This window comes from Lissotriton helveticus, chromosome 10 (genome assembly GCF_964261635.1).
Source record: "Lissotriton helveticus chromosome 10, aLisHel1.1, whole genome shotgun sequence".
NCBI lineage: Eukaryota > Metazoa > Chordata > Amphibia > Caudata > Salamandridae > Lissotriton > Lissotriton helveticus.
The window spans coordinates 99,975,766-100,047,854 of NC_136071.1; the positions used below are offsets into that span (position 1 = coordinate 99,975,766).

General features: G+C 46.3%; 1 protein-coding gene and 3 non-coding genes across 4 annotated transcripts; all 4 read left to right on the forward strand.

The window, feature by feature from the left end:
- Window positions 1–19,076: 19,076 nt before the first annotated feature.
- On the forward strand, window positions 19,077–44,871 carry RPS2 (ribosomal protein S2). The gene is made up of 7 exons (XM_078664867.1): window positions 19,077–20,411; window positions 20,630–20,719; window positions 21,548–21,655; window positions 22,003–22,176; window positions 43,083–43,242; window positions 43,661–43,752; window positions 44,671–44,871. Exons 1-7 carry the CDS (start codon window positions 20,283–20,285, stop codon window positions 44,758–44,760), a joined length of 843 nt encoding a protein of 280 aa, XP_078520993.1. The 5' UTR covers window positions 19,077–20,282; the 3' UTR covers window positions 44,761–44,871.
- LOC144786365 (small nucleolar RNA SNORD70) lies at window positions 38,613–38,701 on the forward strand. The gene has a single exon (XR_013602165.1). It is a non-coding gene; the product is annotated as a small nucleolar RNA SNORD70 (small nucleolar RNA).
- LOC144786332 (small nucleolar RNA SNORA64/SNORA10 family) lies at window positions 43,452–43,591 on the forward strand. The gene has a single exon (XR_013602137.1). It is a non-coding gene; the product is annotated as a small nucleolar RNA SNORA64/SNORA10 family (small nucleolar RNA).
- On the forward strand, window positions 44,175–44,304 carry LOC144786333 (small nucleolar RNA SNORA64/SNORA10 family). Its single transcript, XR_013602138.1, has one exon. It is a non-coding gene; the product is annotated as a small nucleolar RNA SNORA64/SNORA10 family (small nucleolar RNA).
- Window positions 44,872–72,089: the final 27,218 nt, after the last annotated feature.

Genomic DNA, 72,089 nt, shown 5'->3' on the forward strand with positions numbered 1-72,089 from the left:
CCGTGCCTCTCTCATGGGGGTGGGAGGGGGGGGGGGGTGTCAGTATCTCTCTGCGTATTCTTCTTCTTCCCCTCTCATGGGAGGGCATCGCTGTGCCTCCCTGCTGGGGCGGGGGGCGGACAGTCTGTAACAACATCTCACCTGAAGAACAGACTCTCAGGCAAATTTCTTCCGCACAGGCGCCGCCAGGTATGAGGGTTCGTGCTTTGTGGTTTACAGCCTCCTCCCCCAGCCACCCTCCCCTGCCCCCCATCCCTTCCCCTCCTCGTGTATGTGAGCCGGGCTTAAACACCTTGAGGGACACACACAAAGCCGCACCTGAGTACTTCACAGGTCTTTAAAAGACCTTTTACTTGTTAATGAGGCTTTGTTGTTTTTCACCCCTCAGTGTGAATTAGGCCTCCGCCGTAAGCACCCTCAATCAGCCCGACGCCAAACTGACAATCTGCGACCCCCTTCCCAGAACTCCACGACCCCCCTGGGGGTCGCACCCCACAGATTGAAGACCCCTGCCGTAAGCTATCATCTATAGCTCCTTCCAGAATCTCTGCCCCATGGTACTCAGACGCCTTGCGTCAAGAGAAATCAATATGTAAGCACCTAGAGTGCGGGTGGCGTTCTATTAAATCTCTTAAAGATAAAGCAGAATATCGCTCCAGGCAGGGAAGCTACAATAATACGATCTGGACCGCCCCAAAAGCCTCTTAGCAATCTCAATTGAAAAAGCAGGGAATTCCACCAAATAACTTTTCAAAGGTTTAAATAATTTTGCGAAACCCGTGCCTGTATTGCTACCACCGAGGCTTCGCAGGATTTCTGTGATAAATTAGCCGATTTTTGGAGGATAAAATTGAATCTATCTATAAAAATCTGCCAGCTGTCTCGGACAGCTCTTAGGTTAATTTTGACCTTAATCACACTCATCCACGGGTAGCCTGAGCAATTTCACACTTTGCTCTGAGGGTCAGGTGTTGGATATACTATCCCAGGCTAAGTCTGGTTCACCACTGGACCCTGGCCCCTCTAGAAGAACAGCTAGTTTAGCAGCCTGTCTTTCTCCTTTAGTCACAGACTTATATAATCGTTCACTGACTTCATCTACTGTGCCCAAGGAATGGAAGCATGCATTGGTGTCTCTATTGCTCAAGAAATCCTCTGCAACCCTAAAAATGCTGTCAATAACTGACCAATCTCACTGTTACCTTTCCTTACTAAATCTCTAGAAAGGTTATCAACAAACAACTTACTTCCTTTCTCGAAAAAAATTCACATCTTGGATTATTCACAATCTGGCTTTAGAGAGCTTCATAGTACAGAGAGTGCTTTATTGAAAACACATTCAAATACATAGATAGATATGATATTACATTCTCAACATCTCCCTTTTCCCCAACAAAACACATGGAAGAAACATTGCTATTGGAAGAATTATTCAATTACCTATTCCTCAAAACGTTTAGGCATTCTGATTTCTCTCCCTGATCTACTTTTGGCATACATGGTATTAGAGTGGCTGCTTCTGGGATAATGACCACTTATAGATTCTTCTACCTCACTAGGACCCACAGGGCTACCAATGCAAAGGTCTGTCTCTACATTGGATTTCTCTATTACACTTTTCATAGGCCCAACACCATTGTCCGTGGACATGCTTAGGCTACCATCTAAGTCAGAGTGACTTTGATTTTCAGGTACATTTTCCCATTCCAATATGCTATCATCAAGATTTCCCTCTTGATCATCCTTCCCTCTCATTATAATCTTTTCTCGACCTTTTTTAAGTTTGATTACATCTTCCATGCTCCTCCATCCTTTTCCTTCCATACCTACTGCCCCCCTGGATGCTTCACACACCCTAACTAGGTTGCTATATACCGACTCTCCATTTGATACCTTAAAAGGCTTCTTGACCAGTACCCAGTCCCCTTGTTCTATTTCTTTTTCTTTCACCTTGTTGGACATGTCGAATATCTCTTTGTTCTTACTTGTTTGTCAACAATACGCTCTTTGACCCCGAGTACATTGTCATTTATCACATCTTGTGTGACCTCATCTTTAAACCAATTGTTGAATTTAGGAGTAAGTATGCTGCTACACTTTCTTTCCCTCATTAGGAAAAATGGTGTATGTCTTGTCGTTTCATTTGGTGTGTTGTTGTATGTGTTTATTTTTTCACTAATACAATTTTTCACATTTAATTTGGAAGCTACTGCCAATTGAACGCCTTCTTTTATGAACTTGTTCACCCTCTCCACCTGTCCATTACTCTTAGGACTGTACAATGGTGTTTTTTCTTATTTGACCCCAACATGTTGTAAAAATTCAATCATCTGTCTGGACACTAATTGGGTTCCATTGTCAGAGACAATGATTTTTGGCTGTCCTTCTACATCAAACACTTTTTTAAAGAATTTTATCACAACACTTGTTGTCACATATTTACAAACTTATAGTGTACCCACTTTGAATAGTAATCAGTCAGTACAATTATATGTCTACATCCATCCTCTAATACATTAAATGGCCCTGCAAAGTCTATTGTGATTTTAGTCCACAGACCATTTGGAATCTCTACCATTTGTAACTCTCCCTTACTAATTTTCCAATGTTTATCTGCTTTTAAACATTGTTCACATCTGTCTATGTATTTCTTCACCTCAGAGTCCATTGCTGGCCACCAGTAGTGTGTTCTCAAAATGTTCCTAGTTGCACTGCTACCTGGGTGTCCTTTGTGGGCCAGCTTTATTATTTTCATTCTCAATCCTTGAGGTGGAATGAATAGCTCACCTCTTTTCAAAAATCCACTTTCTATGGTCAGTTCATTGTCTACCTGTAGGTAATTTTTAGCTCATTCTCCAGATTTCTTATGGGAGGCCATTTTGTTCTTACATGGCTCATTACTTTCCCCATTACTTTGTCATTCTCCTGGCTTTTCAACCATTCTTCCTCCGTTATGGACCCGCTACACATTATAGTGGCATCAACCCAAGCCACTACACACTCCGTGTCATCAAGCGTGCACTCAGGTTGTTTGCTCACAGGCAGGCGAGATAGACAGTACGCCCTGCAGTTTCTACCACCTTTTATGTGCCGTATGCTAAATGTGTACTCTTGCAGTTTGGAAAGCAGTCTTATCAATCGGGAACTGGCTTGCCATTTCCTCGTCCTTCACCATCCATCATATAGACCAATGGTTTGTGATCTGTAACTATAGCGAACTTTTTGCCCCACAGATAGTCTTTCAATTTTTGCACTGCCCAAACACATGCAAGTGTCTCGCGTTCAAATGTGCTATAGTTTTCCTCTGTTTCACTTAGCCTCCTTGATATGAACGCAATGGTATTTTCTTCCTTGCCCTGAACTTGGCAGAATACAGCACCAATCCCTTTGGCGCTGGCATCTACTGTGATGATGTTTTCTAGTTCAGGCTTATACGGCTTCAATGCAGGCGCTTTTGCGATTTCTTCTTTTATGATTGCAAAGGCTTGCTCTTGTTCGCTTGTCCATCTGTAACTTACATTTTTCCTTAGCAATTTCCTTAAAGGCTCAATCTTGCCTGCATACCCCTGAATGAATCTGGAATAATACTCACTGAGACCCAGGAATGATTTTAAGGTCTCTTTTTTTTTTGCAGAGTTTTATATAGCGCGAACTAGAACCGAACCGAATCAGTTATCAGAGCGCTTTACATAGCACCAGTTACGTTACATGGGGACACACTTTCATTTTAGGCTTTGGGTTCAGGAGCTTCCCTTATGGCCTCCACCAGATCGTCTTTGGGTGTTATTCCATCAGGTGTTAAGACATGTCCCAGATATTCAATTTTGCCTTCCATGAATTTGCACTTTTCTTTTGAGACAGTCATCCCTCTACTCTCTAGTGTACTCAATACTTTGTCAAGAATTTACAGATGTTCCTGTTCTGTTTTTGAATGTATGAGTATGTCATCCTGGAATGCCTCAACTCCTTTCAATTCTTTGAATAAGATGTCCATTCGTTTTTGGAATACACCAGATGAAGAGGCCAGACCAAAAGGTAATCTGATGTACCTGTACGCCCCATAAGGTGTTATAAATGTGGTCAACTTTTTTGACTCTTCCTTTAAACACACCTGGTGGTAGGCAGCTTTTAGGTCTATGAGAGTGAAATACCTTGAACCCGTGACAGACTGCAGGATCTCTTGAATCCTTGGGAGTGGGTGACAATTTATCAGTATGTTTTTATTCAGCTACCTGAGGTCCACACACAATCTTATCTCTCCTGACTTCTTTTTCTTGGAAACAACGATCGCCGACACCCATTCTGACTCATCTGTTTCCTCAATTACACCTTCTTTGATCAACTTATCAAGAACTTTTTTTTAATTCTCCTTTGATTGACAATGGTACACTTCTTACCTTATGTTTTGTGGGCACCGCACCTTCCTTTAACTTTATTTTGTGTGTGAAACCTTTTACGCACCCAATTTCATTTTTTAATACATTTTCATACTTTTCCAGCATGAGCTCCATACTTTTATTATGTTCCTCTGTACATATACTGCTTATAAGATCCTCTTTAGGACTATGGGATCCTTTTCCCCTTGTTGCAAAATCACTCCTAGCTTGGCCAGATCTTTCCATCCTATTAATATTCTACCTCTCATAGCAAAGTAGATTTTTGTGTTAATCATTCTTCCTTTGAATGTAACAGTGTCTTGAAAATATCCAACCATGTCTATATCCTGTTCCCCAAAAGCCTTCGGGTTTGCGTCTGTCTCATTTAGATCCACATTCTGCCATTTCTCATCAAATAGTTTGTCGGATATAATGGTGATTGGGGATCCTGAGTCAGCTGTGAATTGTACTTCAACATCAGCTATTTTCCCTACACCTACCGGACTTTTTATTTTACCATCCTCCATTTCTACATGCAATATTATATTGGCACACATCTCTTCGTCATATTCGCCAACAGCATTTACTTTTAAATTTTCAGGCATTCTCTTTGTTTTGCACAGAGCAGTATAGTGGCCAAATTTTTTGCATCTTAAGCATTTCTTACCAAGGGCTGGGCATGTTCTACAATCCGCTAGATGTTCCTGTGATCCACATCTGAAGCAATTTATATTTCTTACTCCTACCTTTTTGTCGTACCAATTCTTCTCTCGACCTTTATTATCACCTTTTATCGTTTCCTGTAAATAAAACACGTTTGCATTACCACTTGTGCTGCATAACTCTTTGTTGATATCAAAGATCTTTCTATCCCTTTCGCGATATCCACTACCTCCTGCAGTGTGGGTTTCCTACATGCTAGCAATCTTTCCTGCACCTTTTTAGAGTAACAGTAAAATACTACTTGATCCCTGATGTAGGTGCCGGTCATATCCTCGAATCCGCACTCCTTAGCTAGTACTCTTAAACATGCTATATATTCCTCCATAGTCTCTCCTTCTTCTTGCTTCCTCAACGCGAATTTATGCCTACCCACCATTATGTTACTTTCTTCTGCGACCTATTTTTCAAGCCTTTTTATCGCCTCTTGATATTTATTTAATGGTATGAAAACCCCTGGTGGGCTTTCATACTCTGGTAGGCTGTCAAACACTTCTTGTCCAGCTTTTCCTAGCAGACCAAACAAAAGCGAGGTTTTGCTCTCCGCGTCATATCCTTTGCCATCCATAGACACTAAATAATTTTCGAATGCTCTTAACCAATTCTTCCACTTCATGACAGGCTTTCCTGGCTCCTCTAGAAAAAGTGGTGGCACACATATATTATTACTCTGTGCCATGTTTCAGTTGTTTATTTTAATGTATCTGTTCACTGTTGCATTAACCAAGGCTTGTTTGTCTGCTTACTTTGCCCTGACAATCTCTTCAAAAACCTTCAGTGTTGTTTATACTCCGTTTATTTTTTATTTTATCAATTCTTTATCGCTGTGCTTGAGTGTAGCGCGATGCGTGCGCTTATGCTGTGCTTTTATTACACCAATGCCGCTTTCATTCACTCGCATTAATGCTTCATTATTATCACAGCTGTTTTTTTACAGTCAGGATCAGTTCTCCTTTTCAATATGGCCGCGCGTTCACTGTGCCCGCTGATGTATATCGCTCTCAACCAATGGCTATTCTGAGCCTACGTCATCACCCAGCATGCTTCCCGCGTCTCAGCTGAAGGAACCTTTGCGCGGCTATGCTGTTGATACGCGGCACAGTTTGTGAGTTCATTCACTTATTTTGCTTCGTGTATTCCTCCTTTAATTACTGGTGTGTCCGCAGAGTTTCCTCAAGAAATTTTCCGCTTCTTATTTTCTGATAATTTTTCCCTTTTTTTTTTTTTATAAGCCTGTGAGCCCTCTTGGTCTTTTGATCCTCGTCGCCAATTGTTGTGGGAAGGACTCGATGACACCAGATAGATTGTGATGAAGGATTTATTACAAAAATAGTAAGGGCCCACAGGGAGCCATAAGATAACGAAGCGCTATCAGCCAGAGATAACAGCATCTGACCATATCGAACCTAGTGACGTCACTTAAGTAATCTCCGAACATTCGGAGATGACGTTACGTGACATGTTAATGAAGGACATAGAAAACACATTCAAATGCATAGATAGATATGATATTACATTCTCAACAGTTCAGTTGGCTCCTCCAGATCCAAGAAGCTTCCCATCAGCTAAAGATTCCCCTAAGAGTCCATCTTGTCACCTGACATCTCCAGCTTTTATGTAGAATTAATTAAAATATAGTTATGACAATGATTTACCATTCCCCAAATTGAAGTAGCCCTTGCCTTATTTTAGTCCACTGATCTGTAACTGGGTGACTCTTATCTCAGTTTCACGACATCGAATCACTCCAAAAGTCAACAGCAAACCTTTGGGCTGATACTCCACCTGACCTAATTTTACTCCATGTGCAACTTGGAACCCATGTTTTATATTGAAAGACTTTGCTCCTTCAATAACAGGGAAACCCTACCTAAGGGACTTCGGGAGTCCAAGTTGTGAGGCTGAGGAAAAGATGTAACATCAATGTTTTGTTATTGATCATTGTAACTCTGAACCTCACACTAAAATTGCGGCAGCACAACTCATAATAAGCTCAATTTCATTTAGAGCATCCATTGAACTATTTAGCAATTTATGGACAAATTGATGGACAATACAGTCCTAAGCTCCTCAGCTACTTAACATTTCCTGATTTTGCACTGGCCCATGAACATGCACTTACTTTTGCGCTATGTTGTACTCATTCTTGCTTGGTGGCTACCTCCTGTTTAGAAGAGATGTTTACTTATATTAAAATGAATTATTAATATAACGCCACTTTGTGCTAGCACATAAACAATGGCTACCTTGCTCCAGAAGAGAACATTTATCTAATTATTGATACTCTACTTTTTCACTTTTATTGATTGCGATGGGAGCTGTTCAGGGCAAAATGTTTGACCAATGTTTTAAGTTTTTATACATATTGTGATGATTCAATTAATCAAACAATACACATATAGTGTGAATTCCCCAAAGTGCATGAACGTTATCAGAGTAAACAATAATGAAAGGATAGTGGCATACCAAAGTACATGTCTCTTCAAAATCTGTAATTCATTAAACAATCTATAATCAGAGCTTCTCTTCTGTAATAATATATTTGAGTGTAAATACAATATTTAGTAGAGTAAATATGTGTATTCACAGAAGGAGTTCGGTATTTCTGGCCCAGAGTAAAGAACCAATTTAGCTAACCTTTACAATTGGTCTAATCATGGTCATTAGACTGTCCTCTGCCATGTACATGGGGGAACGGTAACTGGTTTAGTAGCAATATTGTAGTTTATTAAGAGTGGACATAGATTGTACTTTGCTTTGAAATTTTTGTAAACGAAATGATTAAATAAGGGTTAGAAAAATTATTTTACAGAACTTCTTGCTGTGAAGCACTTTTAAGGTTGATGACATCTTGCTGTAAATGTTACCTATTGTAGATGGTGTTTTATATATTATGAAAAGTTTCCTGAATAAAGTTTTAACCTATGAAGTCCATGTTAAGACCGGACATTGATGAGATTGTGGATTCAATGTAACTTATAACTCTTTTTGTTGATACTGCCTTTGCTACATTTGATTTTCAAGAGTGCTGCTTCAAATTAGGATTATATTACTAGGTAGTAATGATTCGAATTGTACTAGGTTGAGTACATTGGCAGTTGGTTCTGGGAGAAGAGCACTGTTAACTCACATTGGGGATTATTTAGGAATGTCATGATTTTCCCATTGCTGTCACTGTCATTTGGCTTAGAATATAATTTGCTGATACAACTTAAACAGCTGGAGTTGTGCATGTGCTATTTCTACAATGTTAATATTTTCAGGTGAGTGTTATCCCTAATCCCTATCAAAGTCTAACTGTCCAAGTGCCTGTTAAACAAATGTGGAAATATGTTAGTTGCAATTTCCTTCTTTCACTGAGCTGAACATAAATATGGATAAATTCCAATAAACTGAAAAAAAATGGAGAGCTACAGACAGAAATGAATTGTATTGTATTGTAATTGCATTTATATAGGGCTTCCTACCCATGACAAGGAGTCAAAGTGCTTTTTTGGTGAGTAGCAAGCTACTCTGGAACCCATAAAGGATTAGTGTTGAATAAGTATAGTGAAATATGAAAGTCGTTTTAGTGGTGGATAGGCTAGTAAGTTATTTGGATTCAGAAGGATAGCGGAAGGATAGAAGAGGGAAAAAAGGTTTGTATTTATGTAGTGCTTGTTACCCCTGAAGGGGTGTTGAAGCGCTTTTTGGGCGAATAGCACGCAACCCCGGAACCCATAAAGAATTAGTGTTGAATTAGTATAGTGAAATATGAAAGTCATTTGAGTGGTGGCTAGGTTAGTCAGGGATTTGGATTCAGAAGGATAGGGGAGGGGAAAAGGTTTACATATATTTAGCGCTTGTTACCCCTGATGGGGCGATGAAGCACTTTTTTGGCGATTAGCACACTACTCCGGAAGCCATAAACGATCAAGTCAAAAACAAAAGTACCATATAACTTTTATCTGTGTTTGTAACACATCATGGAAACGGTGATCATAAAATAAAACACAAAACATACTTAGAAACTGTTTCCTTAATTTATTAGAGTGAAGGTCTAAAAATTACTTTCCTTAGGGCCTGACTATAAGTGGTATGCATCCGAAAATGTCAGACACAAGGTGGGGGTGAATTTAGTGGATGCGATAACTAGAGCCTATTCTGAGTAGTTCCTTTTTACCGGGAATAAAATTAAGATTTTAATGCTTATTACAGCAAAGTATATATGTCTTTGTCATATATTTTCCTTGTGTAAGGTAACTGGTACTCATGTAAAGCGCTCCAATACATTCGGGTTGAGTTTGCGCTATATAAATCTGCAAAAAAATAAATAATATATATATATATATATATATATATATATATATATATATATATATATATATATATATATATATATATATATATATATATATATATATATCCCACCAAATGCTCCTTGTCTTCAAACAAAAGCAGCTTCAGCCCAATTTCATATCAGCGTGATTATTTATTTAACAAAATCCATGTCAAACTCATCACCCGACGCGTTTCGGTGCAGCCGCACCTTGGTCACGGGTAAAATTAATTACAACATGCATTTCTTTTAAAGTGCTCAAAACATAAACATAGAAGTAGGACTACTCGTCCCAACAACATTTGGATAATACAAGCTTGGCAGCCATTTTAAAGTGCCCAAATAACTCTGGTTAGTAATACTTTTTGTGAAAGAAAATCATGATTATAGAGCCCCATTGGGCTTATTATCCACATATAATTTCGATTCAGCCCAAGTGGGCAAATTATATAGTCTTTCAAAAAGATCCCAGAACAGTTCTGCCCCAGTGGGCTGATATTTCAACTGATAATTAAAGTTGCCTTCTGAATATATTCATCCCACGGTGTGCAGACTACTCTGTCTCCTACAATAAATACAAAAATGTGCAATCACTTCAGTGTTTTAGTGCATTTAAAAACAATACTTCAACATTGCAAACATGATTGTCTGGCATCCTGGCAATAATCTTCATGGTTAGCCTACCCCAAATGTACTGCCATCTCTTCATCTTTATTTAAACCATTAGGATAAACAGTATCATACTTAATGATAAATCTAGACTCCAGTTGACGAGTTGTCTGATTCTGTCACCAACTCTTTCAGAATTAAGGACCCTATCTAGGGCACAAAACTGCAGTTGCCCTAACTCTTTGTTGTGGCATTCCTTAAAGTGTTTGGCAATGGGATAATTCTTATCCTCATTAGTAATGGCCCTAGTGTGTTCCAGAATTCTCTTTTTAACTTGGTGCTTGCCTCAAAGTAAGAGCCATAGACAGAGCAGATCTGTTATATCCTAAAGTTAAACCCTGTGAGGCAAAGGAGTGCATTAGATTTATAACAGCTTATAGTGCTCAATCATGGCAAGTGAGAAAAAGCTTGAAAAAATATTGGCAGGTACTACATCTAGACCCAGTACTAAAAGACCTGGTTGGTAACCAACCACAAGTCACCTTCAGAAAATGTACGACCCTAAGAGATGTATTGTGCAGTAATACTATCAAAGAAAAAACAGACACGAAGGCAGTAAAAGGTTTTTTTACATGCCGATCGTGTAAGGCATGTAGAAACAGCATTAACAGAAAAGAACTACAACTGTCAAAAACACAAAAACCATTTATTATAAATAAACACTTGACGTGTAATTCGGATTACTGTGTCTACACCCTGAGATGTTCATGCCCATTAATTTACATTGGGAGCACGAAGCACCAAGTTAAAAAGAGAATTCTGGAACACACTAGGGCCATTACTAATGAGGATAAGAATGATCCCATTGCCAAACACTTTAAGGAATGCCACAACAAAGAGTTAGGGCAACTGCAGTTTTGTGCCCTAGATAGGGTCCTTAATTCTGAAAGAGGTGGTGACAGAATCAGACAACTCCGTCAACTGGAGTCTAGATTTATCATTTATTTATTTATTTATTTATTATTACATTTATTAAGCGCACAGCTACCCGGAGGTTTCCCGGCGCTAGAGCAAACTGAACGGTGAAAGAGGGGAGGAACATTAGTTGTTAAAAAGCCAGGTTTTTATTCCCTTACGGAATTTCAGAAAGCACGATTCCGTGCGCAAGGATTGAGGAAGAGAATTCCATAAGGATGGGGCCAACAGGGCAAACGAACGGCCACCCATTTTGGCTCTGTTGATGCGTGGAATTACAAATTTGTTATGCGATGAGGACCTGAGTGTACGGGGGGGAACATATTGCTGAACTAAAGCAGCAAGATAGCGCGGGGCTCTATCAGTAGTGATTTTATGCATGTAGCAGAGTGCTTTAAAGTGCACTCTGCTTTCAATGCGCAACCAGTGCAAGTTACGCCTGTAATGAGTGACCGAGGATCTTGCAGGAAGGTGACAAATCAGGCGGACTGCCATATTTTGAACCACCTGGTATTTTCTGGTTACCTCTTTGGCAGCACCTAAGAGCAGGATGTTCCCATAGTCCAGGCGTGAGATGACAAGGGCCTGGACGACGGTCCTCAAGGTGTCTGTGGGCAGCATCCATGTGATCTTTCTCAGCCACCTGATGATGGTAGTGCAGGTGGCCGCAACTTTCACAACGTGGTGTTTGAAAGTAAGTTGGTAAGTAAGTGGGGGGGTATTAAGTATTAAGTATTAAGTATGATACTGTTTATCCTAATGGTTTAAATAAAGATGAAGAGATGGCAGTACATTTGGGGTAGGCTAACCATGAAGATTATTGCCAGGATGCCAGACAATCATGTTTGCAATGTTGAAGTATTGTTTTTAAATGCACTAAAACACTGAAGTGATTGCACATTTTTGTATTTATTGTAGGAGACAGAGTAGTCCGCACACCGTGGGATGAATATATTCAGAAGGCAACTTTAATTATCAGTTGAAATATCAGCCCACTGGGGCAGAACTGTTCTGGGATCTTTTTGAAAGACTATATAATTTGCCCACTTGGGCTGAATCGAAATTATATGTGGATAATAAGCCCACTGGGGCTCTATATTCATGATTTTCTTTCACAAAAAGTATTACTAACCAGAGTTATTTGTACACTTTAAAATGGCTGCCAAGCTTGTATTATCCAAATGTTGTTGGGACGAGTAGTCCTACTTCTATGTTCATGTTTTGAGCACTTTAAAAGAAATGCATGTTGTAATTAATTTTACCCGTGACCAAGGTGCGGCTGCACCGAAACGCGTCGGGTGATGAGTTTGACATTGATTTTGTTAAATAAATAATCACGCTGATATGAAATTGGGCTGAAGCTGCTTTTGTTTGGAGACAAGGACCATTTGGTAGAATTTAGGGGGGTCGCTCCCCTGTTTCAGCCCGCTGTCGGATTGAGGCTCGAGGATTGGCGAAATAATTATATATATATATATATATATATATATATATATATATATATATATATATATATATATATATATACATATATATATATATATACATATATATAAGGGAAAAGGAGATAATGAGAAAGAATAGGGAGAATTTATCTTTTCCGTTGACTAACATTGAAACAGAGACAATGTGGGATGGAGTCAACTCAAGCAAAGGCATTTTGTCTTTAAAAATCATGAGACTCGCAATCAAAGTAGCTGTGGAGGGCTTTTGATACTTTGGAATATATGCCAAATCGGATCCTACCCTCTTCTATGACCGTAACTTGCCCCCCCCCCCCCCCCCACTGGCCCGGCTCAAAACAGATGTCAAACATTGGAGATCCTTGCCCCTGTCGCTGGTGGGCCGTGCTGCCTTGTTTAAGATGCTGGCACTTCCCTGCTTCCTATATATCTTCCAGACTTGTCCATATCAAGTTCCAGACACCTATTTCTCAGCTATGGAGGGTGAGGTCAGGAGCCTGCTCTGGGCTGGAAGGGCCCCCCGCATTGCCACCAAAAAGCTGATGAAAGGTTGGTATGATGGGGGAATAGCTCTCCCGGACCTTAAACTTTACTACTGGGCCTCGCAATTAGTGGAGATAAACCAGTGGATATACCGCTCTCCCAACGATCCTGCATACATACTAGACAGATATCAGACTGGGCGATCTGGTTACTTGGGAGTGCTTTACTCTAAAGTTAAGCGAGGGCGACATTTCGGGCCTCTCTCCCATACTGTAGCTATCTGGCATCAGGCTAATTCCCGGCTAGGATGGTCAAAGGTCCTCACAAAAGCAACGCCACTATGGTATGCCCAACAGTTGGGTTCTCTCTGCTACCAACCTGGCTTTGATAAGTGGGATAGTGTTATACCCTACTTACTTGTATAACATGTACTCTAGCACAGCGGCCTCTAGCTGCTCAGCCAGAGTGTGAGTTGGTCTTAAAATGTTGGAGTGCCTGTGATGCGTCGAATGCCTGGGTGTCTGAGTGGGATGAATGTTGGCAGTTAGAGATGGGCTGAGCAGCTAGGCAGGCTGCTCCTGGTGGGGCTGGTACCACACTAGGCTGGCTGGAGTCAAGACAGATGAAACCTAAACTGAAGATTTAATAAAGAAGACCTAAATATACATCCTGGCTCCTGGTGTCTATCTTCATAGGACACTACAGATACCATTGGGATTTCCGTGGTTGGAGACATGATCAAAAAAGGTTTGATCCTCAGTTTTAAGGAGCTTCAGGACCAATATAAGATGGCGCAGGGGGAACAGTTTAGATACATGCAAATCCGGCATGCCCTCACAACAGCCCTACCAAACCCCACAGAGATACCAGAGTCATCACCATTGGAAGATCTGTTGCTTGATGGACCACTACATTCCAAAGCTATTTAGTTGAACTATAAAAAATTGTGTAACAACATACCTGATACGCTACATAAGCTTAAAGAGCAGTGGGAGAGAGACCTGGGATCTCTCGACGAGGAGGATTGGCAGGCTGCCCTGATGTCCCCTAGAGAGGCGGACATCACCCTCCATTTCAGGCTGATACAATTCAATAACCTCCACAGATCGCATTTTACGGGAGTGACACTGGCAAAGATAGGGGCCAGAGCCGATCCACTCTGTCTTAGGCTGCGGCCACAAGGCAACCTTTTATCATACGTTATGGGAAAGTCTGCAGCTCGTACCGATATGGGAAGGGGCCACGACTCATATTATTATTTATTATTTTATTTAATATATTTATAGAGCGCAGAACCTGTCACCCAAAGGGCATCCTGGCGCTTTGATCAAGAAGCCGTACACTGTAACCGCTCAAACCGTTTTTGGAAATAGGTGAGTTTTTAGCGCTTTCCTAAATGGAGGATAGTCCTTATAACTCCTCAAGGAGAGTGGCAGGGAATTCCAAAATTTGGCCGCTGCCATGCTAAAAGAGCGGCCACCCATCCTCACTCTATGAAACCTCGGAACCACAAGAAGATAAGCCGAGGAAGAGCGGAGGGGCCGTGGAGCAGAGTACCACGTAAACATGTTTTGCAGAGGAATGGGGCCCTGACGGTGTACAGCTTTAAACACCAGACATGCAGCTTTGAACTGTATCCGCAAACCCACCGGGAGTCAGTGTAGGTCTCGTAGAGCAAGAGTGGAAGAGCTGGACCTAGGGCGGGAGAGAGCCAGCTTGGCGGCCATGTTCTGCACCCGCTGTAACTTCCCCGTCAGATTTTTTTGAGCCTCCAGAAGAAGCCCGTTGCAATAGTCAAGACGACTTAGTATGGTCCCACGGACTACTTCCGGCCTGGCTTGAACGGGGAGAAGGGGCAGAACTTTACGTAACATGCATAACAGCATCATACACGTAGCAGTGGTTTTGTTGACGTGTATGTCAAGTTGTAGGTTAGGGCCAAAAATCACCCCCAAGTTACGGGCTGATTCCGCTGCCAACACTGGCTCAAGAAAGGTACTGGGCCAAAAGTTCTCTGGGAGTGCCCGCGGGATCCGGTCACTGGAACAATGGAGCACCTCCGTGTTAGAGCTATTAAATTGAAGGGAGTTAGCTCGTAACCAGTCCGCTGTGGCTGCCATGCAGCGATGGAAAGTATCCAGCGAAACCGCATTGCTCCCTTCCAGAGAAAAGACCAGCTGGGTGTCATCGGCATAATTAAATGCCGAGACACCGAAAGATTTTATTAGCTGGACTAAAGGGCGAAGGTACAGGTTGAACAATATAGGGCTGATGGCCGAGCCCTGTGGAACCCCCTGTCCTACACTCCTTGGCTCAGAGCTAAATGGCGGAAGTGAGACCAACTGTTGCCTGCCACCAAGATAGGATATCAGCCAGTCTCTAGCCCCCTCAGTGACCCCACACTCCTCCAGTCTCCTGACCAGGGTCCGATGGCAGACCGTGTCGAACGCGGCCGACATGTCGAGCAGCACTAAAAAGGCTGCCCGACCACTGTCGACACGCGAACGAAGATTGTCCAACACGGTCACCAGCGCAGACTCCGTCCCGTGACCGGGGCGGAAGCCAAACTGGGCCTCATCGAACCACCCGATGTTCTCCAGGAAGCCTGAGAGTGAACGGGTCACCCATTTTTCCAGGATTTTAATCGGGAAAGGGAGCAAAGAGATCGGCCTATAATTGGAGACACAGGCCGGGTCCAGAGTTGGCTTTTTTAGCAGAGGTGACACTACTGCTAACTTCCAGCACTCTGGCACCGATGCCGACTCCAGGGATTGGAGACAGATCGAGAACAAAGGCGAGAAGAGTTCTGCATGGAAAGCCTTCCAGAATTTGGGGGGCAGCGGATCAAGCGGAGACCCTGAGGACACCGAATGTGCCACCTTACAAAATTCCTCAAAGGAAGGAGAAGGGAAAAACCTCAGCTGGGGTCGAACGGAGGGAATATCCGAGACTCCCAAACAGGGGTCGAGGGCATTCAGCTGGGGTCGACTGGGTGAGCTGCCCGGAGCTCCCAGACCAAGGGCGACAATACCCGTCTGGGGTCGACTGGGCAGTTCCGCCGGAGCTCCCACCCCGATCGGCTGGGGTCGACTGGGTGAGCTGCCCGGAGCTCCCAGACCAAAGGCAACAATACCCGTCTGGGGTCGACTGGGCAGTTCCACCGGAGCTCCCGCACCGGTCGGCTGGGGTCGACTGGGTGAGCTGCCCGGAGCTCCCAGACCGAGGTCAGATGCACTTGTCTGGGGTCGACTGGGCAGGTCAACCGGAGCTCCCATGCCACGTGTTCCTAAAAGAAGGGCAGGAACAGTCGACCGAGGTCGACTGGATAACTTGGTCGGAGCTCCCAACTCAGTGCTAAGAGCAGTTGACTGGGGACGACTGAGCGAGCCAACCTGAGCTCCCGGGCCAGAAGCAGCAGGTAAGGGGTGCGTTAAACCCTCAAGGATCTTAGCAGTCTTCTCCTCGAAAGCATGTGCCAACGAGTCACAGAGAGCCTGCGATGCACGAACCGAGTTAGCCGCACAAGCAGGGTGTGACAGGTCCTTGACAATTTTGAACAGGGCTTGAGATTTATTAGGCGCCTGAGTCAAGGAAGCTTCTAAGAAAGCCGCCTTGGCCCGCTTGATCTGTACCTTGTAGCCTCTCAGTGCAAGCCTAAACGAGGCTTTAGCCGAGGTGGAGTATTCCCTCCTCCACACTCTCTCTGCCCGTTTTCAGCTCAACTTCAGTTGTCGTAACTCCTCCGTGTACCAGGGAAAAGCCCGGTTCACTCTCCCTCTAGATCTGCGGAGGGGCACCACCTTGTCAAGCGTATCAGTAATAGACCGGCACAAAGAGGAGTAGCTTTCTTCCACTGAATTGCTCAAGCAGAAGTTAGCCGGTATTAAGGAGGGCATAGGAGATGAGCTGAGTAGTCGAGACCAAGGTCTGCCCAATTTCGAAAGTCCCGCCCCGGCGGCTTCAGAGGAATGGTCCCCTAAACGTAGGGAGAAAGCCACAAGCGCATGATCGGTCCAGCATTGGGCTAAGATGTCATTAATCACTGCCGAATGAGCGCCAGCGAAGATCAAGTCCAAAACATGACCGCCCCTGAGCGTCGCCGAGCAGACCAGTTGCTGCAGTTGGATGTCAGCAAGAGCTTGGCAGAGTGATGTAAACGCTCCGTCTGAAGGACCCCCCTGCCATAAGTTGAAGTCACCCAGGACTAACAACTTCGAATGGGTATTTGATAGGTCGTACACTAAATCAAGGAACTCTGAAAGAGAGGAAGCCGAGCCCGGCGGCCGATAACACAGCACCCCCGAGATCAGTGTTCTCTCCAGGTTTCTGAGGGAGAATCCCATCAACTCGAAGCCCGATACCTCGCTGATTTTGAGCTGGGAAAAACCCAACTTTTCACGATAAATGATACCGATGCCGCCCCCGCGACTCTTCGGCCGAGGGGTGTGGATGATTTTAAAACCTGGGGGACAGGCCAAACCCAGTTCAACTAGGCAGTCCTCCCGAGTCCACGTTTCGGTTAGAAACAGCACGTCCAACCCAGAAGAGTCGATCAGGAACGCAATCTCAGTGTGGTGTTTGCAAAGCGACCGAACGTTGAGCAACCCACACGACAGAGATTGGAGCGGAGATGGATTAAGGGCCCTCTGTGTCACAGGAGCCTGGGACGGTCTTAATTCCAGCAGATCCGTCCGGGAGTAGACCAAGCGAGGAGAGTGCGAATGGCCAGAGGTAGCGGCCCTATGCGCACCCGTTGCGCGAACGGGCGCAAACGGGCTTACCTCTGGCGCACCTCCGGCACGCCTACGTCGCGCCCGCTGCGCGTGACCGCTGCGCGCTTGGTCTGCCATCCTTATGAGGTATTCAACCGAGCGGAAGTCCGCCTCCGGCGTCCCTTGCCTTCAGCAAGATGGCGTCCGGAGTGCTCCTCGCCTTCACCCCAACCCAAGATGGCGGTCGGACCCGCTAGCCTAGCTGTATCCCGCCAAGTGCGGGTGAAAATACCTTTTAAATGCGGGTAAGCCTGAGCTGATTCCCCGGCCTAAGGTAGCGCCCCTAAAACGATAGAACTAGCAGCAGAGTTAGTAGAGCCCTTTAGTGGCTCAGTAGCGTGATGCCAGCAGCGCTAGTAATATTAAAAACGCAACACAGTAAAAACGACAGCAGTTACAAGCGCGCTGGTGCAAGATCCATATCCATATCCAAACGGCCCTGGGGAAAACACTGACTCTTACACCGGGGCTAGGCCTACTTAATGTATGTGCGGCAACAGATCTTACAGAGGTGGAACAACAACTAGCCACGCTGGGATACACCTAGTCAAGAGAGAAATAGCTAAGGGGTTGGGGGCGGCAAGTTCTCCAACTACACAGGCATGGTTAAAGGAAGTTCCTAAAAGTATGATTGCAGAAAAGGAAGTCTTCATAAATTGGGGATGTCCAAAGAAGTGGGACAGGAAATGGGGCAAATGGAACTTCTATCGAGGGACTATCTGTATTTCTCCAATGTTGGAACTTGAAATGAGGCGAAATAGAGATCCAGCAACAGATAATGTGTAAAACTGACTTTCTTCCCCATGCTAATGTACTGCTGTATTAAATGCTTGGTGAAATACTGATTACAAATGTATGCATAACTACGAATTACACTAATAAAAAAAAGTCAACAAAAAAAAATCATGAGACTCCCGCCTGAATCCGGTCTGTTGGCATGTATGCTCGGTGAACGGCAGAACTTTTTCCTCGCTTTAAACTCGGACGGTATGGACTTGCTGGAAATAAAAACATAATGCACACTTTGATTACCGGATAATTGGCATTTACAGGGTATGCTAATCATCACACATGTCTTATAATTGCAATCCGCAGTGTTAACAGTGGGTATGCACTTTACTTAGCCGCTTGCACTCACGTCAACACACTGTGCTGAACGTCCGTTTTGTAAACGGTGACAAATAGGACATTTAATCCTTTGGTCAACCCTGAATGGCCGCCACCCAGGACGCTGCTATCTATTCATATGCAGTCTAGTGGTTCACGCGTCTTTTAGTTACGTACATGATCATTACGGGACGTCCTTGCAGATCTCGCGAGATGATAACATTATATAAAGCTTTCGTGTAGTCTTTTCTTTCTTCTTATTAAAGATCACGTGAGTAGAAACATGGCGGCGCGAGAGAGTTTGATTTTTGGCCTTGGGTAATGGGTTGCAATCTTGCCGACATCAGTTTAATCCTTTAGTTGATTCCCTAGTCCTTTCCGGAAAGTAGCTTCCCAGACATCATTTTCCTTGTTTATCGGGCTATTTGTTAGTTTCTGTACCTAAGATGTCCCTAGGGATGCCGGATATTACAGTTCGGTAGGGCCATGGTGGAGGCGGGTTTTACTATTGGGTGGTCTTTTGAAAGGTTGCGGAATTTTCTACTTGCTTTTTTGCACAAATCGCGTACTATGCTATACCCGCCCTGCCAAGCACCTCCGAGCGTAGATCGTTAGTCGCCGGGTGGTGTGGTCGATTTCTTAATTCCCGTAAGCGAGCGCGAATGCGGGCTTTCACGCCTATCCCTATGCGGAGCGGCTGAAAATCCTGACCTTGCCACTATATACTGAAGTCCGATGCCCTGCGCTTTGCTGCCGCGTCTTCCATTCAAACCCTTGGACTATGTATCGAACCTTCTGTCATCTCCCAATGCTGCTTCTTGCAATATTCCTTAATGTGCTCCCACCTGTATACTACCGAGCTGTGCTTCAGTCCCCCGTCCCCCCCCCCTTCTCGGAAATGTACTGCAGAAGCAAATGTGCAACTTTGCACGCCGTGCAGTTTTCTTCCTAAGGGCATACCCGCGCGTTGCATGATGTAGACTTGCAAATCTGCTGCAACAATTAGTCTTAATTTTGTTTAAACGTTAATTGAAACTGACCTTTATTAAAAGCGAGACGCGGTTGGTACGGATAGTGGCCGCCGTAGGAATGCGGGGTGTACCGATCCTACACTAACGTTTGCTTATCTGGCTCCCCCATGTTCTGTTTCAGTGAAGAGAAATTGGACACTTGCGCGAAATCGTTTTTAAAATATCATTACAGATATTGCCTGCAATGAACGTATGGTCTTTGTTTGCACTACTTATGATTCATGGACTGATGCAGTTTATTTTGGTTCAGTGTAAAGTATTGGCTCATAGAACAAAACATGTAGTGCACCCCACTTCCCTTCAGGTATTCGGTTTGGTTGTACCATTTTGTGCTCGTCGCTGATTCCTTCATGACTTGCCCGTTCATTATAACCGAAAACGAATGCCCTGCCATGTTTTTGTAATAAGATGTATTTTCTTTACAGCAAATGGCGGACAACGCCGGTGAAAACAGGGGAGGCTTCCGAGGCGGCTTTGGCGGCAGGGGCCGCGGCCGTGGAAGAGGGCGGGGCCGTGGACGAGGCCGCGGGGCCCGCGGGAAGGCAGATGAAAAAGAGGTAACGTTGTTAAGGTTTACCTTTTCTGAAGTCATTGTTGTGAATCTTGCACCCACCACCAATTTGTATTGGAAACTGTAAAAGTTCACTGGGGCTGAAGGGGATATTCTTTAGGGGTAGAGCAGCTAAGATGGTTAAACTGTCAAATTACTTTTTTTACACTGAACTAACCTTTTCTGTGTAGTTTTTCTACTAAACAGATATTTATTTATTCTCAGTGGGTGCCGGTGACCAAACTAGGCCGGCTGGTCAAGGACATGAAGATCAAGTCTTTAGAGGAGATTTATCTTTTTTCGCTTCCAATCAAGGTACATGTGAAAGAGGAATTGTGTTGTGAAAGCTGCATTTAGTTAATTTTCCAAGAGGAGGTGTTTGAATTAGTGTCAGTTAACTGAGGGGAAAAGGATGGGGTGTGGAGTAACGCTGTGCAACTTGTGTTTCGTCGAGTGACCCGTTTATTAGATCTTATGGCTCACCCACCTCTGCGCAGACAGGGGTTCATGCAGGGGCGCTATTATACAGACTGACCTACCAGGGTGTGGTCGCAACAAGTTTTATTTTGCCCTGCTGCTAGTTTTTTCAGATGTTTAGTCGTCGTAGACATTTCACATCATTGGTGGGCATAGTCCATAAAGGACACGCTGGCCTTATGCACAGGACGCAGTTGGACCAGAAACTTCTCAGCCGTGAATACATACAAGTTTAGTTACATAAATATATAGAATATAAGCAAACCGAAAGTGATCTGGCCAGGACTCAGTCGAATGGTATTAAAGTCTGGTTTGAAGTTGGGAGTCTGGGGGCAAGTATACTACATCCTGGCGCACATTCAGTTGACCTAACGGCTAAGGCGCTCGACCTCGGACCTGGGGAACTCGGTTCGAGTCTCGGTAACGACGCCAAAAACCCCCTGTGATTCTGGGCAAATCACTTAATCTCCCCGTGCCTAAAATGAAAGTGTGTCCTCATGTAACGTCACTGGTGCTATGTAAAGCGCTCTGATAACTGATTCGGTTCGGTTCTAGTTCGCGCTATATAAAAAAAAAACCTGCAAAAAAAAATAAAAATTCATGTGCTATATGCATTCCTTAAAGGTTCCCACCATCATTGAGCTGACTTAAAGCCTTCCCTTGCAGGAGTCTGAGATCATTGACTTCTTCCTGGCCTCTACTCTGAAGGATGAGGTTCTGAAGATCATGCCGGTCCAGAAGCAGACCAGAGCTGGTCAGCGTACCAGGTTCAAGGTATGTCCGATGTTATACTTGCAAGATAAGTAATGTCAACTTTAAATGACTACATGGAAGCATAAAACGTTCTGTTAAGTAATGGTTTGATGCCATTACTGGTATAAACCTCTGGATATTCTGTTCGCGGCTGTGCTTTGCGATACATCTGCCTCCAAGATGTTTGACAGCTAAATCTTTCGAAACTTATGAAGGAATGCACTCTAACATGCTGGTGCCATTTCGATTTGGAATATTCAATTTGTTCTGCAATGTATTCTGTGCTGTACTTCAAGTGCGTCTGAATAGTGGTTGGAGCTGTGCAGCTTAATTGACATACTAATGTAGTTGGTAACTTTCTTTTTCAGGCTTTTGTTGCCATCGGAGACTACAATGGCCATGTTGGGCTGGGTGTGAAGTGCTCCAAGGAGGTCGCTACTGCTATTCGTGGAGCTATCATTCTCGCCAAGTTGTCCATTGTACCTGTGAGACGAGGTTACTGGGGTAATAAGATTGGCAAACCCCATACAGTGCCTTGTAAGGTAAGCAATTTGAGTAGTGTAAGGGACAGAATGATTTGCTTTTAAATACTTTATTACAAAGGTAACTTTGGCAAGTTTGTTGAAACACTTGTGTTCTCTACTGCTGGAGAGCTTCCAATGCCCTATAGGACCCACCCACAACCTGCGGAAGTGAGCTTTGAACTCTCATAATCCAGGGTTTCCAGTTCGCCATTCCTCCTTTTTAGGTCTCGCCTGTCGATGCGCATGCGCATCGAGCAAGCGAGACTATGGGGGCTTATCCACTCTTTATCCACTGCAAGGAATCGTGGCGATTCCTTGCAGTGCCCGTGACTTTTAAGCTCAATGCGCATGCGCATTGAGCTTAAAAGCGCGTGCACGTCTGTCTTGTTTTACCCGCTCCGCCCCCTCCCCTTCCCGCCGTGTCGCATTTCTCCTCCCCCCTCCCCTCTCTTCCCTCCGTCTTGTTTGTTTATTTTACCCGCTCCGCCCCCTCCCCTTCCCGCCGTGTCGCATTTCTCCTCCCCCCTCCCCTCTCTTCCCTCCGTCTTGTTTGTTTATTTTACCCGCTCCGCCCCCTCCCCTTCCCGCTGTTGCAGGGTTTCTGTACTCACACAGAACTGTGCACAGAGGAGTGGAACCTCGGCAAATTAGGATGTCCCAAAACTTACCTTAGCAACCAACTCACCCCTTACCGAGCTAGCTACAGTGTCTCATTGGACATATCAAACACCCAATGTTTAGACAAACCAGAACATGAACTTACAGTACCTCAGGGTACGTGGGACTCATGAACACTCTTTCGTTATATTATCATTACAAACCAGAACATGGAGTAAAGAAGACACATGTGCATTTGAAATGTTTATTTACTAATGCCGTCTTCTCAGGCGCAGTATCTTAGATAATACAAGTACACTTATTATCAGTAGCAAAATTATCAGCATAGTTACTAAGACATAAAAAGCGAATGGTGACAGCATGTTAACATGCTGTAATGAATAAGAGTTAACAACACTTATATCTCACCCTCCCTAACACATATATTATATTATTATCTAAGAAGGTCTCTTTGGGTTGTTTTAGGGCGGGCCCATACCTTAGTGTCCTAGCATGAAGGAATCACATCAGCATACACCAGCTCTCTCTGCATGTGCACCGCATCAAGTGTGTTAACAATTCTCGTGCAAAGCAATATCAATCCCGCCTCAAGCCCAAGTTGGCAAAGGCTGCACTTGTGTTATGACTATGAAGGCGTGGAGATCAGACCTCATAACAATTCCATATCGTGTTGCTCCTGAAACTTCAGCACTCTCCGTGCAGACATGGTTTATTAAACAAAACTGATATCAGAGCAATAACATATTATTCTCACATACACCACGGCAAACCACTAGGTTGAAAGCTAAGTCAACAAATAAGGGTCGTGTGCAGAAGTTGCAAGAAAGGAAAAATGGCGTTTAAATCCGAAATGTACCTATGCTAACTTAACACGATATAAGGATATATAGGAGCTATACAACACCCCCCCATGATCCGAGAACGGACTAAATAAGGTAACAGAAGTGCCATCACATGAGAGCAGAATCCATGTATAAACGAGCATGAATAAAAATTCAATTATAAAAAGTAATGCCAAAAAATAGCCCACAAATATAATGTGGCTCAAGCCAATAGGCAAGCAAAAAATAAAATGTCTTGACCAAAAGTCAATAAAATCAAGGAAATGCTATCAATCAGCATGTCAATTTGAGGCAGTGTCTATGATAAGACTGTATATGAAAAGTAAGCTGCAACAGCCTCCAGGAGGAAGTCATTGTCCTCATCCGAAAACAGTTCAGCCATCCAATTTAAAAGATGAAAGGAACATACGTGATCTTCCAGCACCGCATCCTCTATAACCATCAGAGGACAGCTCGGTGGGTTGTCAAGAAAACTCCGTTCCAAGAAATTTTGCGCTGCCGACAACACATCCCAGGGACCCATTAGTCCATGTGCCACCGCCAAGGCCATAATCCTTTCGTCAGAACAAACCAACTCGTGAGCAATGATAGGACTCATCAGTTGATCAAAATCGACGTCAGAAGATATTGGTCCGCAGAGACACAAATCAATGGCCCAAAGGAAATCACAGGTCAGGCAGTGAAATACAGGCTGGACACAGGTGAAATAGGCGAACCGAAAAGATAATCCAAACGCCGTGCTTAGAGTCGCCAACGGCAGTGTGCCATAATAATCAAGCATGCGGTTGCGAAACCGCGTCAGTAGTAACTGTGCGTGGTCTTGCACAGGAAGGGCATCCATATTTAAAAAGGCAGAAAACCACCAATGCGCCAGCCGCTAATGCAAGCAAAAACGGGAACCCTCCAAACAAGGATGAAAAAATAGAATGGAAGAAAGCAGGGATGACTCCAAAAATCTTCTCAAAGGAAGTCACGAGACCACCGCTAACAACTTTAAAAAAATGTGCTAGGCCCGTTGTGGAGGATGCGTTAAAGATAGAACGGACCATGGCTCCGAAATGCAAGGGCAAATCAGTGTTTAAAAGAGCCTGAACCTCCGTGCGGGTGTTAGCAATGTGAAGCACGAAAGTTTCACGGGCCGAGCTCAAGGCCACCTCTTTCTGGGACAATAGAGCCCTTATTCTAGCCATGCCGCTGAATTCTGCTCCCAAGGTCGGTATCTGTGGCCAAATGGAAGACTCCCTATGTTCACGTGTGGGAGGATAAAGAACATTTCTGCAGCAAATAACTCGCTCACTAACCGTTACTATGAAAGCTATACCTTTAATTAAACCACAACAGTTTTCATTATTGAGCATTAAATAACTACCATTCTCCAACAATTTAAACGTGGGGATGATAGCAGGAACTGGCGTGCCCTGTAAAACGCAAGCCATATTCGGTCGGTCCTTGTTACATGAACCGTGTAACTGTATGTGTCTGCACATTAAAGAATGATCCGGCGTCTCAGTACACTCATCCCCTGTTAGATAAACCTCTTGTTCATCCTTGAAACATCTGTATGTGTATGGGAGTGACCAGACCTCATGAAGAAAACCGCTACCTAAGGGTTCAAAACGACCTATTGGCACATATTTCATACAATTTGAAAACTTATATAAAGCAAAAGGCAGCGTTATTAAACCGTGGATAAGCCACGTAGCAGCAGTGGTCTCTGCCACAGAAAAAGGTAAAGATTCCAATCTTTCAATATGGAGCATAGAAAAGGAAGCATCACGCATTGAAAGCAAGCGTTGTTTGTCTGTCAAATTAAATGGTGCAAATAAAGAGGAAACGTTCATGTATCCCCAGGGAACTTTACCCATTTTTAGAGTCTGTAGTGTCCATGCAAACTGCATGATTGAACGTAATTGATTTTGACCATGGTATAATACAGACACTTCATCATGCACAATATCAACAACAGACGACACAATATTATCTAACGTGTAAATTCTAGAGGAAAGCACGTTAATGCTATTGTCAACCACTGCAAGCACTTTCTCAAGATTTGCCTGATCAATAGCCCTAAGGCGTGAAGCAGCCTCAATCTGTGAGAGTTTCCAAATTTCATTGTAAACACCATATAACCACCTTTTCGACCTGCCACTAGCTGGGCCCTTAATGAAATCATTCAAATCCACGTCTGCATTCAGTTTGGAAAGGTGATACTTAACCGCAGGTAAAGTTGAATGTTTCAGCCAAGCTTGACACAACTTGCCAACAGAGTAAGAGGTGACAGTATGACTCAAATCAAAACGGGGATCAGATCTAACAGTCTTAAACCCGTCAGTTATATTTAAAAATCTTTTTTGACAAGAATCAGCACTACGGTGCCAAAGCAGCCAACCCTTGGGAGTCATACTGGAAATGTTAAAGGAGGAATTCAGAAGCAGAGCCTGTATATCTCTAATGGACAATTTAGTAAAATTACTCCAATTCTCATATTCCTCCAACTCCGGGAAAGACGGGGTGTTTAACCTTTTAGATGTAGCCAATCCAAAGCACGTGGTCTGGGAAATGGTTTCATTTAAAAACCACATATGATTTGGGATGAGACATGCACGGTGCAAAGCCTCAGTGCCTTGTACCTGCCAGGCCCTTGAGCCCCAAACTGATTTAAGGTCTATGGTATCCTTCCATAACTCATACCCTCCAGCAACTAATTGATCCAGGAAGGCCTTTGAATATAACAATTTTGTATTTGTAAGTCGAACCTTGGACAGTGGCTGTTTGTGAAATTTAAAATAAAAGGACTCCGGATTGGACTGATTAAAGTCAGTGAAATAAGTATACTTTTTAAGAAACGTTTCTGAACTCCCTTGTGTTGGTGCTGGGCAATGTTCCCACTGAGTAAAATTAACCGCATCCCTTCGGGAAGATGTCTTGTGTAAGAAGTGATTGCCATAATGTTGGTAACAGAACAATTCACCATAATTAGCAGATTCTAAATATAAATCCTCAGCATCAAAAGCAGCATAATATTTCAAATCAGAAAACAAACTTTCCACAGCATTAACATCCCAATCATCAGAACGAATGTTTTGTTTCACCACATCCCCCATATTAACTCTTAGTACATTAGGGACATTAACGACTTCCGTTGGACCATGAATCTGAAAACGAACTGCATCCCACGCGATTCCATCCAGAACAGGCCACGCTGTGATGTTAACCAAAGTCAAGTCTCTTTTTAATCTGTGTGTAGAATGTGAAGAGGAAAGTGGGGCCAAAGTTCCATTCAAATGAGTAATGCAAGTTCTCTCCTCGACATAGTGTCCATTCATAATCCGAAAAAAATAAAACACAAAACCAATTGACATAAAAAGGTAAACTGAAAAAAGGACCAGCCAAATGTATATCCAAGGAGGTATCAAAAAATGTTTTTTAAACAGGCTAGCATATAATGCAATTTTAGAGGGTTTTTTCGAGGCAAGGGAAGCAGAGTCAAATGAAAATCTGGATTCCGTGGCTAAACGAGCTTGCAGGTCAGGCATGGACAAATCAGTGGGGTATGTATAGTCTGTCTCATCAAGGTTAGTTCCTGGTAAATTATTCAATAATGGACTGGAAACAGCAGGTAATTCGATGGCCACCTCAGGTTCATTATCAGAAGCAGTGGGCATAATTGAATTTCTCACAATGGAAGGACAGGAAACAGCCGGTGTCATGCTAAGAAGAATCGGCCACTCTGTGTATCTTGACATTGTCAATAGAAATAAACCTGTTTTCCTTACGACCTGGAAGTGGTGGTAAAATGACTGTTCTTGTGCCCTTCACTCCAAGCACTGGGACCGGAGCTCGATAGGAGGGACCAAACTCTTTCTTGTTGTCGATCTTCTCTCGAACCAGTTCTCCAACTTGGGGTAGCCAGCCAACTACCGGGATCTGCAACGCATCATCCGATGTGGAGGGCAAATGTTCCTTTGCAAGAGTGTCTCTCGTCTTTTGTAGATTCTGTAAAACATTGCAATGTTCATCTGCGTCAAAGGAAGTGGCGCGAACCACCGAGTCTAGACCGTCAAGGTCAGGGACGAACATCTTGATGCCAAAGAGCATTTCGTATGGGGTCCGCCCACCCAGAGACCTTCTAGGGAGATTATTAAGAGCACGCTGCACGCCATAGAGGTGAGCCAGCCAATTTCTGCCAGTGCCTATAACTCGGGCTGTCAAAGATTGCTTTAAATCACGGTTCATTCGTTCAACTACACTATTACCCTCGGGTCTGTAGGGTGACGAAAACTTGACTTGGACCCCCATCGAAGTCATGGCATCCTTATACGCCTTAGAGGCGAAAGCCGGACCCTGATCCGAATGGAAGGTACCACAGGCAAAAATCCCTATAAAGAAACGCAAATCTCTGATGACAGTCCGGGAATCAGCGCTGCGATGTGGCCATAACCACACAAAGCGTGTGCATGAGTCAACTGCTACTAAGATGTATTTATACGCAGTATCAGATGAAAATGGACCGCAGTGATCTAAATAAACACAGCCTAGTGGTTTATTAGAAATGTACAACTGAGTCTGAGGCGGACGCGTAGCAGTTGAAGGTTTAATCTGCTGGCATATGTCACAAAGAAGGACATAATCACGCGTCTGTTTGTACAGTCCCCGCCACCAGAAACGTTGTTGTAGTTGCGTTACAGTGGCTGAGACGCCCGCATGCGCAGACGCCACACCTTCATGAGCCGCTGTAACCAAGTCTGTTCTGCGATCAGAGTTGGGAATCAGCCGTTCCCCAACATCAGGTATTGTCACAAAAGGAATCTTTTCGGGACTTAAGTGGTATTTATACTTCGAAGGGAATCCCGAAGGATGTTTACTTCCCTTCTCAGAGGCAGCAATCGCTGCCAAGATGTCGCTATCAATCTTGGTTTTCGACCTAGTAACTGCTGCAACTAAGTATGTAGATACTGCTGATTTCGCTGCTTCATCAGCAAGCGAGTTGCCAACAGCGTGAACTCCCACGCGCTGATGACCGAGAGTATGAATCACATAAACGAGTGGCAACACAGCCTTAAGCTCTGCCACTCGAACCCAGATCTTTTTATGTTTTATTGTGCTACCCTTGGAATCATGAAAATCATTTTGAATCCAAAAGAACAAGTTTTCATTGTAAGACTGGACACAGTAGTAAGAATCACTTACAATTAGAGTAGTAACACTTGGATCTGCGTACTCCAAAGCTAGTAAGAGAGCACGAAGCTCTGCTAATTGTGCGGTGCAATCGCCCAGGGGCAACGTGTGTACCTCCCTGGAAATGAACTCATCATTCAACATAGCACCGACCACAATGGCGCAAGCGGAAACGTAGGCATGTTTAGAGCCATGCGCAACCTGCGCCGACCCATCAGTGTAAATGATGCAATGGAAGTCCTCCAAAGGTCGCATCGCCAGAGGAGCAGGATGAACGAATTCATACTGCAAGTACTCCTGCGACCGTAAGGAAGCGTCAAAAATAAACATGACATCCGAGGATGACAATGACGCAGCCCACTGAATCCACCGAGGGTGCAAAGCTTTTGAATTTGGTACACTCGCTTTCGTGACTGCCTCCAAATGAGGACAGGGTGTTACCACTAGCATGCGTTTCCCCTGTGACAGAGCACGTTCCTTTAGAATAGCCATCTGTACAGCAGTTAAAACCTTTTCTATGGTGGGAAACCGCATCTCAGCCGAGGTGTACAAGTGTGACTTGTAAGCAATAGGTACTGTGTCACCTTCATTAAAAGTGAGGTAAGTGAAACCCACCGTCCCAGGAATTATTCTTATGACCAGGTTGGTGTGGTTATCACGAGTCAGTAAATATGTAGAAGCGAGCAGATCAGCCTGCAAGGATTGCAAAATGGCTGAATGCTCAGGCAGCCAGCAAGATTTTGAGAAAGTTGGTTGTATCAAAGCATACAAAGGCTTGATACGCTGGGCATATTCCGGAATGTAAGTTCTGCCGAAATTCAAAAAGCCCAGTAAGGATTGTAATTTTTTCAGAGTTGTTGGTGCGCGCAAATGTGCGCACTTCTCCAAGAAGTGAGGAGCCAAACCTCTACCTTCATTGTTGAGCTCATAGCCCAAAAACAACACTGTGTGTTCAGCAATGTGCGATTTTGCAAAGTTGAATTTGTAACCCATGTCTGCGAAGTTGCAAACAAGAGAATTTACTCGACACAGATGCTCCCAAATATCGTCGTCTGTGAGATATATGTCATCCACATACGAAAAAGCATCAGGGTCGAGTGCCTCCAGAATAGAGACAATTCGAGCGGTAAATACACCAGGACTATTCTTGTAGCCCATTGGAAGACGCCGGAATTGCTTTTGGACTCCAGCGCTTGTAAAACTGGTCCATTGGGAGCTAAAGCTGTCCAATCTGTGGGCATAAAAACCATTGGATATGTCAAGCGTTGTCTTGAAACGCTTACGCACGAGACTATCCACTAGGGCAGAGCCGTGGGTATTCTGTACTGCACAGTTACGGCAATGCGAGTTTAAATGCCGGTAATCCAAAACCAAACGATATGATCCGTCAGGTTTATTCACAGTAAAAAGGGGATTATTCATCGGTGACACACACGTTTCAATAACTCCCTGATATTCCAATTGTTCAAGGATTTCCGCGACGGAAGATTTTGCTTCACGCCGAATGGGATATTGAGGTTGAGGCTGCGGCTGAGACCGCAACGGAATTTCGTGGCAAGGCGACAATTTATCCCAACCACATTGGTTACGGTACAGAGCCGGCGCGAGAGCCCGAGCCCACTCTTCTGCAAAATGCTGCGCATGCTCTTTCGAGACAGTGTTCGCGAAACTGGGTAGGATTACCTCCTCCCCTCGCGGCGCCGCGAGCACAAAAGGTGGGGGCCAGTCAGCCTCCGAAAGTAAAATATCATATGTAGAAGACAGATTCTCCCAAAATACACCTTTAACGGTACGCTGTATGTCACCTTCAATTAACAGGACAATTTCATATAGTCTTTCAGGGGGAGCAAGTCTCGTATCCGCTGTTTCTATCACAACGTAGACATCAGTCGCTGTCACCCTCAGTAGTGGACGCAGCGCCTCTCTGACTATGGTTATCTCCGCCGCGCTGTCCAGCAAGGTCAGAGCCCACGTCAGATTCCGAAGCCGCGTTCTCACTATCTGTGGCATATCGATGCGCTGTTAAGGCTGCGACTTTCTTTTTCGCAAACTGCGGACGCCTAGGCGTAGAATCCTCCTGCTTCACCGCGCCGTCCGTCTGGCGGGACTGGCCACGTCCTTGTTGGCCACCACGTCCACGTCCACCCCCTCCTCCTCCACCGGTCTTCGGGGCCGATGTGTCCTGAAAGGAACGAGGAGAGCGTTGATCAGAACCCTGAAAACGATCAGGCGATTTAATCATCGCGCGGTCGCGCAAATCATAAAATTTTTCGGGTGGCGCAGGAGCTTGTATTGCAGGAAAAGTACCCTGAGTCTGCGTTGTCTGCTTCCCCTGTGTCTGTTTTTTAGGCCAATTTTGTTTCTTGGACTTGGGCTGGGCATCTGTCACTGCAGATTGTCCCTGTGGTTGTTTTTTCTCCTTTACTGGAAAATATTTTAGACCTCTACTTGTGCGGCCAATTGTTTTATAAGCGGCCACCACAATCTTTGCTAACTGGCGGGGTTTGTCGGCATCGGGCAGAGCAGCCAAAGCATTCGACACCTGAAAGTTAACTGCATCTCCTTTAACATTGGAGAGAATGAGATCACTTACAATCTCAAAAGAACCACACAGGCGCATACCCAATTCAACCGCTGCCTCTGGACCGTGATCATTCTGAACACGTCTAACGATTTCAGGCAGGGCAGTCATAGACGGGGTGCCGAAACACCTCGTATAAACTGCCGCAAATGTTTTCCCCCAGCTGTCACAGTCAGCAAGTTCAGGAGTAATATCCTTCGGTAGAGTAATCGTTAACATTCTATGTTTATCAGCAGGAGTAGAATTCGGAAAAACCGCCTCCAGTTGATCAAACTTCTCTGCTAGCCAGAATGGGAAGTCATCGTTGTCAACAGGACGCGCACCAAAAACCGAATTTACCATCACTGGATTGAGACGCATACCGCCTCGTTCCATGGGAGCGGCCGCACCCCCCTGGGGACCACCAGGAAGATGTCGACCGATGTATTGCACTAAAGCACGAATCACGGAAATGGAAACTACATGCAGCCTGCGAATTTCAGCCAGGGTGCAAGCCCCGTGATTCGGGTGCGGGGTAAAGCCACCCAACGCAGGCCAATTAGTACCTGGAATTGAGAGTGGACCTAACCTCGCAGGGGACATAGAGTGGGGGAGGGCGCCATCAAACCAAACTCGATGCTGCCAATGATCAATAGGTATTTCCAATGCCCTGTACGGCGTATATTCAGCTGGGACATCTGAGGCGGTGTAGGAGTGGAACAAACCAGAATTAGCGTCCACAGCCGGAAACGTAACCCAAGAGTAAAACAACTCGTAAGGAAACGCCGGATCTGCACATACCACGAAAATCACAGCCATCCCATCTACTGGGACCTGGTACGTCTGAAGATGGTTGCGTACCGCTACGCGACTATGCTGCGCAATAGCCACCGCTGCCGCCATTACAGAACTGGAAACAAGAAAAAACAAAGAATACTTTGTAGCACAACTGGGTAGTAATCCAAAGAAACCGTTTAGGTAAGAATCAAGCTTGAATAAAGACCTATTCCAAGAAATAGGTAGGTTTCACCAACACCCCGTTTTCCGGAAACGGAAGTGAAGGGGTTAAGGCATGAACGATAAACTACTCGAGTGTCATGATATAAGACCACCGAAACCGTTGGGCGCCATGTTGCAGGGTTTCTGTACTCACACAGAACTGTGCACAGAGGAGTGGAACCTCGGCAAATTAGGATGTCCCAAAACTTACCTTAGCAACCAACTCACCCCTTACCGAGCTAGCTACAGTGTCTCATTGGACATATCAAACACCCAATGTTTAGACAAACCAGAACATGAACTTACAGTACCTCAGGGTACGTGGGACTCATGAACACTCTTTCGTTATATTATCATTACAAACCAGAACATGGAGTAAAGAAGACACATGTGCATTTGAAATGTTTATTTACTAATGCCGTCTTCTCAGGCGCAGTATCTTAGATAATACAAGTACACTTATTATCAGTAGCAAAATTATCAGCATAGTTACTAAGACATAAAAAGCGAATGGTGACAGCATGTTAACATGCTGTAATGAATAAGAGTTAACAACACTTATATCTCACCCTCCCTAACACATATATTATATTATTATCTAAGAAGGTCTCTTTGGGTTGTTTTAGGGCGGGCCCATACCTTAGTGTCCTAGCATGAAGGAATCACATCAGCATACACCAGCTCTCTCTGCATGTGCACCGCATCAAGTGTGTTAACAATTCTCGTGCAAAGCAATATCAATCCCGCCTCAAGCCCAAGTTGGCAAAGGCTGCACTTGTGTTATGACTATGAAGGCGTGGAGATCAGACCTCATAACAATTCCATATCGTGTTGCTCCTGAAACTTCAGCACTCTCCGTGCAGACATGGTTTATTAAACAAAACTGATATCAGAGCAATAACATATTATTCTCACATACACCACGGCAAACCACTAGGTTGAAAGCTAAGTCAACAAATAAGGGTCGTGTGCAGAAGTTGCAAGAAAGGAAAAATGGCGTTTAAATCCGAAATGTACCTATGCTAACTTAACACGATATAAGGATATATAGGAGCTATACAACACCGCCGTGTCGCATTTCTCCTCCCCCCTCCCCTCTCTTCCCTCCGTTCATCACACGCGCAGCAGGAAACAACAGTTTAACAACGACAGACCCAACCGTGGCGCGAGCACACACATACAGAACACTTTCAAGATGATTTAGTCTCCCGGATGAGTACCTAGCTGGCACGGTGCCTCCGCCTCCTAAGTGTAAGACAGTAATGCAAAAGGGAGGCTTGTCAAAACGCCACTGCCTAAAAAGACAACCTTAGAGACAAAAGCACTAAACGAATGCCGATTGCCCCGCGAGCCCGGCACACATCCATTGCTCTCCGTCTGCTGCCGGATCAATACTGCGACCTCATTTAAAAATAAACAGGGACGCTGCAAGTAGGTCGAGTTTACTTTTGATATAGGATTCACTGCGGGGAACAGGGAGCTCTGCTTGACCTCCTGCCTCGCGCATGCCACCCGGCAATATTTCTTCGCTATTCTCAGAAGGAAGCTTCATCTAAAGTGTGCTACCGGGCTGACTCTATTTATTGGTGTACAGGGGAAGCCTCGCTTTAATTACGATATATGCATGCCGGTGCATACTCGAGCTCTCGCAGCTGAGCATGATTAATGCTCCCACGCCTTGCGTCTTTTGTTCTTTCTCTCTTCCTTCATCCGCGCGCTCTTGCAGGTTGCACAGCTCTGTCCTCGTGAAGTTCCCAAACTCGCTAACCTCTGCGTACAGCATCCGCTACTTACAAGTATGTAGTGATGATGACAAGAGCAACTAATATACAAAGATGTTTATTTGCTATCTAAGCTGTGAAATTGTTTTTATTCAAACATACGTGATGACAAACTCAACAGGTGTTTCAAGTTCAAAGAAATCACGAGTCCCCGAACGTTCTGATTTTCGTTGGCTCAAAGTGCCATGTGCTTCAATTTAAGAGAGAAACTGAACCTCCTGTGAGCCATTGTTACAAAATGGCGCATTATTTAATACTCATAGGATGGGGTAGAACAGCTGCACGGAAGAACAGAGAAAGATGGATTCCCATTGCGCTTATTAATGTGAAAAGCCTCTAATTCATTGACAATACAAACATTTATGTGTGCCATTGAGTTAAGCTATGTTATATTACTGTGTCCTAGGAATCAACTTCCTCTTAAGATAACCTAACACCACTATTTAGGTGCACGATACTCACTGACAAGAAAGAATGCATAAGACATCAGTGGGTTTTTCAGATCATTCAATAAACACATAGGGCATATGAATGGCTTCCGGAAATACACAAGGTACTAAACAATATGATATGGGTCCGTCCCTCACCTTCAACACCTCACCCTCACTCACCCTCACCCACACTCGCCCTCACTCACCCTCAACGCCTCACCCTCACTCACCCTCAACACCTCACACTCACTCACCCTCACCCTCTCTCACCCTCTCTCACCCTCTCTCACCCTCTCTCACCCTCTCTCACCCTCTCTCACCCTCACTCACCCTCACTCACCCTCACCCTCACTCACCCTCACTCACCCTCACTCACCCTCACTCACCCTTACTCACCCTTACTCACCCTCACTCACCCTCACTCACCCTCACTCACCCTCACTCACCCTCACTCACCCTCACTCACCCTCACTCACCCTCACTCACCCTCACTCACCCTCACTCACCCTCACTCACCCTCACTCACCCTCACTCACCCTCACTCACCCTCACTCACCCTCACTCACCCTCACTCACCCTCACTCACCCTCACTCACCCTCACTCACCCTCACTCACCCTCACTCACCCTCACTCACCCTCACTCACCCTCACTCACCCTCACTCACCCTCACTCACCCTCACTCACCCTCACTCACCCTCACTCACCCTCACTCACCCTCACTCACCCTCACTCACCCTCACTCACCCTCACTCACCCTCACTCACCCTCACTCACCCTCACTCACCCTCACTCACCCTCACTCACCCTCACTCACCCTCACTCACCCTCACTCACCCTCACTCACCCTCACTCACCCTCACTCACCCTCACTCACCCTCACTCACCCTCACCCTCAAACCCTCACCCACCCTCAACCCCTCACCCTCACACAGTGCAATAGGTCTCGGAGCATTTGAGTTAGAGCTTTTAGAAATGTTTATGGCTTTTTTTTTTTTATTCTTTAGCATTGGCTACAGGAAACAAAAATGCTAAAGATTTACAAAAAAACCCATAAACAATTCTAAAAGCACTAACTCTAATGCTGCGAGACCTATTGCATTTCCAATGCTTGTTGATATCTGCTCTCCACTAGGTGAATGACTGTGAAGGGAGCTGATATTCTCACACATCCAGAGCCACCTTTTAGTCCGTGCCCCCCTCTTTCGTGTCCCCAGCCGGCTTTTTTAGGTCTCGCCTGAACCAACTTGCTTGAGCATTGCTCCGGCGAAATTATAGTAAGCGGAAAAGTCTACCAAAATGGCTACAGATCGCATACAAATCATGTGATCTATGCGCGTGCACAGCCACATAACACACCACCATTTGTCTGTGCCTCCGCATCAGACTTCAAATGCTGCCGCTCCCCCGCGTGCACATCGCGCACAACCATTTGTATGTGCCTCGGCATCCAACTTCAAAGGCTGCCTCTTACCCACCCCCACAGCAATGCCTAGAGCTTGTTTCTGGATGAAAGTGAAAGCCTACCATGCTAGTTTACAGTACCCTTGCTCCTCGAATGCTGTTGCCATCTCTCTAGGGACACTCGGCTTGAAAAAACTCTACTTGCTAGCTGCAATGCTACATCGGCTATGCTTAGCCTCTAGACACGTTGATCCCTCGCAGACTGTGCTGACTGCCCCTCGTGATTCTGAAACTGACAAACGCGGTCACCACGCCGTCTCTTCTCCCTGGCTTATGTCTGCCCTGCCACCATTGGTCACCCTCACCCCGTCACCCGCTTGCTACCAACAAGCATTGCCATAGCCAATAGAACTCATTAGGAAAGTGTAAGCTACTGGCTTTGTGAATAACCATGCTATTAATCTATATTTTCAAAGCCAACACATTAAAAAAAAAAGTCATTTACAATACCAATAGCTCACACTTTCCTAATGCGAGACCTATTGTATTGCAAATGTTTGTTTTTGCATTTACTGGGCACAGACCCCCTCAGTGTTCCTCAAACCTGGAGATCCTCAACACATTCTTATGGTAGGGTCTGGCAGCTGCCCTTTGCAAAAGACGCTTTTGCACAAGTGACACTTACATTTTTATTTTGGAACAGACTGATTCTAGCAGTCTGGTATGGTACAGCTTCTTGTGGAACATGCCAAAGACAGTGACCTATTACCTCACCCACTTAACAGGGTACCTCTGTCACTGATTTTCCTAATTCGCTTGACTCACTCTTGTACTTGTTGCTCCCTTGGGACATAGCTTTAGCATTCTTTCACTTGAATTACTTTTAACCATTGCACACTTTTATGGATCTGCATGTTGGTAGCATATGTGGCTGGAGATGCACATGCTTTGCATGCTCATTACAGCTAGTTTTGGATATAACTTTTGAAGATGGTTTTTCTTCGAAGTTTATGAGTCAGGGTTGCTGAGCCCACCTACCCCCAAGCTGGTGATGTGTAGGCACACCAACTCCATTCTGCAATGTGGTTTGGACGTGAACTATCCTGGCACTATGCTTACTGTCGAGCCTAAACGAATGGTTGACTCCATGCTATGGAAATACTTATTGATGTGCACAGATAAAACCGGCTAGTCTGAGCCTATCTTCTGTCGATCCCAGAACGCAGTCAATGAGAATGCCAGGTCCGTGATAGACATCACCATTGCGAACCATGTCACTTCAAGTTCCGGCCAGACTACCAGAAAGCCTGCAGTCTTCGTCCCTCTCCCATGAGCGTAAGGCAGCGTGCCTTGGCCTTCCTCTCAACACCCTGACCTCTTAAGGTAATAAAATGTCTGGAAAGATGCCAGTTAAAGTGCCCATATTTGTTTTGTTTGGTCCAGGTCAGTGGTGAACTCACCCTTTGAGTGGGAACAGGAGCAAGATTCCAATGCTCCACATTTGCAGAATACTTTGAGTATGGATGGCACCCACGTACAACCCTGGCTGCACAGTAACCACATGGACAGGCAGAGCACCATTCCAAGTGGGTGCTGGGCATATTTTATTTATTTTTTATTTTCAAATTTTTTTATAGCGCGGCAAGATCTTTGCAGATATCAGAGCGCTTTACAGTAAACACGGGGTAAGGGAAACAAATGGGAGATTAAGCAAACTTGTGGGTACAATATAGTAATGGGTAGTAGGTGGGTAGCAAACTAGGATAGTAACCAGATAAACAACTTGTGAACGAATAGACAATAAGATAGACCGTCAAAATAGCCCACTCAACTGCTTGCCGAACCACCACTGCCTTCAGACCATGGTTGGCACTCACCGAAGCCTTAAGAGCCAACAAATCTCAAACCTTAAAGGGCCCATATTGGCCACAGCCCCTTTTGGAGCAGACAGGGTCACCAGCTCTGGCAACAAAATGGATACCGGCACGAGAACACTATCTGCATTAAAGGCCTCCATGGTGAAAGCAGTCAACCGTACAGATTCATTTTGGCAGTAAAAACGTAGATTTAGAGCATCCTATTCTGATGCCTGGAGGAGTTGCATGCTTGCCAAAAGCATCTTTATCCATCTGCAGATGGGCTGAATGTCCAACAAGCTGCCACAGGAGACCATTTTAAGAAAATTAACTTGAGCAAATCGCTTGGACATCCAAGCATAAGAATGGCGGCACTGCTTGACCTCCTTTCACCACCAACTCATCTCCCACCTCAAGCTTCACAGCAGGGATCACCATGATCTTGGTGCAGCACACTATCTGGCTGAATGCTGATGCACCCTATGAACTAAAGGACAGGGTTGACGCGGGGGGGGGGGGCTTGATTCTCCTTCAACCCCAGATGACAGGCCCCAATCTTTATCCAGCCAAACATCTAAACATGACTTGTAGCAAAACAGTTTAGTTTCTTACCTTTTATGCAAGTTGCTTTATCTAATCAGACACGCTAGGTACCCCCCTCCCCAGTATAAACGTGGTATGTTTTACTTCTAGAGATCCCTCTGTGAGCTTATAATGTATTCGACCCAACCTGCTCAGTGTACTTCTCCCAGTACAAGGATATGTTGCAATTTACACTATGCGCTCAGTTGTCTTGTCAATGATGTACACTTGTTGAATTTGAATTCTAATGATTTTATTCAACATTTCGTCACTACCACTGAGACAAGACAGATCAGCGAGTTATTTAAACAGTGTTTACGACTCTAATTGCTATGCGCATTAATGTTGTAATGATTTTGCTTCATGATGAACGTGTCTACCTTGAAAAAATAAGCCTATTGAAAGAGTACGAAGGAGTTTGATTCTATATCAGGCCACTCTGGTATTAGAGTATTATGTAAATGCCAACAATAACTTAACATGGGTAGGCATGGCTACCTTTGCTTGAAGCATGTTGCAGCATTATTGTAGCAAAACAGACCGACGGCCCCTATGTTATTACACACTAACTTAACTTCTAAAAGCGTAAATTAGGGAATGTTGTATAGATGTAGAATTTGTGTGTTTTGCTGACGTTCAGTGCTTAACTGACCACTATCTCAACTCAATAATCTCAATCAACGAGGCTGCACCGATGCAACTGAAAGAGTCTCCACCAAGATCTCCAACCCTTGGTACAACGGGAGTCTCAATGAAGACAGAAGGACCATGCGAATGGCAGAGCGCACCTGGAGATCTGTTCCCTCAGCTCTGCACCTAAAAACTCTGCAGAAAAAGAGAAACGCATACTTCAGGAAAATAAAACGCTCAATCAGATTTCTTCAGACTCCAGCTCGACCAAGCAAAAAACCGGCCAAAAAAACTGTTCGAGCTAATCCGATCACAATTCAAGGAACAACCCCAAGCAGTCGACACCATGGGCAATGCACCTTCCTGTGAAGTTCTCTGCTTTCTTCAACCAAAAAACTAACAACATGGGAGCGATCTCCTCATTGACGCAAGCCTATACCCCAAACCCCAATGCGTTACACCCAATCAACCAAAAAACAATGTGACATGGTCATCCTTTGACACTTACTCTGAAGACGAAATTGACAGACTACTTAGCACCCTGAAACCATCCTGAAACCATCCAATCACGTCAACGACCCTCTTCCGGCTAACGTTGTAAAATACCTCACCCCTCTGCTCCTCCCACTCTGGAGTAAAAATATTAATTGCTCACTTCAGCAAGGAAGAATCCTTGACTCCCTCAAAGTTGGACAAGTTACACCTTTACTAAAGAAACCAAATGCAGACCCCACTGATCTAAACGACTACTGTCCTATTACCAACATTCCCACTCTCGCCAAACTGTTAAAAAAATGCGTTCAACTACAATTGACAAAGCACATTGAGCAGTTTGATCTCCTCAACCCTCATCAATCAGGCTTCCGAGCAGGGCACAGTACCGAAACTGCTATGAGTCACATAATTGACGACGCCCTGCAATTCTTAGATCAAAATGATACCTGCCTCCTCATCCTTCTTCTCTCAGCATTCGATACGGTGAAGCATGAGAACTTACTCGAGCTCCTAAGCACAAGAATGGGTCTTTCTGGGACTGTTCTTCAGTGGTTCTCCTCTTTCCTACACAACAGGTCTCAGAAATTCAAGAGCAACAACTTGATGTCCGCTCCAGTACCTGTTTCGTTAGGGGTCCCTCAAGGATCCTGCCTATCCCCCACTTTGTTCAACTTAGTTATGGAACCTCTCACCACCCTGCTTCAAACATCCAATGTACACTTTCACATGTACGCCGATGACACTCAATTCTATATCAAACTACAATCCCCAAAAGACATTATCCTTCTGAACTCGACGATCAAAAACACCCAATCCTGGCTGGCCGATAACCACCTCAAGCTCAATGCTATGAAAACTGAGTTCCTTCTGATCTCACCTCCCGTGAAACTTTCTACCACCCAAACCTGGCTTAAATACCTAACTGTACTCAATGTCCAACCGACCATCGTGGACTCAGCAAAATCTTTAGGCATAACACTCGACGCCAATCTCAACATGCAACAGCATATCAGCAAGGCAACTTAAGGAGCGAACTTCCAAATAAATACCTTGAGGAAACTTAAACCCATCCTCCCAGCCAAAGACTTCCTAAATGCAGTACAAGCACTAATCATCCCTCGCATAGACTACGGCAGCATCGCCCTCTGCGGCCTCCCCCTAACTAAAACTGCACCGCTAAGAGCTTCACTAAACGCGGCAGCGAGGCTCATCACGATCTAAAGCACTCTGCTATTTCCCCTGACTTCAAATCCCTGAACTGGCTGCCTTTTGAAGCCAGAATACATCTGAAAATTGCCTGCATGACGCACAAGGCTATACACCTGAACTCCCGGCTACCTCACTCGGAAGCTGACAATTTCCGCGGCTCCAGAACCACCAGAAGTGCAAACAATCTTCTGCTGAAGCCTCAGATTCCGGAAGGAAAGAACCTACAAACGCTCCTTCTCAGGAATGGCGCCTAGGATCTGGAACTCACTCCCTCCGGAAACCAGGCTCATCCCCTCCCCTTTTCTTTTTAAGAAAGAAGTTAAAGCTATCCTCATGGCTAAATACACTTGAACTACTACTTTTGATCTTTAAGACTTTGCGTCGATCTGTACTACTTGTTTGATCCCTTTGCAATGTGTTTTACTTGTATTATCGACCCTACCAGATTGTTTCATGTTCCTTTGCACAGGTGTTTTATTTGTATTATCGACCCTACCCGATCGTTCATCCTCCTTTTTTATACTACTTGCATTGTTGACCCTCCTTCCTAACTATGCTCCCCCGTGTACCCACCCTTCCTCCTACCTATGTAAAGCGCTCTGTTATCTGCAAAGATCTTGTTCGCGCTATATAAAACTTTCTAAATAAATAAATCCCAGGTTATACTAATACATCCCAGGGGAGCCTACACTGGGCACCCTCAAAGTTAATATGCACGATGTCCAATAAGGACTTCTGGTGCGAAAAATGTCTTGCATCTTATGCACCCATCAGTACCCCTCAAAGGGATCATAGAGACCTCCTACATGACTTTCAGTCATACACCTAGTGCTGACAAACCCCCGCCTTCCACGATGGCCACGCATCTTTGGGTTCTCCTAGCCCATACATCGTAGTAGACGCTTAGGGTGCGGAGATACACTCCTAACATAAAAGGAGAGTAAAAAGCTATACACAGCAGGCAAAATAATGGCAGTACAATCTGCCGCATATTTGAGAATTGTCAGATTGGCCTGCTCTCACGATAAGACAGTGCCCAATGAGATACAGGGCCTAAAAGACTTCCCTGAGGAATATCGGCAGTGGGCAAGAGCTGGTTGGCTAGGAAGACCATATTGAATGCATCATCCACTGCGCCAAAGACACTGCCAGGAGAGTTGACACCATCCTGGTTGGATTTCCTGCATGACTTACATTTTAAGCCAGAGGTACAGCAGCATCTGTTAAATATGCAGTTCGAAGGTGAGCAACTTTTCAGGGCACATGTAGACCAGATAGTGCAAGATCAAAACTGGTGGTGTAAGATCAAAACTGATTCTTCCTGTCTGGAACAAGTAATGTGGTCAAGCTGTCCTAAGAACCTTTGTGTTAGTCTTCTGCCACATCCACTGGTTGACACGACATAGGCAGGGTATGCTACTACTGCTTTACAGTCTATGCAGAGCACGTTTATCTAAAGCCACATATGCTGCAAATGTAATGTAATGCTGTCAGCACCTGTACTGCTTTTTATTCACATGCGCCCGCCAAACGTCCTGGAAGCCTTTGGTTGCTGATTTTCATTTCTTCGCTTAGTATATAATTTCTTGCATGGCTATCCAAATTTACACTCTAATGCTTCATATGCACTCACCTGTTTTTTGGAAAACGAATCAACAGTGGAGCTGGTCTTCATGTCCATTACCAACTATGGGAGGTGCACTCTATACTTCGTGATTCAGGACTTTTCCAAAGAAAAACAAATTGCAAACCTCCGATTCTAACACTAGATGGCAGGAGTATACCAAGCATGTGAATCTGCTGCATTACGCACAGATGCTTCCAGGCTAAGTAGCAGACTTTTTTTTTTTTTTGCAAAGCTCTCCATGAGTGCTTCATCTACTTCCTGTGCTTCACCCCTTTCCAAATGACTCTCCACCCTGTGCTAGTGTTGCTCTCCCTGTGTGCTGCTGTCATGTCCTTTATTCCGAACCTTGCATTATTTGTTACACCCCCTGTCCACTTCCAGCTACGCCCCGCCCCCTCACTCCATCCTTCGTTGTGCTGCTTGCCCTTCCATTGCATTAATATTGTTTAGCATGTCTTTGAAGGCCAGGGATCTCGTATTTTCTATTGGCTGCTTCACTAGCTGAAATGTGCTTTGGCAATAAATATTATTTATAGTGCTATCTCGGATCTGTAAATACAAATTTCTGCAGCTTAGTCACCTGCTCTAGTCACAAGGATAAACTGCAATTTCTTCATAATTGAGTGATTCTTAAGGGGTACCTATTTGGTTGTCGGTGATGTCTGCAATGTTGTGACTGGTGAAAATGTGCTCTGAAACACTTTTTTTATTAGGTGACTGGACGCTGTGGTTCTGTTCTTGTGCGTCTTATTCCTGCACCCCGCGGTACTGGCATTGTGTCTGCGCCGGTCCCCAAGAAGCTGCTGATGATGGCTGGTATCGATGACTGTTACACCTCAGCTAGGGGCTGCACAGCCACGCTTGGCAACTTTGGTGAGTACAGTTTTCATTTACAATGCGGAGTTGTTATTAGTACATCTAACTTTATTAGGTAGTTAAGCTCACTAGCGAAGCTACATCCAGGACTCTGGAGGCAATGATATTCACCGGTTTTTTAATGGATTTGTTTTGATGTCTAAATGACTTTCATAGACTAGTGCAGGGTGCGCAAAAGAGTGACTGAAGTTACTTGTGAACTAAGCATTCTCCTAGCTCTGCTCAATTTCACCTGTTTTACATGGTGTTCTTGTCTTTACGAGGGAGAGAGAGTAAAGGGCGCTGTAATGCACGACAGGCTGGTCCTGGAAGTGGCCTTTCTGTTCCTCTTTAAAGCCCTACATGTATATTCTCACTGATGCTGTTGATGCCATGACTTGTATACAGCTGGTTAATGCCCTTGTTTTCTTTACAGCAAAGGCCACCTTTGATGCTATCTCAAAGACCTACAGCTACTTGACCCCAGATCTCTGGAAGGAGACTGTCTTTACCAAGTCTCCATACCAGGTGAGAAGCTAGTTGTGTAGTAGAAAGGGACTTGAAAACAAAGTTCTGTAATTTAGTGGTTGGCTTGCGCTGGAGGGGGGCTCCCCGAAGTCTCACATTTCCCTAACAGTCTACGGTGAAGGGTTTTCAGTGTCCAATACAAAAATCTGTTTGCAATTTGGGTACTTAACCCACTTCATATTTTAACCAGATTTTGGCTTGCTGTTTAATAGGCAATCTCTGCCTGTGCGAGAAGTAGGGCAGATTCTTAGCAACTTCCTGGTTAATACCACCTGCGAGGAGTTTATTTGCAAGTCTCGTTGCTAAGTTATAAAATGGCCCATCTTTAGCATGGAAGTAGACTAGTATGCCTTTGTAGTCTACAGGGGTGGTTTTTAAGTTAATAATTGATTATGGTGAGGATGGATGGGTGATAGGTCGGCATTCTCCCAGCTCTGCTCAGCTACGCCTGCATTACGTGGTGTACTTGTCTTTACGAGGGAGAGATAGTAACGGGCGCTGTAATGCACGACAGGCTGGTCTACAGTGGCCTTCCTGTTCCTCTTTAAAGCCCTACACACAGCAGCAGATGTCTGAGGAATTGGGCAAACATAGTTTAATATAACTTGAGTGTTGTAGTCCTTGTGTGAATTAAGTAAATGCTAACCTGTGGCCCATTGTCATTCATTTGAGTTGGAGTATACGGTTTATAGTATACTCATCTTTACATGACCTGGTGAGGGCATTGGCAGTTATGAGTGTATTAGCTGCATTTGCTTCCTCCTGCAGCCTTGTGCATGTAGATACTTGCATTGATGCAGTGCATTATGGATGTGGTGGTATTAGTGGAGTATTAACTCGTGAGTCGAGCAGTGTAAAATTTTGTATGTGTACGACTTTGAACCACACTTAGTAACACTTCTTTTTACAACTCTCTAGGAATACACCGATCATTTGGCCAAGACGCACACCAGAGTGTCTGTGCAGAACAACCAAGCAGCAGCTGTTCCTGGCGCAACCCCCACATAACATGTTCTTCTGTAAAATAAAGTAGTTGGAACTGTTCTTGCAGTGGATTTATTTTGTATCATTCAGCAGATCAGTTTACGTTTCTAAGTAAAATAACCTTTTGCTTTTAAACAATGTTCAGGGCAATGCATTCTGTAGTGTCGCACCTAGCTGTCCCTTTTTTATATTCAACTTTCATGTTGAGCGTGGCGTCCACCTGTGACACCACGCGATTTATTTATTTTTAGCTTTCATATTGAGTACGGCGCCTGCATCAGACACCACGCTCAGTGTTCAAATTAAAAAAGAGAAGAAACCGAGCACAGTGTCCTTGAAGCAGCACCATGCTCAGTTTTAAACTTGAAGCATTTGCAGTGCAATGGGTATCGCATTTACAAGTTTAACCTATTGGCATTGTAAATGACTGCCTTTTATGTTTTTAAAAATAGGCATTGTCATTTACAATGCCAATAGCTTAAACTTGTAAATGCAAGACCTATTGCAGTGCAAAAGCTTGTTTGAAATTAGCTCCATTATTGATTGGTAGGTTGCAGAGTCACTGGCAGTTGTGTGGTCCTCTTGTGCATCAACAGTAGAGGGCTGATCTGAGTTAAGGTGCATTATCACTGCTCCATCAGGATTCAAGCAAGCCGGGCCGAAGAGGCTGAAATGCCAGAAACCGGTCCCCGGTAGCTTGTCTCCTTTCTGGTGAAGAATTGGCTTGGTAGTTTGGTCTGCCCTGTTCCCATGATGCACTGGGCCAGGGACAGACTAATTTGCATATAGCCAGGTTCTGAGCTGGGATGGGGCAGTGAGATAAATAACGGTGATGGATCAAGCCCTGATCTTTGGACTGGGTAAGAGTGGTCTGCTTAATTCAGACACTCTGTTCATCACCACCCCCTTTTCTGAATCGTTATCTAATGTTGAGGCTCTGCTACGGCTAAACTTTCCAAATGGGCTTTCTAACCTGAAAATGTAGTGTACCAATTTGTCAACTGGATTATAACCACTTTTCAGCCTGCAATTGGTACTTTATAGATCCTGCAGCATTTTGAGGGGTGAAAGTTACACCTACTCCTAGCTGCTTACTGTTTTGGGAAAGTTATATTGCAAACCTCCTGTGCAGGAATCAATCGGGAGATAAGCCTTTTATTTTTGTGGTGGTTTGGAAAGTAGTTTGAGCCAAGCTGTTCATGGCAGCTTTGTCCTTTTACTGGAAAGTGGGGCGCATGCTTCACTGCATGGACGGGGAAAAGGAAATGCTCTGGCAGTTTTCATGGATTTACTTTTGGACTGGGATCACGCATCTAGAACTTTTTGGGGAGGGACATAGATATAACCTACATAGACTATTGTAATACAAATCCAGTGAAAGTAAACACTTAATTAAATTGTGCAGAAATCCTACGACAGAAATATTGCAGTCTGCTAGTCATATCTGAACAGATGCTCTGAATAAATGTTGCATCGCAAAGGAAACCTAAGTTCAATGTAGCGTCCACTCCACCCATGCGCACTCAATATTTCAGAAAGTGATCGATATATGCCTATTTTAGCAGGTGTCAAGATAGTCTAACACGTTTGTTCGGGGTAGCCTGGGCCAAGGATTGTGGACCATGTTTCTCAGGATAAATGTGTTGGAGCTTCCTGTAGGAAAGAGTCTTAAGTGAAACGTGCGAAGACTGCTTTCAGCATAACTGTTCTGCTAAAGAATGGACTTTCTGGTGTGCTTACAAAGCTGAATGAGTGAATCCAGAGCTCCAAATGTCTGAACAGATGTGACCACATCACTGCACAAACTGCTTGCCCCAAGAAGAATCATTAAGAGTCCTGCACTGTCCTGGCTGATTTTTATTCCAAAATCTAAATTTAAACTGCCCAAAGAGGAACCTTTGAGCCTGTTTAATTGACTCCTCCACTCAGAAGGTACAGAATAGGTAGGAGATTCCAGGAAAATTCAAATTATGGGCAGTAACGAATAGTTTCTTACCAGTCTGTGTAGTTTTGCAGCTTGAAGATCTTTCTGGATTCACTATGCTGTGCATTATTCAGCGGTCTAGTGGTTGGGTCCGGAATTGTAGTCTTTTTGTGTCCCACCTTTTGGTGTCCTTCCTGGGACGTCGGCATGCTTCCTGCGGAAGCTCCCACCCTTGGGCGCCATCTTCGGATATTTTTTTTCCAGTTGTTTCCGAATAGTGTGGCAATGTTTGAATATTTGTTTCACTGCTTTTTAGGTCTCGCCTCTCGATGCGCATTGAGCGGAGCGAGACTATAGGGGCTTAAACAGAGTTTACCTAGCTGGCGATTTGATGCTGTGCCCGTGCGCTTTTAGGTCCATGCGCAAGCGGATTGACCTAAAATGCGCGTGCACAGCATCAAATCGCCAGCCATCTGTTCCCCAGCAGCTCAGCCCCACATGCTTCCCCCAGCGTGCGCTCTGCCTGAGCCGCACTCCTCCCACATCTTTGAAGGCCCATGCTGCATAACACTATCTCCCCGCTCCGCCCCCTGCTGCGGCCGTGTCGCATTTCTCCTTCCCCACAGCAATGCCCTCTGTCTTTCAAACAAACGAGAGCAATGCGTCTAGCTTGCAAATAAATGCTCCTAGCTGCCTTATTTTGCAGACAGGCACTTCATTGCACAATGCGCACACTTCTAATTGCGAAGCACACCAAGCTTGGTAGATGCTGGTCGTGTCCGTTTGTATTTCACTGCATTGCGCTTTTGCACACCAGTCTAGAGGACTGATGTTTATTTTACATATTTAACGTGCCCTGCATTACTTTGAGTGTATAAAACAAGAGCTTTTCAAAATCACTAACATGATTCATGCCGTACATACTATCACTGAAACGGCCACACAACGGAGTTCTTTGTTTAATTAAGTTGGGGAGGGTATATTTACCAAGTGCAGTAATGTAGCGTCAAGCTTGCAAATAAATGCTCCTAGCTGCCTTATTTTGCCGACAGGCACTTCATTGCACAATGCGCACACTTCTAATTGCGAAGCACACCGAGCTTGGTAGATGCTGGTCGTGTCTGTATTTCACTGTATTGCTTGTGATGTGCGCACACCGAGCTTGGTAGATGCTGGTCGTGTCTGTATTTCACTGTATTGCTTGTGATGTGCTCTCTCATCCAAGCAGCAGCAGCACACGATGCTCCGATGCGAGTATACACATTTTAAAGTAAATATCCCCTAAGTGTTTATTTATGAATTCCCAAATATTGAATGCATGCATTTTTTTGATTTATGTGCATGGTTTTTAAAGGATTTTGAGGGTTATTTTTTGTACATAAAATGTTAAACTTATTCAAATATCAGAAGGCCATTTCTTACAAATTGAAAGTGCGTAGTAAAATGTATGCACGGTTGCCATGATGCAAGCATTTCTCACACATAGCATTGCGCTTTTGCACACCAGTCTAGAGGACTGATGTTTATTTTACATATTTAACGTGCCCTGCATTACTTGGAGTATATAAAACAAGAGCTTTTCAAAATCACTAACATGATTCATGCCGTACATACTATCACTGAAACGGCCACACAACGGAGTTCTTTGTTTAATTAAGTTGGGGAGGGTATATTTACCAAGTGCAGTAATGTGGCCTAACGACCAGAGCTGCCATCTAAGTCACGTAAATACAAAACATGTTGCATTCCAAATGCTATAGGTGTCACATTCGCTAAAGTTATAACTATTGGCATTGTAAATGACAAAGCTGTCAATTTAGCTATTTAAAAAAATAAATAAAATATTTTTCATTTACAAGACCAATAGCTCCAACTTTTCTAATGCGAGACCTATTGCATTTCCAATGCTTGTCTCTTCAAAGGTCTGTTTAAGTCTTTAGTCCCGTTTTTACCACCTCTCACTCCACTCATCTTTCTGGCGGAGGTGGGTGGGTTCGCTAGTGAATCCAGAAAGATCTTCAAGCTGCAAAACCGACTGGTACGAAACTTCGTTTTGCAGCATGAATCTTTCTGGATTCACTATGCTGTTCATTGACTTTGTAGCAGTTTGTTATTGTGGCGGCTGGGTGGAAGATTAGCTTTGATTTTTGAATGTGTTTAACCACTTGGATGCTAAGGTACACCCACCTCTTCCCATTGACTTTCCATTGAAATCAATGGAAACTCCATGACGAGTTACCCTTGTCATTAGCACTGAAGGGGTTAAGCACCTTCTGTCCTACTTGTGCTTCTTTGTTCATTTGTATTTCCACGCAGTAGTGTTTTGTGAACGTGTGCACTGAAGCCCATGTTGCTGCCAGGCATATGTCCTGAATGGGAGTGTTAGCCAGGAAGGCTATTGTTCCCTTTTTCCTGGTTGAATGGGCCCGCGGCCCCTCTGCCAGTTCTTGCCCAGCTTGTTTGTGGCACAATTGTATTGCTTGCGCGATCCATCGTGCAATTGTCCCCTTAGTAACTGCTTTTCCCATGAAACTCTGCGAATGACACACTTGTTTTGTATTTCTTTGATCCATAGTTCTCTCTATGTAGTGCGTGACTGCTCGTTTGGTGTCCAGAGTGTGCAGTGCCCTTTCTGCGTTTGTCGTTTGTTTCTGGAAGAAACTAGGTATTTGAATAGTTTGGTTGACGTGGAACTTAGACACCACCTTTGGCATAAAGTGTGGGTCCGTTCTCATCACCACCCTATCGTTGTGAATTTGTATGTAGGGTTCTTGTAGTGTTATCGCCTGTAGCTCGCTCACCCTGCGCAGCGAGGTGATTGCCACCAGGAAAGCTGTTTTTAAAGTTCGCATCTGTAGGGAGGCCTTATGGATCGGTTCAAAGGGCGCTTTCATGAGTTCCGTCAGTACTAGGTTGAGGTTCCATGCTGGTGCTGGTAACCTCTTTGGCGGTGCGATCCTCTGTGCACCTTCCAAGAATCTTTTTACAATTTGTGAGGTGTAAAGAAGCTTCTGTAGTAGGGGATCTCTGTGTATAGTCATAATCTAGTGAATAGTCCCGCCCATGTGCGTGGACCCCGGCAATCAAAAATAATCTCTAAGTTGTCAAAAAATTGCAGAACTGCAAAGACTTGAGAGAAAATTTAAAGACAAATAATGCAGCCTATATCCACAGGCTACACTGTCCAGTACTTCAACTAGAAATTCCACCAAAAATCCACAAACAGCAAAGCCTGTCCAGATTTCCCTTGCTTTTACTGCAAAACCCCTCAGAAATGATAGAGAGGAAGGCCTGGACAGACAAGCCCCATAGGCTGCCATTATGTGGCTTTAACAGGATACTGTGCCTTTAAGGAAACCTAGAACCTTCTCCCAGTATCCCAGAATGCATAGCATGTCCAACTGACTTCAGTTCTTTTTTCCGGCTCCTGCTTACAGGACCCTGTGCATTGAGCTCTCCCTTTTTCAAGGGTTTATTGGAGTTTTTGTCACTTTTTTGGCTTAAAGTGTTCTGCTTTGATTCTTGGTGTTTCCTGTTCACTTCTGTGTGTTTGTTCAGGCTTTTAGGGATCTAAAATGCCTGCCTTGTTCGACAAGTGCCCAGCATGTGGAAGGAAGAAGGCCAAGACTGATCCACACGACGTCTGCATTATTTGCCTCCCTGATGAGCATGTCCCTGAGGATTGTGACCTCTGCCAGGCCTTTTCTACAAGGACCCTGAGGGAAAGACAGAAGATCAGGCTCCAGGGCCGGGAGGAGAGGCGTCTGCAGGCTGCAGGTGGGTCTGGGCAGGCTGGGAAGGCTCCCCCTGTCCATGCTGAGGCCTCTGGGGGGCTCCCCAGAGGCAGGAAGACCGGCAAAAGGTCCCGGTCGACGTCGATGGCATCGACGTCGAGAGGGATGACGGCGGTGTGTTCCCCTTCTCCCCGGGGCTCCGGGTCGAGACAGCGTGGGGGTTCGACGTCGAGAGACCTGACCAGGCCGCCGTCGAAGCCACGGCCGACGGCGTCATCACTGACGTCGAGGCATCGCCGTCGACGAAGACACCGGCGCTCGCCGTCGAAGCGACACCGCTGGTCACTGTCGACCAGTTCGACGTCGAGGGGATCCTCGGCGTCGGAGTCCGCGAGGAAGCGGTCTTCGAAGAGAGAGTCGACGCTCGCCGTCGAAGTCTGATCGCTCGTCGTCGAGGGGGCGACGGTCAGCGTCGAGGAAGAAGCACTCGACGTCGGAGACGCCGTTCGACGCCAGAGTCGAGGGATGGCCGTTCCAAGCATGGAAAGCGCTCGACGTCTAGCAGGAAGAGGTCAGCGTCGCCTGGGATCTCAACCTCCTCTAAGAAGCGCAGGAGGGATTCTGGCGCCGAAAGTCACGCTGGATCTGGTGACGGACGCAGGAGGCGTCGTTCACGCTCAGGAGAGTCTGGATCGCAGGCCCCTCCCTCGAAGAAGTCTTCGGGCACGAGGTACTCGGTGGTCTATATCCCGCCAAGGCCTGTAACTCCTCCTCCTCTACCGAAAGAGGATCCACCGGCTAAGCCGCCGCTCCCCTCCCTGCCTCCTCCGTCTCCGGAGAAGCAGCCTCTGCCTCCAGTCCCTCCTCATAGGCCACCGAGGTCGGTGTCCCTGCCTCTACTCTCGGACCCGGCCTTTCTGAGGCTGGAGCCTCCTCCGGACTCGGTGATTGTGACAGCGGCGCGCAAGCAACATGCCACCACACCGTCCTCCACTGTTCCGCCAGACAAGGAATCAAGGTGGTTGGATTCGTCTGGTAGAAGAGTTTGTGGGACCTCTGCGACCTCAATGAAGGCAGCTAGTGCCACTGCCTTGTTGGGTCGGTATGACAGAGCCCTCTGGGAATCACTTCAACAATTTGTGGAGCTTCTTCCGCGGGACAAGCGGGAAGACTTCCAGGAGGTGCTTAATGAAGGGATGTTGGTGTCGAACCAAATCATCAGCGCTGCAGCTGACTCTTCTCTTCTGGCTGCGCATGGTTTCTGCCACGGAATTAACAAGCGACGACATGCATGGCTCTGCCTTACGTCTTTGAAACCGGACGCTCAGCAGAGGGTTGCTAATCTGCCATTCTCTGGCGAAACCCTGTTCGGGAAGCACGCGGACGATGAGATGGCCCACATGAAGGTGGAAGCTGAGACGCTCACGGCGGTGGGTTTAGAGAAGCCCAAGGAGACCAAGAAGACGTACCGCCCGTTCCAACGGCGGTTCGGTGGTCAAGGCAGAGGGCGTGGCCAATCTTCTGGACAACAGCAGCAACAGCAGCAGTTCAGAAGACCATTCCAGAAACGCCAGAAGGGCAGAGGAGGCCCTCAGTCGGCACCAGCGGCTAAGGGCCAGGCCGGGTCTAGGCCCTGAGCACTTACTTCCCCGTCAACTGTTACCCGCTCCGGTGGGGGGGAAGCATTCAATCTTTTCTGGCAGAGTGGAGAAAAATTACTCGGGACAAGTGGGTGCTGAATATTGTTTCGGTTCATCAGCCCTCCCCCATCGATTCCTCCGGCCGGCTCTCAGTATCAGCTGCGCGAGCTCCAGGCGGAGGCAGATATCCTGTTAAGGAAAAGGGCTATCTAAGTCGTGCCTCTGTCTCAAAGGGGAAGAGGTCTGTACTCCCGGTTCTTTCTGGTTCGAAAAAAGGACAAGAACGAGTTCAGGCCCATTCTGGATTTGCGACAGGCAAACAAATTGATTCGCAGAGAAATTTCGCATGCTGTCGTTGCATCAGATTTATCCTCAGCTGCAACGGGGAGACTGGCTGTGTGCCATAGACCTCCAGGATGCGTACTTCCATGTGCCCATTGCACACAAACACAGGACGTTCCTGCGGTTCTGAGTCGGCGCCAATCATTATCAATACACAGTGCTGCCATTCGGACTGAAGTCTGCGCATAGGACGTTCTCGAAGTGCATGGCTGTGGTAGCTGCACACCTGAGGAAGAACAAGGTGTTTGTCTACCCGTACCTGGACGACTGGTTGATCAAGGCCTCCTCCTTCGCGGAAGCGCAAGCTCACTTCCAGAAGACGTGCGTTCTGTTGAACAAATTGGGGTTGCACATCAACATGTCCAAGTCTGTCCCGACTCCGGTCCAGTGCATTCAGTACTTGGGAGCCTCCATCAATACGCTGTCAGCAAGCGTGTCTCCTTCGGAAGAGCGACGTTTATCACTCCTTCGGAAAGCTCAGGCTCTTATGACCACTCCATCCACGACGGTGAGGACGGTGTCTTCTCTGCTGGGATCGATGGCCTCTTGTATCTTCCTGACGCCACATGCGCGGCTGCACATGAGACCGCTGCAGGAGTGCTTGGAAGATCAGTGGGACCAGAGGAGAGGATCTTGGGACGACAATATACGACTGTCTCTACATGCTCTTCAGTCTCTGAAGTGGTGGTGCTCGAAGGAAAATCTCCTCAGAGGGGTTCCCTTTTACAAGGACATTCCCACACAGACTATCGTGACGGATGCTTCTCTCCAAGGCTGGGGAGCGCACTCCGGAGACCTACAGATTCAAGGGACGTGGTCCCCGACGGAGTCCACGTACCATATCAATTTCCTGGAACTCAGAGCTGTTCACTTGGCACTGAAGGCTTTTCATCCGTCCTTCCAGACCGACTCTCTGCTTGTACAGACGGACAACACGACCACAATGTACTACCTCAACAAGCAGGGAGGCTCGAGATCGCGCACTCTGTCGCAGGAGGCGCAGGCGATCTGGCACTGGCTTCTGGCTCGAGGGCTGACGATCACGGCTACACATCTGCCAGGTGTGCAGAATGTTCAGGCAGACGCCCTGAGCAGACTGATTCAGGAAAACCACGAGTGGGTCATAAACGACGAAGTACTAGGAGAAGTCTTCGCAAGGTGGGGGACTCCAGACATCGATCTGTTCGCCACCGCAGAAAACAGCAAATGCCGAGACTTCGCCTCCAGGTACTACCAGCCGGGGACGCTGGGGAATGCGTTATGGATCGACTGGTCGAACAGCTTTCTGTACGCTTTTCCACCCATTCCCCTGATTCCGACGGTTCTCATCAAGCTGTCCCAGTCCAGGGCACGGATGATAGTGATTGCCCCGGAATGGCCCAGACAGTGGTGGTTCACGGACCTGCTTCACCGGTCTCTCCTTCCTCACATGCGGCTGCCATGCAGGCCGGACCTTCTCACGAAGTTCGGGGGGCTGATGTTGCACCCCAACCTCTCGTCTTTGAGTTTGGCGGCATGGCTCCTGAGATAGTGCAATATGGCCATTTGAATCTTCCTGCGGATTGTATGGACATACTGAAGGAGTCTAAGAGGCCTTCCTCTAGGACTTCTTATGCGTACAAGTGGAAGAGGTTTTGTATCTGGTGCAAGTCCAAGAACTATGACCCGACGACGTGCAAGGAAGATGTCATCCTTCCTTATCTTCTACAGTTGGCGCAGTCTGGCCTTAATGTTCATTCCATTAAGGTTCATCTTGCTGCATTGACTGCCTACAGGAAATGCCCTTCACAGACTTCTTTTTTCCAGATCCCTGTGATCAAAGACTTTCTGGAAGGATTGAAGAAGGTGTTCCCTCCTGTCAGGCTTCCCTCGCCTTCATGGGAATTGAATGTGGTGCTGTCCAGATTGATGAAGGAGCCTTTTGAACCCATTCACAAGGCTTCGTTGCAGCACCTGTCCTGGAAGGCGGCGTTCCTCGTGGCCATTACATCGGCCCGCAGGGTGAGTGAAATTCAGGCGTTGTGTTGTACTGAACCTTATACTGTGTTTCATGCTGCTAAGGTTGTGATGCGTACTCACCCAAAATTCCTTCCCAAGGTTATTTCTGATTTTCATGTCAACCAGACCATAACTTTGCCTACGTTTTTTCAGAACCCTTCCTCTCCGGCGGAACGATCTTTACATTCCCTGGATGTGAGGAGGGTGTTGAAATTTTATCTGGATAAGACCGAAGATATTCGTAGGTCGGACCAATTGTTTATCAATTATGGATCAGTCAGGACGGGTCTTGCTACCTCTAAGCAGTCCATTTCTAGGTGGATTGTGTCCTGCATACAATTGTGTTACCAAAAAGCTAATAAGACCTTAGGAGGTAAGCCTAAGGCTCATTCCACCAGGGGCAAAGCTGCCACGACAGCCTTGCTCCGTAATGTGCCGATTGCAGAAATCTGCATGGCCGCCACTTGGAAGTCGGTTCATACCTTTGCTAAGCATTACTGCCTGGACTCTGATGCCAGGGCAGACGCTCAGGTTGGGCAGGCTTCGCTGCGGAATTTGTTCGCACAGTAGTGGCGTTATGTTCTTTCTCCACCGCCGCTTTGGTGTGGGGATGGGCTTGCCATTCTATTCACTAGATTATGACTATACACAGAGATCCCCTACTACAGAAGGAGTAGTTTCTGTCCTGTAACTCCAGTTCTGTAGTAGGGGTATCTCTGTTATAGTCCTAAGCGCCCGCCCTCCTCCCCGGTGGAGAATTGTTCATGTAAGTAATGCTACAGGTCTGGCGTTTTTACGCCTTCAAAAAGAACTGAAGTCAGTTGGACCTGCTATGCATTTTGGGATACTGGGAGAAGGTTCTAGAAGGTTTCCTTAAAGGCACAGTATCCTGTTTAAGCCACATAATGGCAGCCTATGGGGCTTGTCTGTCCAGGCCTTTCTCTCTATCATTTCTGAGGGGTTTTGCAGTAAAAGCAAGGGAAATCTGGACAGGCTTTGCTGTTTGTGGATTTTTGGTGGAATTTCTAGTTGAAGTACTGGACAGTGTAGCCTGTGGATATAGGCTGCATTATTTATCTTTAAATTTTCTCTTAAGTGTCTTTGCAGTTCTGCAATTTTTTGACAACTTAAGAGATTATTTTTGATTGCCGGGGTCCACGCACATGGGCGGGACTATTCACTAGATTATGACTATAACAGAGATACCCCTACTACAGAACTGGAGTTACAGGACAGAAACTACTCCTTTTCCCTGTTTCTCTAGTGTAAGCGACTATGGCTGCCAGTTGTACCCTTAGCGAGGATGAGCTCAGATTAGCCTCGAGCGTGCGTGAGGTATTTAAGCACTGTTGAGTCTCTTGTCGTCTTGTGCAGTTTTTCCTTTCTGCACCATAGTGTGAACCTCTTCCATTTGGCCATTAAGCACTTCCACGTGCTAGGTCTTCTTGCCTCTCGAAGTACCTTCAGGGTGCTCTCAGGTAATTTAAGGTGTGCGAACTCTGTCCTCAGGAGCCAGGCTGAGGCTTTCCGGATCTGGATGCAACACCTCCGTTTTGCATGGAGAGTAGGTCTCTCCTCCCAAATCTGTGTGGTGCACTGTCATCTCCATAATCTGCGAGTACCAGGTCTGTCTGGCCCACTGTGGTGCCACCAGTATCAGGGTCATGTTGCTCGTTCTGCACTTGCTGAGTACCTTGTGTATCAGGGGGATCTGCGGAAAAGCGTGAGCAAATGTCTTTGACCAGCTTATCCATAGGGCATTCCCCAGTGACCCTTCCCCTGGCTGTGAAGTGCTGGCATTTTGCATTCAGGTGTGTTGCAAACATGTCTATCGATGGTGTTCCCCACCTGTCGAACAGTCTGTCTCTTGGGCATTGAGCTCCCATTCGTGTGAGGCCGATGTCTGTCTGCTGAGCCAGTCCGCTTCCACGTTGTCCTTCCCAGGCAGATGAATCACCATTAGATCTATTTTTAGTGGGATGGCCCATTTCTATATTTCCTGCGCTAGTTCTGACAGCGGGGCTGATTGTGTTCCTCCCTGCTTGTTTATGTAGAACATCACTGTTGTGTTTGTATCAACACTGTTTGGTTCTACAGCTTCGTCTGTAATGCCTTTAGTGCCCGGAAAACTGTCTTTAGTTCCAGGTAATTGATGTGTTTGACCCCATCTGCTGGTGTCCACAGACCCCTCACTCCCTGAGTTTCATGTGTGCTCCCCATCCCTTCTGGGATGCGTCTGTGGTGATGGTCACAGTTGGTGTTGGTGGTGTTAGGCTTCCCTTATGTTCTGTTTCCTTTGTTCCACCATGAGATCTCCTCGTGCACTGTGCGTTACAACCACTAGGTCTTCCCAACAACCTCTTGCTTGTGACCATTGGTCCTGTAGCCACTCCTGGAGTGGTCTCATGTGGAGCTGTACATTCGGCACTGTATGCATGAGGCCATCATGCCCATAATCTTGCTCGCTGTCCTCACTGTCAGAGGACGCCCCTTCTGGTAGAGGCGCGCCTCCTTCAACAGTGCCAGCGTTCTCTTCTCGCTGGGGAACACCTTCTCCTGTACGGTGTTGTATCGGTCACTCACTGTGCCTGCCATTTGCATGTCTTGTATGATCTTGCCTTTACTAGCCAGTCGTCCAGCTAAGGGTATACATGGATCCCTTCCCTCAAGTGTGCCACGACTGCTGCAAGGCACTCTGTAAATACCCTTGGTGCTGATTTCAGTCCGAATGCCAGTGCCATGAATTGATAATGATCTGTGTTGATGACAAATCTCCGCAGATGTTTGTGCTGCCTGTTCATTGGGATGTGCAGGTAGGCATCTTTGAGGTCTATGGTGACCATGAAGTCCCCGCCTTGTATCTGTGGAAGGACCTCTTGCAGGGACATAAGTTTGGGGGTTTTATGTATTTTTTGAGGAACCTTAGGTCCTGAATGGTTCTCATTGTTTCGTCTACCTGGGGGGGGGGGGTGACTGGTTTACAAGTTGTAGGCTCTTTGAAGGCCTCTCTCCTTGCTTTTGAGCATTGGCAGGTACTGGCTCCTAGTTTGTATTGGGAGCAGTATTTCCACGAGGAAATCCGCCTTCGGTTGTTCCTCCTAGAGTTTTACGTTGAACGCTGCTGCTGCGTTCTTGACGACTTCATTGTAAAGTCTAATGTCGTCGGGGGCCTCGCCGGATATGTGTCCACTCCCTCTTCTGGACTCTCGGCTTCGAGGTCCTGCCACTCTAGGTCCTGTCAGAGTATGACGAGCCCAGAAAAGTCCTCTGGTCGTCATCTTCCTCCTCGTAGTAGGGGGTCTCCTTTTCGATATTCCAGATCTTCCTGACGGTCCTTTGACCTTGAGCTCCTCTTCTTCCTCGACTAACTCTACCACCGGTGGCTTTGGCTTCGACGGAATTGTATACTCTTTCATCCATCTTTATTTCGCGGCAGGATGTTCTCCCTCTCTGCCTCGAGTCTTTTCTTTCTTTCCATCTCGGCATTCTGTTCGGTGTCGATTAGTTGTGCTGGTCTTTGTCTGGCTTGATGGCACCGAGGCGGGTTTCAGCGTCACGTGTTTCGGCGACGCTTTTCGATGACCCTGGGAGTCCTGTGAGGATCCGCTGGCCCTGGGTGTTGCTGCAGACGCCGGAGCTTTCGGTGTCGGCGCTTTCGGGGTCTTGCCCTCGTTTTTTTTGAGAGTCTTGGCGAGACTGTCGAGTCTTTCGGTCTTTTTGGGACGTCGAGTCTCCTACCTTTTCTGGAGTCTTTGTTTAATCTGTTTCTACGACAGTGTAGGCGTCGTCGGTGACATAATCCTCCTCGTCGGTCGAGAGTCCCAGGTCTCGAAGGGACAGTGGTTGGCCCTTGCCCTGCATGGCGAAGTAAGCTCTTCTTTGCCTCTCACGAAGGGTCTTCTGTGTAAAGGCGGAGCAGGCGTTGCAGTCCCTGCTTTCGTGGTCGACCGGCAGGCAGAGGTTGCAAACTGGGTGTTGGTATTTCTGCGTGTACTTGTGGTGGCAGTTCCGGCAGAATTTGAATGGGGGTGTCCATCTCTTGTGTTCAGGGAGCCCCCTGATTGCGCATTCTCTTATGGACATCGAAGATCCTCTTCCTTCGTCGTCCCCTTCGATGCTGTAGTCTCACTTCGTCTTAATCTTTTCTTCCCAAAGCTTGGTTTTTGGCTTCTCTTTTCTCAATCTCTGGAACGATCCAGACCCAATGGTGGAAAAAAGAATCTGAAGATGGCGCCCCAGGGTGGGAGCTTCTGCAGGAAGCATGCCGATGTCACAGGAAGGACACCAAAAGGTGGGACGTCGATGCCCACCTGGGCTACGAAGAAAGAAAACCAGCATTTGCAATGCAATAGGTCTCGCATTATGAAAGTTTGAGCTATTGCAAATGACAATTTTTTTATTTGTGTTGGTTTTGAAAATAGCAAAATTAATAGCTTTGTCATTTACAATGCCAATAGTTATAACGTTCGCAAATGTGACACCTATAGCATTTGTAATGCAACATGTTTTGTATTTACGTGACGTAGATATATGGATATTACAAATAAGAATGGCTTTTAATTTTTTTAAATAATTAATACTTAAATAAAAGTGTCAGGCTTGTACTTGTCCTTTAGTGACGTAGGATAACCAGTCTAGCAATGCCCACTGCAATTGCCAATCATCTCACGTCTTGTTAGTGCAGGTAAAAATGAAACCTCATGCAGCAGCGCCATGCAGGCAGGGGGCATATGAAGGGCAGCTTTTAAACAGCCCCACACCAAAAGCCAGTATTCGTCAAGTTTTGTGCCGTCCCACAGATGTGCACCATATTACTGTTGTGTTCCGCGCCGCTCTAATATCTGAAATCATTACAAAGTTTAGCCCTGCATAGTTTCTCTGGTGACCAGTTCCAGCGGCGGACAGTCTTCAAAAAGCTATATTTTAGCAAGCTACACTGAACCCTTTGACGTAATCTGCTAGTCTTGTTTCCCAACCTCCTTCACGCAGTGTCCCCCCCTCCCTCCCCCTGTGAACGGTGTGTAGGGTGGGCTGGGGAAAACAGTGATTAATCAGGGTGGCAGATATCCTCCACAATCTGTCACCTCGCCCTTGGATTGTGTTAGCCACGAAAGACAACAAGAACAAGCCTTTTGGCTTTGCCAATGCAAGTTGGGCCCGTTCATTCCTACGGGATGTTCAAAGCCATGGTATTTTTCGATCATTCTGTTGACTGTGACTGCAATTATGTGGCTGTTTTCAATCATTCCAAACAAAAGTAAGCTAATACACAGACTATGCAGGTGTGTATGCACAATTCAGATGTTTCATATGCACTACGTCTCGCTCCTCGCACACGTGACGCTTGCTTAGGAAGTACTCTACCCAAGCCTGACAAACAGTGGTCTGTCAACAAGACACCTGAATAAGAGCATACGTTCAGTGCCTCCCACGCGAAGCCAGAACCCATGACAAGTGGAGCAATGGCGTGCGCCCTGGGGGGTGTTTTAAGAGCGGCTGAGAGCCAGCCTTCATTTACCCAATTAATCTTCATCTTAGTCACGTTATGGACAAACATGGCGCTGCAGTGTGAACAAATACTTCACTGACTGTACGGCGATTGTTGCAAAGATAGGGAAATATTGTTAGGTGATAGAAAACTGCAGATTTCATTTATGATAAACTAAAAAAAACTGTCATCGGTGTGGGGGCTCAACATCTTGTGATTGTGATCAAATTCCTGATCTCCCCGTGTCTAACCCCAAAAAAACACGTGTTATTTATTTATGTTTATATAGCGCGAACTTTACCCAAATATGTCAGAGCGCTTTACACTAAAAGCAAGTATGTTACATGAGGAGATTTACAAACGTACACGTTACAGATACAAACTGGATAGTTTAAGAAGTAATAGGTGGCACTGACAAACAAGATATTTCTAGACTGGGCTGAGTAAAGTATTTAATTAGCAAACTAACCTGTCCTGTTAAAACCAGTCACGGCCTGACGGCCGTCAAGTGTGAAGCAGTGGGTGGGGAATCTGATGCCTTTGAAGCTTTCGTTGCCTTCCATGCACCTCTACTCCCTCCCATGCACCTCTACTCCCTCCCATGCACCTCTACTCCCTCCCAACTTCCCATGAGATGCACCTCGCCCCAATACAGCCAAGCTCAACCTTTCGTCTGCAAACGTCGTTAACTCGCACAAGCCCTTGAACGCCACCCTTCTTCAACAGGCATACCCTAGCAACCCCACTATCTACACTATTCCGACCTTCACCTCTGTCAGAACAAAGCATCCACCTAAACCCTAATAATAATAGGGGGGTCTTGTAAAGCGCTTGGTGACGCACAACGGCGTGTCCCCGTGCTATGATGCGAGTGCTAGCAGGAGAAGGTACTAAGGTGGGGAACCCACTACCGGGCATATAGAAATGTTTTTAGCTTGGCTCTGAAAATGGGCTCTGAGGGTTCCAGGCGCAACGCCACAGGAAGTTTGTTCCAGCTAGATGCAGCCAGATACCTGAAGGATCTGCCACCCATCCTTGCTTTGGACACCTTAGGAATGGACAGGCGCCCGAGCCAGAGGATCTGAGGGAACGAGAGGGCTCTTATTGTGTCAGGAGACCCTGTAGGGGAAGAGGTGCCCTGCCGTTGACGATCCGATGACAGGTGCATAATGCTTTAAATTCCACCCTGCTTCTCACCGGAAGCCAGTGCAGGGCCTGGAGCGCGGCTTTAGAAGCTGATCTTCTGGGCAGTCTGAGAACCAACCGGGCTGCGGCATTTTGTAAAACCTGCAGGCGGCTCAGATTCTTCTCGAGAGTCCCCAGGTAGAGCAGGTTGCCATAGTCCATGTTGGACGTGACTAGTGCATGCACTAGTATTTGGTGGGCTTTGATAGGAAGGAGCTCCAGAACCTTCCTGAGGGTCTTGAGGATCCCGAAACGGGTACCAACCACCCGATTGACCTGGGGTCCGAAAGTCAGGTTGGAATCGAACCAGACACCTAGATTCCTCGCCTCCTGGCAGGCAATTGGTGCTAGTCCCAGGCAAGGTGGCCACCACGCCGACGTCAAAGCCGCTCGGTCTCCCCCCACCACCAGCACCTCAGTCTTGCCTCCGTTGAGCCTAAGGCAGTTGGCAGACATCCAGGCAGCTAAGTCTTGCATGCATGCTCTGAAGATGTCTGCCGCAAGACCGGGTGCACGTGATGGGGAGATGACCAGCTGCGTGTCGTCGGCGTACGACACCATGCGCAAACCGTGACTCTCCACTATGGTGGCAACCGGGGCAACGCACAGATTGAAAAGAGTTGGACTCGGGGACGAGCCCTGCGGAACCCCCTGGTCCAAGGCTACTCGCTTGGAGTAGCAGTCGCCCTGCCTGACTTGGAAACCTCGGCCAGATAGAAACGACTGGATCCGTTTTAGCGCTGCACCTCCTACCCCTCCTTTGTTCAGACACTGTAGCAAGATGGAATGTGCTACAGTGTCGAACGCAGCGCTAAGGTCCAGAAGGATCAAGGCCATAGTATGGCCCTCGTCGGCACCTTGCCTGATGGTTTCGGATGCCATGAGGAGCGCTGACTCTGTCGAGTGTCGAGGCCGGAACCCAAACTGGGTGGGATGTAGAAGATTGGTATCTTCCACAAATTGCATTAACTGCAAATTGGCCACCTTCTCCGCCACTTTAGAGAAGTAGGGTAGAAGAGAGATGGGACGCAGATTCTCCAGCTTTTCGAAGCTGATATTAGGCTTCTTGCCTAATCTCCCGAGCACCCCCGCATAAGTACAATATCCCAATCACCCTTCAGAACCCAAGTGCCCCCGTCACCAAAACAGTCATTTCAGAGCTGCGCTGTATGCTTCACAACTGCAGATCTGCAGTAAAACACAAACTTGAAATCTGATACCATCACCCTTCACAAACTTGACATGCTCTTCCTCACAGAGACCTGGTTCAAAAATACCGCTCACTCTGTTTGATCTCCTATTACCCACAGGTTATTCCATATTTAGGAATGACAGAACTGACAACACTGGGGGAGGTGTTGCAGTCATCTTTAGAAACGCCCTCTGTGAGAAGTTGGCCTGACATGTTCAATTCTGGAACCACCTTGTATCAGTCCAAACAAACCCTTATGGTGTCTGGTTGTAAGTTAACCTTGTAGACAAGCTATCTTTATGGTAGCATAGACTAAGCAGCCTTAAAGGCTCAACTCAAGAGGTCGTGTTAAGCGAGCTGTTTTACCAATCAGTCCTGTAATATCAAATGAAAGGACACCACACAAGTATATATTATAAAAATATATGTATTTATTCCTAAAAATAATCCCCAGTATTCTTTATGAACAAAGGGGCACAAGCGTTGTATAGGCATTTATATAGCGCACTACTTACCCGTAGGGTCCCAAGGCACTTCGACCGCTGCGAAACCCTTCCTGGCTTCCCTGAGAGATGGTCCCTTAATGGGTATCTCCAGGGTGAGACCAGGCATCCCCGGCGGTCTGGTGGGGCCGTTAGTGAAGATGAGGCAAGCTAATGCCCAGAGTTGCCGAGTGTGATCACTGATCAGAGTGGGCACCGAGGCGAGAGAATTATCGAGTCCGCTGACCCTGGTCCAGAAACCTGCCGCGCCGGGAATCGAACCCTGGTCCCGGGCCGTCCTCTGCTCTCGGGTCTGCCGCCTCTAACCAGTGAGCCACACTACCTCACGCGTTAAATCAAAAGCACAGTATAACATACAAAGTTGCACAATTATGGATGAGGGCGAGGGGCCACTCGGACCATATACTAAGAAAGTGGTATAAGAGATACCAATCGAACAGTGGTTAGGCCCAGGGCCTAGGGAATCGCAGGGAGCAGTCTGGACAAGCAATGCTGAAGTCGGGAAAAGCCCGCGGGATTCGGGTGCAGTGCTTAAAGCACACGCATGCACCAATATGAAGTCAATGGTGCGTAAAAGTTACACAAATAGAGTTTTAGGACACTTCCGCTGAACCTAGGACAAAACTTTAGACACAGACCCTAGAGGTGTGTACCAGTGTGGGAACACTGGCGTTGCAATGTTACCTCACCCACAGGAAGCGGGTGCATAGGGTCGAAGTGGCGTCTGGTTTCGTCACGCAGGTTCTGGGTGCTTGAAGCTGAAGATGCTGCAGGCGATGTGAAGGAGAAGTGTCCGGTGGGATCAAAGGGTGGATCAGAGTCGAAAAGTACCTGAAAGCAGAGGGGACAGAGTCTGGGTCACTCAGCAGTGACCAGGGTGGAACCAGGACGGAACCAGGCAATGTCGGGCGCAATCAGGTAGTTGTCGAGGAGCTTCTCTCCGCTGCCACGTGGGCTCTGGGGCATCTGCGACGTCCAGGAGCGGGTCACGAGCTGTCCCCCGTAGGCTCTCGCTGTCGGCTTCAAGATTGGAGCAAACAACACTTGTCAAAAGCAATCCACGCGGAACTGGAAGATTGCTTCTCACTCGGACCAGGAGGGTCAGAGTGGGTGCTCCTTTTTAGGGGAGCGGGTGCAAATCTGGAGCAACCAGAATCGCTGCTTATTCCTCCTGAGGCTTGAGCCGGGAGGCCACTTTTAATTGTGTTGCTGTTTTTACTCTTTTCCCGTGTGACCGTTCCCTCCCCCTCGCTCTTTATTTTATTTTAAAACTTAAATTGGAAAGACCTACCCACTACATTTGCGCTGCTCGCTTACAGCGCTAGGACAGTGTCCCTTAGCGAGTTTCCTCTTCTTGATTAGGTCGGCTCTCAGACCGGCCTCAGGGGGGACATCTGTTTGTCAGGGAAGTCAGGCAGCGGCCATCTTAGTGAGGGCTCGCGCTGCACGTCGCGCTTCTAGCGCTTATAAACATACGTACATGGCTCCGCGCAGCGGACGCGCATTGCGAGCGCGCCGGAGTCAAGCCAGAGTCCTGCCCGTCTGCGCCCGTCCGCGACAATACGGGACGCGGGGCAGGGGACTCTGGTCATATTACTTCTACGCTCACATCTGAGGCAGCGCCCTCCAATCAGCTATACCGCTACACTCGCGAGAAGCTACTTGAAATCGGTAAGACCCCCACTAAATCATGTTATCACTCCCTAGACCCCAATGCACTGTCATTACAATGCAACTCCTGCAACTTTCGTTTTGGCAATGTTCCCAACCCCAACCATCCTGCACCCAATCTTAAAGTGATGCTACTTAACTGCAGATCCATGGTCAAGCATAAATTGGAACTCCACGACCTTTTATTACAGCATGATTTCGATGTAATGTTTTTAACAGAAACCTGGCTAGAAGAATCCTCAGCCCCAGAAATACTGGAGACAGTCCCGCAGAATTATAGCTTATTAAGAATTGACAGGCCTATACAGCGCGGTGGAGGTCTTGCTATGATCTTTAAAAAAGAACTGGAATGCACCCTTACGCACAAGCCCATCACCAACAGCGAAAGTGGCACTTTCACCATTAAAGTGACCCATGGCATGACCATCACCGGGATTCTAATTTATAGGCCGCCCGGCAATGCCATTCCTTTCTGTAACCAACTTATAGAAATGGCGACGCAACTAGCTATCAAACACAACAACTTCATGATACTAGGCGACCTTAATCTTCATCTCGAAGATTTACAGGCTAAGGAAGCTCAACTTTTAAAGACCGCCCTACAAGCTTTGGGAATTACCCTGCTATCCACCGCCCCCACTCATAAACATGGCCATCTTCTCGATCCCATTTTCGCCTCCTGGGAAGGTATTGACATATTACCCCCGGTCCCTATGATTTGGTCAGATCACCATATGATCATGTGTAATATACCCAAGACCAGGTCTAAGAATAATGTCCACAAACCCTTGTATGCTAAGCGACGCAACTGGAAAAACTATACTCCAGAACGTCTGATAGATGAATTAAAAATCCACCCTCCTCCCCAAGGCCAGTCCCTTCAAGAAACCTGGAACTCATACGAACTATGGCTTAGCAAGGCACTTGATAAAACTGCCCCTTGGACCTGCAAGCCCCCAGCTAGGAGAACAAAATCTGAACCATGGTTCTCAGAAAAATTAAAGGTAGCTAAAGCTCGTTGCAAAGCGCTTGAAAGGAAATGGAGAAAGAACTACTCCATGGAATTGAAGGAGACCTACAAACAAGAACTAAGGACCTATCAGAGACTTATAAGAGAGGAAAAAAGTCACTTTTTCCAAAATAGAATTGAAGAGGCCATAAATCCTTCTAAAGAACTGTTCCGGATCTACAAGGAACTAACAGACACGTCTAGCCTGGACATGCAGGACACGTTTTCCAACGATTTATGCGAAAAAATTGCAGATTTCTTTGTCAACAAAATAGAAAAAATTCACGCTACTTTCTCCACCCCACCCACACCTTACAAAACCACTCTTACCCATTTTCTTACTCCCGACAAAGAAAAACTGTTAAGCATAATCAACAGTATCCACTCTGGCTCCCCCAACGACGTGTGCCCGTTAGATAAATGCAAAGCCATTATGGACATTGCCCTCCTGGACCAAATAAACCAACTCATTACCCTCTCTTTCGAAGAATGCCTTGTCCCGGAGGCTTGGAAAAATGCCCAAGTCATTCCCCTGAAAAAAAAAACCAATGTTCCTATCACGCAATTCCAAAATCTCAGGCCTATATCTCTACTGCCGCAATGCGCCAAAATAATAGAGAAAATTGTCAACATCCAACTTATGGCGTTTTTAGAGGAAGAAAACACACTTCACCCCACTCAATCCGGTTTCCGTCCAAATTACTCAACGGAGACAGCTGTCTTGTATTCCACGGAATATATCCGCAAGATGGTGGACGAGGGTGAAACAGCAGCGTTGGTCATGCTTGATTTAAGCGCAGCTTTTGATACTGTGCCACATGCCACGCTGCTGTCCCGTCTCTCAGACATCGGAGTTAAGGACTGTGCATTGGCGTGGATTAAATCTTTCCTCACCAACAGAACTTTCCAGCTTCACTGCCCGCCCTTCAAATCATCTTCTCGGATCGTCAGCCATGGGGTTCCACAGGGCTCTAGTTTGAGCCCTACATTATTTAACATCTATATGGAACCCCTGGCTCAGATCATAGAGAACTTTGGGGTTGGCATTGTTAGCTACGCCGATGACACTCAGCTGATGTTTAGGCTCACCCCCAATACTGAGGAGTACGCCTTAAACTTCTCGGAGTGCATGGCTGCTGTGGCAGTGTGGATGGACAGTAACTGCCTCCGTCTTAATGGAGATAAGACTGAGGTGTTAGTGATAGGGAACAAAACCTCCCTATGGTCTCAAGCGTGGTGGCCCACATCTCTCGGCGATTACCCTCGACCTGTCGAGAAAGTCAAGAATCTCGGGATCATGATCGACTCAGATCTATCGGGTAAATCCCAAGTTAATAAGATCATTGGAAAATGCACTAGCACTCTAAGAATTCTCAGAAAAATTATTGACCTGATACCGATCAAAGCCAGGAAAACCATCGTGCATGCTCTTATCACACCGCACCTGGACTACGGGAATGCCCTTCTTTTAGGCATCAATCAAAAACACCTACACCGGCTGCAGTGTGTACAAAATGCAGCAGCCCGTTTGGTATTAGGCCTTCCCAAAAGAACCTCTACTAAAACTGCATTATCCAAACTGCACTGGCTCCCCGTAAAGGAGAGAATAAAATTCAAGAGCCTCTGCTATGCCCATAGGATAGCCCACAACAAGGGTCCCACCTATTTAAGGAGCCTGATGACCATACACCGCCCTACCCGAAACCTGAGGTCTGCAGGAATGTCCCTTTTCAAACTCCCTCGCATCCACAAAGCAAAAATTGGTGGTCGCTCCTTTTGTTATCTTGGAGTGAAACACTGGAATGCTCTTCCTATTCATTTAAGAATGGAACCATCGGAAACTCTGTTCAGAGCTAATTTGAAAACCCATCTGTTCCCTCAATAACTTGCCACTCTTGCTCCCTTGACTTGATCCTCGGTAGAGATTCTTTAGCAATCAGCGCGGGGATACACAGTTGTGCAGCCATGCGCTTTACAAATGTTTTATTATTATTATTATTTAGTCGTATTTAGGTTTTCGCCGGCACAGGGGCCACAAGCCAGCTGGCAAGTGACCGGGCCAAGGCGTTGAGCCAAAGAAAGCAGAAGGGCCCCACGCAGCACTCGTCGAGTGTAGAGGGGTGAGCTTCGGTGCAAGAGTGGCTCAGGGTTGGAGCTTCTCAAACCCCGGTGTACAGCTTCGAGGGTCACTCGTGGGCTGCACGGTCAGCGTCTCGTGGTCTTTTCAAGATGGCGTGCCCCACGCTTCCGGTCGCCTCCACGGGTCTCAGCTCTGCAGGGACTGTATCGGGCTGTAAGAAGGCAGGCAAGCTTGATCTCGTCAATCTGTCGCTCGAGTTCCGGCGGGAACTGCAACAAAGCAGACGTCGAGGTGCTGGATGGTGCCTGTTTGCACAGGGTGGTCACTCCTTGACCGCAAGGGAGATTCTTCAGTCTTCTACGTTGAGTAGGATGTCGAAGGGTCCAGAGTTTCGTTTCTTATGTTTCGTCAGGATAATGTGAAGTGCATTGGCACTGCTCCCATTCTTATACCAATCTACGGGGCTGGATTACCTGCTAGGTCCCCTCCTATGGGTGGGACCCAGGAAGGGGGTGGGTACACCCCTTTCCTTTGATCCAGGCCGCGCTGGGACAGGGGCTGGGGTGCCCCAGAACCGGATTATGCAAGGGGCAGCCTTGTGCGCCCCAAGCAGTGTCTGGTTTCTTTCAAACCTCCCTGCTACAATCCACTATCTCCTGTCTGGGGTGGTGTGACACCTCCCTGCGACAGGAAACCCTTTGGCCAGGCCCCCTTGGCTGAGTTTTGGTCAGCTGTAGGGGGTCAGACCCGTGTCTGTGGCAGAAGCATCCATTTTGTGGATCTCTGAGGCTCTTTTATCAACCGCATTTCAGTAAAGTAACATGTCTTCTCCCTCTAGAGGGATGGAATGCTATCCCCGTCGCCAGGACTGGCGAGGGGATAATATTCCAAATCGTATGACACCTTACACGACATGTTTTGATAAAGCCAAACCAAAGTTGCTAAATCACCGCGAGGATTATAATGCACTTAAGAGTATATGGTATGGCATTATCCCGGAACAGCTTAGGGAGTTGTTCCCGACAGCTGCAGACAGGCTCAGCACATGCTAGAGCTCCATCTCACATTAAACCACGCACTCTGCCTCCAGGATTGATGAGGCCTTCCATAGGAGTGGCTCACAGGTTTATATTGGTCCAGATATAGGTTTAGATATAGGTATACTATATCTAAGCAAGGGGTGATTACACCATCTTGCCCCAGCTGAGTGATCAGCCAGTTGTGTCAATTTAAGAACCAACCAGGGGTGGCAAAAGATATTGCGCAGCCCCTGGTAGGCCTTGGTGGCACCTATGCCCTGGGCACCTATAGTGCATGGTACAGGGGCTGACAAGGAGTCCATATCCAATTGTGGTATGTACCTATAGCACATGTATTACTAATTTAGAGAGAACACAGCAGGCTGGGGGTCTGATTAGCAGGCCCACAGCCTCAGTAAGTCGAAAACCAGTGAAGCAAAAAGCAAAAATTTGGGGTGACCCTAGGATAGCAGACCCTACTCTCCTACACAACCCCCCCCCCCCAAACGCAGGGACATTAAACTTAACCTTGACCAGATAAGTCTTCATGTTTTAAGTGGAAGTACCTGGAGAGACCATCTGCATTACCATGGTCAGTCCCTGGGCGGTGCTCCACTGTAAAGTCCATCCCCTGTAGGGAAATGGACCACCTGTGCAGTTTGGGATTTTCACCCTTCATCTGATTTAGCCACAAGAGGGGCTTATGGTCTGTCTGAACTAGGAAGTGAGTTCCAAACAAGTAGGGCCTCAACTTCTTCAGAGCCCAAACCACAGCAAAGGCCTCCCTCTCAATAGCTGACCAACGTTTCTCCCTGGGGGTCAGCCTTCTGCTAATAAAAGCAATGGGCTGGTCTTGACAATCTTGATTAAGTTGTGAAAGCACAGCTCCCGCCCCCAACTCAGAAGCATCTGTCTGTACAATGAACTGTTTGGAGTAGTCCGGATTCTTCAGGATAGGTGCAGAGCACATGGTCTTCTTCAGGTCCTCAAATGCCTTTTGACAGCTAACTGTCCACTGAACCTTTTTGGGCATCTTCTTGGATGTCAAGTCATTCAATGGTGTCACAATGGACCCATAGTTCTTTACAAATTTTCTGTAATACCCAGTCAGGCCCAAGAAGGCTCTGACTTGTGTCTGGGTAGTTGGAGGAGCCCAGTCCTGTATGGTCTGGATCTTGCTCTCCAGTGGCTGAACCTGACCCCCACCTACTAGGTGGCCCAGGTACACAACCTTGCTCTGCCCTATCTGGCGCTTGGTAGCCTTGATAGTCAGGCCTGCCTTTTGCAGGGCCTCTAGAACCTTCTTCAGGTGGATCAGGCGATCCTCCCAGGTGGAGCTAAAGACAGCAATATCATCTAGATATGCTGCACAAGTCATCCAGCCCAGCAAGGACTTGATTCACCAACCTGTGGCAGGCGCATTCTTCAAACCAAAGGGCATTACCACAAACTGATAATGTCCACTAGGGGTAGAGAATGCTGTCTTGGCTTTCGACTCTTCAGCTAGTCTGATCTGCCAGTAGCCAGCTGTCAAATCAAATGTGCTCAGAAACTTGGCAGAAGCCAATTTATCAATGAGCTCATCTGCTCTTGGAATGGGATGTGCATCTGTCCTAGTGACAGCATTGAGACCTCTGTAGTCCACACAAAACCTCATTTCTCTCTTTCCATCTTGGGTATGAGGTGTTGGCACAAGGACCACTGGGCTGGCCCATGGTCTCTCTGATGGCTCAATCACTCCAAACTCCAACATCTTTTGCACCTCAGCCTTTATACAATCCCTGACATGGTCAGGTTGCCTGTAGATCTTATTCTTCACAGGCAGACTGTCATCAGTGTTCACCTCATGGGTGCACCAGTTAGTTTGACTGGGTGTGAGTGAAAACAAGTGTCTGTGGGCTTGCAAAACCTGTCTGCAGTCCATCTATTGCTGGTCAGTGAGGCTGCCTGCCAAGGCTACTCCATCAACTGAACCATCATCAGGGTTCTGGGAAAGCAGGTCTGGGAGAGGGTCACTCTCTTCCTCCTGTTCCCCATCTGTGGCCATGAGCAAGCTCATGTCCTCCCTGTCCACAAATGCTTTCAAACGATTTACATGGAGCACCCTGTGGGGGCTCCTAGGGGTTCCAAAGTCAACCAGGTAGGTGACTTCTCCCTTTTTCTCAATAATAGGGTAGGGTCCAGTCCATTTGGCCTGGAGTGCTGCTGGGGCCACTGGCTCCAACACCCACACCTTCTGCCCTGGCTGGAACTCAACCAGAACAGCCTTTTGGTCATGCCAAGCTTTCTGTAATTCTTGACTGGCCTCCAGGTTTTTGGATGCTCTCTCCATATATTCAGCCATCCGGGAGCGGAGACCAAGTACATAGTCCACAACATCTAGCTTAGGCTTTTTGAGAGGTAACTCCCATCCTTCCTTCACCAAACATAGTGGACCCCTCACAGGGTAGCCAAACAAAAGTTCAAAAGGGCTGTAGCCAACCCCCTTCTGTGGGACCTCTGTAAGCAAAGAGCAAGCAGGGTAAAAGGATGTCCCATTTCCGCCTAAGCTTCTCTGGTAACCCTTTTATCATTCCCTTGAGGGTCTTGTTGAATCTCTCCACAAGCCCATTGCACTGTGGTAGATAGGGTGTGGTAAACTTGTAGTTTACTCCACATTCCTTCCACATTGCTTTTAAGTATCCAGACATGAAGTTTGTACCTCTGTCTGAAAGTACCTCCTTTGGAAAGCCCACTCTTGAGAAAACTGCAATGAGGGCTTTTGCCACCACAGGTGCTGTGGTGGTCCTCGGGGGAATTGCCTCTGGGTACCTGGTGGCATGATCCACTACCACCAGTATAAATCTGTGCCCAGAAGCTGTTTGAGGATCCATGGGACCCGCAATATCTATTCCAATTCTTTCAAAGGGTACCCCCACCACAGGTAGTGGTATCAGGGGGGCCTTTGTTGTGCCACCTGACTTGCCACTTGCTTGGCAAGTGACAGGAGCGACAAAACTCCTTGACATTTTCTGACATGAGGCCAGTGAAAGTGTGGAACAAGCCTGTCCCAAGTCTTGTTCTGGCCTAAGTGTCCTGCAAGGGGAATATCATGGGCCAAGGTGAGAAGGAAACCCCTAAACTTCAAAGGTATAACCAACCTCCTGGTGGTACCAGGTTTGGGGTCTCTAGCCTCTGAGTAAAGGAGTCCATCATCCCAATATACTTTATGGGCACCTTGGGCATTCCCTGCAGCCTCAGCAGCAGCTTGCTGTCTGAGGGGTTCAAGTGAAGGGTAATCTAATTGGGCCTGCCCCAGGTCTGCCCTTGAGGGTCACCCTGTCCCCAGAAACTCAACCTGATCAGGCTCAAGTTCCTCAGACAGTCTCCTCTTGGACTGCAGAATCAGTTTCCTGTGAAATCTGATCCTCAACCTGGGGCAAGGGGGAAGGCACAGCCTTAACCCTTTTGCTCCTTCTCTTGGGTTGTGGTTGGTCTATTGTTCCAAGATCCACCACTGGTTCAGGAAGGCACTTCTTAGCCTGAGTCCTTGTCACTGCAAGGACATGTGCTGAAATCCCTAGCATTT

Bases quoted from the DNA above. Each gene is read 5' to 3' on its own strand.
- RPS2 (XM_078664867.1), top strand. From the start codon at position 20,283: ATGGCGGACAACGCCGGTGAAAACAGGGGAGGCTTCCGAGGCGGCTTT. The intron at 20,412-20,629 runs GTAACGTTGTTA...ATTTATTCTCAG, and splicing joins GGAAGGCAGATGAAAAAGAG to TGGGTGCCGGTGACCAAACT. The intron at 43,243-43,660 runs GTGAGTACAGTT...TTTTCTTTACAG, and splicing joins AGCCACGCTTGGCAACTTTG to CAAAGGCCACCTTTGATGCT.